Source organism: Capricornis sumatraensis, chromosome 7 (assembly GCF_032405125.1).
Source record: "Capricornis sumatraensis isolate serow.1 chromosome 7, serow.2, whole genome shotgun sequence".
NCBI classification, from domain to species: Eukaryota; Metazoa; Chordata; class Mammalia; order Artiodactyla; family Bovidae; genus Capricornis; species Capricornis sumatraensis.
In genome coordinates, this window is record NC_091075.1 from 40,878,838 (window position 1) to 40,950,926 (window position 72,089).

The following is a 72,089-nucleotide window of genomic DNA, read 5'->3' on the forward strand; positions in this document are numbered from 1 at the left end:
GAACACTTTTTCTTCCTTCATTCCAATTGTTGTACCTAATATCAGTTACCTGGTTTATTAGATTGAGTATAAGGCAGTTTTTCTTATAAATTAATTGGAATGATGAAAATGTAGTAGAATTTTGGAGCTTCAAAAAGTGGTTAAGAAGCTTTTCAAGTATTATGTAGTAATGGTCTGGCCTAAATAATGACATGGGAAAATCAATATTTGTTTAGACAGGGGTTTTATAAAAAAAAACTGACTAAACTTAAAGATATGGCCTGGGAAACCACTAATAGGTTTTGAAACTAAGGCATGCAAGTCTAATTGATAATGATCAGGAAATTGACTCTATTTTAATAGCTGCTGAATTCCACTGATCTATTCATCTGAAGTGAGGTGATTAGAAAGAAATAGTTAGAATTTTCAGTTTGTAAACAATTCTGTGAATGTGTTTCTAAGAGAAACAGGCAGTAGCACTGTTTATGACATATATTTTAAAATCTGTACAGCCTCTCTGTGGCCTGATATTTGCTCTACCTATCTATAACATATACTGTATAAAGTTAGCATGATGCTTGTCCAATTTATAAAGTAACTTAAACACTATTTTGACTCATTTAACCTTTTAAAACCCTGAGATGGATAATACCCTGGTTTTTAAATTTAGTCCACTCATCTCAGAATTATTAGGATAGATCTTAAAAGATGGGTGTTGAGGGAAGATTCTTAATTTAAATGTTCTAGCACAGACCCTCAGTTCAGTTCAGGTCAGTTGTTCAGTCGTGTCTGACTCTTCGCAACTGCATGGACTGCAGCACACCAGGCCTCCCTGTCCATCACCAACTCCCGGAGTTCACTCAAACTCATGCCCATTGAGTCGGTGATGCCATCCAACCATCTCATCCTCTGTCCTCCCCTTCTCCTCCTGCCCCCAATCCCTCCCAGCATCAGAGTCTTTTCCATTGAGTCAGCTCTTCACATCAGGTGGCCAAGGTATTGGATTTTCAGCTTCAACATCAGTCCTTTCAATGAACTCTCAGGACTGATTTCCTTTCTGATGGACTGGTTGGATTTCCTTGCTCTCGAGACTCTAAAGAGTCTTCTCCAACAGGAATTTACATTTTTAGCTATCAGTGCAGGTGATTCTGCTAAATTTGTTCACAGACTACAAATTGAGTATTACATTTGTACTACTTTACATTTGTGCCAGCACTTTGAATTTCTGTGCTGAATTTGGTATACCTATCACTGCCATTCATATTCCAAACTCAAGCACCTTCTAACGTTTCTCTGAGTTTAGCAGTGTGTTAAGTTTTTTTGTATCCCTGTTCATATAGTTCTGATTTCTTAGAGTATCATGACTTACCTACCAGATTACTAGTCAAGCTATCCTTCTAAACTCTATTCAGTCTCAGAGGAATCTTGGTTCTCATCTCCAGGGTGAGACTTAGGGCTTGCATGTCCCTCACAAGTGGGAGATGCAGCCAAGCCATTCTTTCATCGTAGTGGGAATGAGCAGAAGGACCATAGGTGGGGCATCTTTTCTGAAAATATACGGAAGCCTCTGCAGCAGGCTCCAGCCTGTGAAAATATTCCACCCTTTGTTGAACTTTCTGTCACAAGCAAATGAGGATCCAATAAAGGCAATTAAAAAAATACATATATATAATATATATATATACACATACTTCTGTCACTACTTGTTTTACTGCTTACTCCCAAGGAGAGGCAGAACAATATTTAGCTTGGTCTACTTTATTAAAATGAAAGGAGATACTGTATATAAGCACAAGGAAAGGAAAAAAGCTGAATACACAGAGATTTTACCTACTTGCCATGCCTTCCTCCAGGGTTAAAGAAAATGAGGAAAGGATAAAAATATATTACCACTAAAACTGAGCAGTGATGATCAACCTCTTTCTGTAATGAAGGATAGATTTCCAATAATTGCAAGAGTGATAGGGATTCAAAAATCTAATAGTGAACCAGAAACATAATATTCTTAGACTTGTTTACTGGGAAGTAAGTAGACATATTCTCCATCTCTTGTTCAAAACCCAACTTACATATGACTGGGAGGATGATCAGGCAGCACTCTCAGATACCTGAAAAAGGAAAGGTAGAGTGGTGCTGTACCATGGGAGCTGTACAGCCCACCAGTCAGTCTCTGGATTTGAGACTGAAACACAGCAAGCCCACGTCACAGCGGTCATTGGTGAATTCAGCCTTGTATTGCCGCCTCTGATGGCATGAGTGTCAGACAGTCATGGACTGGCTCAAAGACGATCCCTGCCAGGGCCAGGTACTCAGAATTCAACCGTGAGCTCTACTTAGCATGTCATTATAATGGCCAGTTTTAAAAATAAAATAAACAAAATAAATATAGCCTACCATACAAACCAACCAGCTGACCAACCAAAACACTGCAGAACAAGAGAAAGAAAATAGCATCCTGAAGACAGTCCTCAGAGAAGATATCCCAAGCTGTTTCAGTCATTGGCAGCATTTTTGCGGTGAATTTACACTTCCAGAACCAAATCTGATAGAGGCAGTCCTCATTTGAGTGAAGAGTTCCCAAAATATCTGTTTAGAAACAGTCTGTCTTAGCATATTACCATTTAGGTAATTTGGAAGACGTTTTTGCAATATCTTTTTTTTTCCTGGTAAAAGAAAGGGGGAGCCCCATCTCTTCTTATTCTCCTGGGTGGTCCTGCATAGGAGCAGAAAGGGTGTAATTTGTTCTTCTTTCAAAGATCCTAAGTGGAGGCTATTGCTCTGCCTTTATTGTTGGTTGCATTCTCAGCACTGCCTCACTCCTGCTAGTTTGTGTAAGAGCCCAATAGGGGGCTTTCATTATCTTTTCCTAAGTGTCGCCTTCTTTGCTTTCCCCCTTGTTTTCTTTCTTTCTGCAGATATCTTCATTTTCTTTTTGCTAGGATGTTTCTTTGAAAAAGGAGAAAGTCGTATGCTTCCTTAAAAGTATACCTCATTGAAAACATAGAGAAGAGAGATTAATAAATTGAGAGGAAGGGCATGAATTGAGAAAGTTACAACTCCAGAAACTGCAATTGTGGGAGAGAAAAAGAGCGAAAGAACAGTAGATAGTGGGAAACAATCTAAGGCAGAGCACTGAAAACCTCTATTCAGAAATGCAACAAATTAGACATCCCCTTTTGCCTGTCAATCTCCCATTCTCAATTCTTATATACCATCTCTTTTTCCTGATGCTCAGTCTGAAGTATTTCCTCTCATGAAAAGAATAGAGTTTTTCAAACTCAAGAGCCTAATTAGGAACAAGGTTTTCCATCCTTTCACTATTGTGTTGCCAGTTCAGCGTCTTTTTTCTGCACTATTTTCAATGGAAGCATTTATAATAAAGGGTATCACAGTAGGATACTGCCATCATTGGGAGTATCGAAATGAGAATCGTGGAGAGAAAATAGACAGGGGTTCAAGTAAGGCAGTGTCCATTCTTTTTAAGTGTTTTTGTCTAATGCAATAACAAGCAGGCACATACCATATTGGAACTACGCTAAATGGATGGTGAAACACCTCAACACTATCATTAAGTCACTGTGGCCATATGGGTTGAGCCTCAAATTTAGTGTTAGAAAAAGGTTTCTCACTTCCAAATTTTGACACCATTCTTATAGGCTATGTTTGTTCAGCCTTCAGCAGAAACAGACCTAGAAAGAGAGATGTCAGAGATGGCTGGGAGAAAAGGAAGCATTTTTTATGGGAGGGATGTAGAGAATTATAATTACATGCATCAGTGCTTTCCAAACTTCAGCATTCATGAGAATCAACTGTAGGATGAGGTTCCTGTTTCTTGTCACAAGAAGTTATGCCAAGAAGCCAAACAGTTTGCATTTTCTAGACAATTCCTGGTGATGCCAGTGCTTTCAGTAAATAAATGGACCAGTATTTGTGTAGCAACGACATAGGACACAAGGTTTCTGGGGACAAAAATCAAAATAGGAGATGTGTGAAATTGTGAAATTATCCTTATCTCATTCACGCCCTGAGCTCTCTAACTCTCTGGCACAATTTCCAATCACTTGATCTTATAGATTCTATGCTGAAGTTACCTCTCTAATTTACCCTCATATTTATACTCTCCATTTTAATTCAAATCCTGTTTTTTTGTTTTTTTGTGTTTTTTTTGGCCTGGATTTATAATGGTATCTTTAATGATCTCCCAGCCTCAAGCCTCATCTCAATTTAATCTAATCTCCATGTAACTTTCTTTTTAAAATAAAATCTGATCAATTTTTCCCTCTGATTAAAATCCAACAAAGGCCTCCAATTCTCTGCAGAGTGAAGTCCAAGCTTCTTAACGTTGCATATTAGGCTTTCTTGATCTCTCTCTCATCCATCTGTCCAGTTTTCTCTCCAGTGATTCCTCATTCTATCCCCTTTGAGCAACGCTATATTTATCTGAGAGTCATATTGAGCTGCATGTGTTTCCTGAGCAGACAATGCTATAGTCTTTCTACCTGAGGTATCCTTACTGGGAGGAATCTCCATTCATCCTTCAAAATCCAATTTTTGAAGGCATAACTCCTCTTTGAGATTTTCCACGATTCTTTAGCTAGTCAACTGCCTACAACACTCCCTCTTCTGTAGCCACTTGTCAACTTGTTGTGGTTATTTATTTATTTTCTTCTCTAAAACAGTACAACTTCCAAATGCAAATGTTGTAGCATCTAGCACAATGATGTTTGCTCAGTTAAACTGATTTTAAGAGAGATTAAGTCATATTTGAAGATTTCCGTTTTTAAGATATGGAGAGAAGAGAGGAAAGAAAGAAATTGTGTCAAAGCCCTTAAAGTCAGGCTACACAGGGATGTGATGTCTTTGCTAAAATGATACAGTTCAGTCAAATAGGATTTCTGTCTTGTTAAGAGGCTTAAGCAAATCACTGTAAGGACCAGGAAACACTTAGAAACTAGGGAGTGTGTCTGTCTATATTTATGTTTCAAATCTTATGCCTGAAGTGTATTGTTTAAATACTCAGTACAAATATCACCAATTGTATACAGAGCATGCAAATTGCTAATACTTGGATTATTTTATTCCAGCTGTGATGTTTTTTTGAAAAGCTATCAAATATCCTTTACCTCATTAAACACAAAGCCTTCAGCAAGTCTGAAGATTTACAAAGTATCTATTTTCCTATTAACTAAGAAGAAAAATAAAACTTTGTGAAGTAAAACAAAACAGTTCACTTTCCCCTGTCCTCCTCTCTCGTTCTGTTTGCAAACACCAACTAGATTCAAGGAAACTTGGGTTGCCCTAAAGTTACAATACATTCTTTCATATCACTCAGGCCACAGGCTATTCTTAAAAACTTCAGCTATAAGAGGGAATATAAGTTATAAAACCAAATAATCCTGTCTCCAAATGCTAAATGAATAGACTAAAGAAAAATTCACTAGGCTGAATTACATGGAGTTATTCTGGTAGAAGTAGGTAAAGACCAGAGCCTCAAGACAGGTGGTACTTTGATAAATGTTAGTTTCTGAAATATATGACTAGGAATATTGGTTCTCCATATGGCTCCAAGACAATTTAGGGAGTCTCCTAGCACACAGGCTACATTTTTTGTTTATCATAGCCAAAATTCTCATAGGAGAATGACTCACTTAACCTCTCCAGCTGGCTTCAGTCTATTAAAGAACTTCACTTTCAACATGGGCTCTGGTCTGGGAGGGACAGAAAGAAAAAAAAGAGGTTGTTGAGCTGATTCTGGGCTTTGACTTCATAAGAAGCTCAGTTATCTGCTAGCCATGATGTCACTGCACAGAATAGTTAGGGAACATCCTGTTTTCTCTGTTTCATTTGACCCTAGATCCTCTTTCTAAACCTCCCTCTCCTAATTTCTTACTATCATTTGACTCAGGGACAAATTCACACTTTCTAGGGCATTTTTGAGCCCTTAGAAGTGAAGTGAAGTTGCTCAGTCATGTCCGACTCTTTGTGACACCATGGACTGTAGCCTACCAGTCTCCCCTGTTCATGGGATTTTCCAGGCAATAGTACTGGAGTGGATTGCCATTTCCTTCTGCAGCGGATCTTCCCAACCCAGGGATTGAACCTGGGTCTCCTGCATTGTAGACAGACACTTTACCATCTGAGCCACCAGGGAAATCCTTGAGTCCTTAGGGTAGCCCTCATATTCCCCTTGAAGAATACACCAACAATTGTAATCTTTGAATGCATACTGAGCTCATAGTTGCCAAGGAATTCAAGAAAACAGAACACAGTTGTTTCAGGTTTATTGTCTGTTTCAGGAACTACAGCCTCCAGATACAGAAGAGAGTACAGCCTGTGAGCCATTTATATGCTAGTTGTATTGCTTCTCCCTCCAGATTTTCACCTCTGTGTTTAAGAAGTGTCCACATAATCTTTTGGAAGCACCTCCTGGTCCCTTTCTGAATATTTCCCAACTTAAAATTTGATTATGCCTTATTCAATTATGTAAATTTTATGTTAATTTAGTTTTTAATGACCAAAGTTTGATTATTTTTTAATTGCTAAGCTATATAAAACTTTACACATTTAAAAACATTAAAAATTTTCCAAATAGAATAAGGTTTAAATTCTTAGTGTATATATGTGGGTATATATAATTATGTAAATATATATATATATGGGTTTTTGGACTCTGAATGGGAGAGGTTTCCTGAGCACCACACAGCAAGATTTTCACATCTCCTATTTTAGATATTCATATTGTAATGCAGCATAAAGCCGTCAAAGCCTTAAGCTGGAGTTTATATCATGTTGTTCTGTATTATGTTTATCATGAAAAGGAAAACCCCAGGGTTATTTATTTTTTCTTAAAAAAAAAATACACCTTATGCTTCTGTTCTGTATTTTTGACGTTAATGTTGGGCCTTATATATTTCTGTCTATTGCTGTAGTATCATTGTGAATCTGCCTGCTTTCCATTAGCCTGCTAATAACTTTGCACTCACGGCTTTGTTGTTCTAGTCACTGATCTAACATCAAACATAACAGATTACACTATGGTAAATCTTCCCAGGTTGAAAATTTCACTTTCACAGATGAAATGTATATAAATATAAAATGAGTATGTATGTGTATGTGTGTGCACACATGCATGTGTGCAAAGCTGCTCCAGTTGTGTCCAACTCTGCGATCCTATGGACTATAACCCACCAGGCTCCTCTGTCCATGGGATTCTCCAGGCAAGAAAACTGGAGTGGTTGCCAGGACCTCCTCCAGGAGATCTTCCTGACCCAGGTGTCAAACCCATCTTTTCTCCTGCATTGGCAGGAGGTTTGGTTTTTGTTTGTTTGTTTTAGCCACTAGAGCCACCTGGGAAGCCTGCTTTGGGTGTATCTCATGAGAAAGTGCAATTTATCCTGGGAATGTGATCTTGTTCAGCATTTGAGAATTAATCAGTGTAATTTAGCACAGTAACAATCTATAGAAGAAAAACCATTTGATCCTCTCAGAAGGTATAGAAAATAACTTTTGACCAAATTCAACATACATCCCTGATAAACTCCCTCAAAACAACTAAGGACAGAGGAATCTTCTTCAATTCAAAAATGGTGGTCTACACAAAACGACTGCTAATTTCCTGATGGTGGAAAATTGAATACACAGAGAACAAAGCAAGTATGCCCACTCTTACCACACCTATGAGCATCATACTCTAGTTGGTAGTTAGTGAACTGAGATAAGAAAAAGAAATAAATACATACCAATATGTATGAAAGAAATAAGACTGTCTCTATTTTAAGCAACATAATTATGTACTTAATAAATGCCAGAGAATCTTAAAAACATGCTATTGGAACTAATAAGTGAGTTTAGTAAAGTTTCAGGGTTACAGATTCAATATGTAAAATTTAATCACATTTCTATATATTAAAATTTAACTATTTGAAATTTTAAAAATCATTTATAATAGCACCAAAACATGAAATTACTAGGTATACATATTATAGAATATGTGCAAATTTTATACAGCAAACATATAAAACACTGATGAATAAAATATTTAAGCAAATGGTTATAAACCTTATTGAGAGATTGCAAGGTTTATTGTTTATATCAGTTATCTCTGCTGCTGCTGCTGCTGCTAAGTCACTTCAGTCGTGTCCCACTCTGTGCGACCCCATAGAAGGCAGCCCACCAGGCTCCCCCATTCCTGGGATTCTCCAGGCAAGAATACTGGAGTGGGTTGCCATTTCCTTCTCCACAATTATCTCTAATTACCTTTAACTCAATTTATGTTAAATTAGAGCAGAAAATCTGTAAAATTCAACAATCTGATTTTAAAATTTACATGGTAAAGCAATGAAACTAGAATAGCCAAAAAAACTTGAAAAGAATTCTGGAGTATTTGCATTATGTTAAATAATCGTACAGCTTTAGTATTCAAAGTGGTGTAGTATTGCTGAAATAATAGATTTATTGATGAAAGGAATGTACAAGATTCCAGAAATAGTTTCAAAGTACAGGAACAGTGAAGTTTTAACAAACAGTAAAGGCAACTCAAGTCAATGTTGAAACGGTGGCTGCCTTTTCAACAAATGATGAAAGAAAAATTGGACATCCATATGCGAAGAACAAAACAAATAAAAATGTTTGTTTTTGTACTCAAAATGAGTCATATACCTAAAAATAAAACCTTAAAGTGTAAATTATTTAGGCTATAACACAGCCAAAAGTTTTTGTGAGCCTTGGATGGACAAACATTTCTTTGATTGGATTACAAGAACACAATCTGCAAAGGTAAAAAAAAAAAAAAAATTATACATTGGACTTATTCAACATTTAGAATTTCAAAACTGTTCTTTGAAAGATGTGTGTATGCATGCTCACTTGCTCAGTGTCCAACTCTTTGTGACCCTATGGACTGTAGCTTGCCAGGCTCCTCTGTCCATGGGATTATCCAGGTAAGAATTCTGAAGTGGGTAGCCATTTCTTTCTCCAAGGGATCTTCCTGACCCAAGGACTGAACCCATGTCTCCTGTGTCTCCTGCACTGGCAGCAGATTCTCTACCACTGAGCCACCTGGGAAACCCCCTTTGAAAGATACTCTTACAAAAATAAAAATGTAAGCCATAAACTGAAAGATAATCTTTTATATTATATATTTGGTAACATATTTGTACCCAGAATTCAATGCTAAGGAAACAAACAATAACTGAAATATGTTTTTGAAAAAATACTTGGACAGTTACCTTACCAAAGAAAATATACACATGACATTTAAGCACATGTAAAGATATTAAGCATCATTAGTCATTAGAGAAGGCAATGGCACCCCACTCCAGTACTCTTGCCTGGAAAATCCCATGGACGGAGGAGCCTGGTGGGCTGCAGTCCATGGGGTTGCTAAGAGTCAGACACGACTGAGCGACTTCACTATCACTATTCACTTTCATGAATTGGAGAAGGAAATGGCAACCCACTTCACTGTTCTTGCCTGGAGAATCCCAGGGTCAGAGGAGCCTGGTGGGCTGCCGTTTATGGGGTCGCACAGAGATGGACACAACTGAAGCGACTTAGCAGCAGCAGCAGCAGTCATTAAGGAAATGCAAAATAAAACCATTATGAGATATTACTGAATCCACTGGGAAAAATTTCAATAGCTGACAATACAGTGTGTTTGTGAGCATGCAGAGCAACTAGAACTCACAAAGATCTGCTGTTGAGAATGAAAGTTGCTATATTAACTGTGGAAAAAAGTTTGGTAACTTTCTTAAGTAGTTAAATATTCACTTACTATCTGTCCTATTTCTGAGAATACACTCAAATTTAAAAAACATTTTTCAATGCAAAATTATATGCAAATATTTGGAGCAATTTTATTCATATTTGGCAAGGGCTGAAAATAGCTGAAATATTCATTAACACATAAATGGATAAGTAAACTGTGGTAAATCATACTATAGAATGCTACTCAGCAATCTAAAGGAGCAAACCACTGATACAACAATGTGGATAAATCTCAAATGTATTATAGTAAGTGAAAGAATCCAGTCCCCAAAGTCTACAAACTATATGATTCAATATATATGACATCCTTAAAAAAACAAGTGATGACACAGAAAATGGATCAATTGTTGTCAGAGGCTGGGCTAAGAGAGAAGGATGACTCCAGACATGAATAGGGAAATTTTTTGAGTTAATACAATTTTTCTGTATTTTGATTTTGGCAGTAGTTATTTGGCAATGCATTTGCAGAACTCAAAGAAATGACATACAGTTAAAAAGTATGAATTTTATTCTGTAACATATATCTTTTATAAAAGTAGTTGATAAAAGAACATTACAAAAAAAGAAAGCAAGTTACACAGGAGTAAGTTCCAGCCCAGGTGGTGCAGATAAAAAATGTCATAGAATTGTCAAAGTGAATCACCAGGAACTAGGAGATCAAGGAAGTCCTGATAGAGGAGGAGATGATATTTTATTCAGATCTTGAAAAAAATCTGTTGGTGAAATGGAGGGGAAAAGAGCCAATTAAGAATGGTGAGGGGAACCTAAAATTGTGGTTGCTTTGTGTTGTAATAATTTATTTTTATCTGAAGACTTGAGAAAGGCAACAAAATGTAAGAAAAGATTTAAACCTCAGTTTATATCTTCTGCTTTATTATGAACCAGTTATGAGATCTTGGATAAGTTATTCAGAATATTTGATTCTTCATTGTGGTATGCTTATAAGAGGAATAACAACTCCTATACTAAGATTCAACAGCATTTACTTAAACCCTAAATAATCCCAAACTTGATTGGTAATTTCCAGTTTAGGGACCAGGTACACACAGTGGTAAAGAATTACTTGTCAATGCAGAAGATTCAAAAGACGCAAATTCTATCCCTGGATCAGGAAGATCCCTGGAGTAGGAAATGGCAATCCACTCCAGTATTCTTGCCTGGAAAATCCCTTGGACAGAGGAGCCTGGCAGGCAACAGTCCCTGGATTCGCAAAGAGTCAGACACGACAGAGCATGTGAGCACACACACGTATAAGTTACTTAGCTTCTCTGAACATCTTTTCTCTTCTCTGAAAAGGGAATGATGATGATACTCATATGACAGATTTTTCTGAGAGGATAGAATAAGATCATATGGTCAGTAGGTGCTCAGCTTGTTTGTGCTTATTCTAGATAAAATATGAAACCAATTAATCGCAGTCCAGGCAGAGAGAATACAAGATTTAAACCCAAAAGAGCAAGAGAAATCTGGTGCATTTGGGAGACTTAAAATATTTGATGTGGTTGATATTAAAGGTTCAAGGGAGGAAAACAGTGAGAAAAAGATGGGCACTAGCTAAATCATAAACTATGTGTGCTTTGGCCAAAAGCCTTCATTTTATCCCTAATTATGAGAATTGCAATAGAGAAGTGTTGACTGATTTGAGAAATATTTGGGCGGCAGAATTTACACTGTTAACTGATAAATTGGAATAGGAAATATGGGTGAAGAAGGAATCTAGGACAACTCATCAATTTCTAGATCAAGTGACGAAGTGAAAGAAATGTTTGCATTGTCAGCACCCACCTAGGAAACAAAGGGCTAAAAAATGTGTGTATATGTGTGTAGGGTCAGCGGGTGAGATGGTTAATGAATTTGATTTTCAAAATGTTGCATTTGAAAAGGTAATGGATATCAAGTGGTAACTTTCACTAAGTTGTTTCCATCTCTCATTCTGGATTACTAAAAAGTCCCTTAAGAAATCACCAGGCTAGAGCAACTTTCATATCATTTTCTCCACAAGGAGGTTGCTGGATCACAGAAAGGGTGGATCTGTAGTTTAGGAGAGAAGTGTGACCTGAAGGAGATTTGTGAACTTTAAGAACATAAGTGATAGTTGCAGATATGAAATAAAAAGAAATCAAATAAGTGAATTTTATACATCAGGCAGAGAAGAGGCTGAAAGTTGTAACCCCAGGACATACAAATATTTCATGTCTAGAATGAGGAATTGAGCTCAAGATGGGAGGAAACCTAGAGGGAGAGACTAGGTGATTCTGACCACTAAAATGGTAAAGCCTAGGTAATATTAATTGAGTGCTTATTATATATCAAACGCTGTGCTGGGTTACATATAATCATTATCTCAATTTATATAAATGGAAATTAGGACTCAGGGATAAAAGATGATGTCCCAAGGTACACATTTGTAAGTGTTGAATCTGGGTTTGACCTCAGGAAGTCTGGCTGCAGAGCTCGAATTCTTATAAATTCAGGGTTGGAGAGTTGTCACAAAGGTCATGGGAAAAGAGGAATTCCAGAAGGGAAAGTTTAACTGTGTTAAACAAACTTTGTACATTTCACATTGGATGTAATGATTAGGAAGAGAAGTCATGAGTGATATCTTGAAAAGAGGCTTTCCATGTAAAGGGCAGGAGGCAAAGTCAGTTTATGGGTCATGGAACAGGTGGAGCAAGGACAAGAGCAGATATGATCCTATTGGTGATGCCAGGATCACTTTTTCAGTAATAATAATCCTTTGGGTTTCTGGAATAGCTTTAAGTAGACAAAAAGACCTGACGGGTTTATAGAAATTTGATTTTTTTTTAAGATTGTATATTTGCCACATGAAGACTTGTAAGTAAAACTATTATGGTAAATAGGTAGGGCTGCTTATCTAACAACAATGATGACACATACTCCCTCTGAGCTCCTGCTATCTATTGAAACCCAATTTATGGGGCTGGTTCTTTTCACCAAAATCAGCAAAGTAGGTCAGTGTTGGTGACTCTTCTGCTTATTATCAGATAATGAAAAACATTGTAACTTCTGTCCACAAAGGAGTCTCAATTGCATCATAATTTTGTCATTAGAGGGCAATAATCAAAATCTTGAAGCTTTGTTTGAAGGTAGTTTCCTCATCCCATGTCTTAGCTGGAACCTGATCCAAGCTGATTGTATGCAGGGGTAGGTATAAACTGTTTCCCTCTTTCGACTGCCAGCACTTTTGCTCTTCCCCGTCATCTTGCTAATAGATTTCTGACCAGTGAAAGTGGGAAAGTTTCAGAAGTGGAAGAAAAAAATACAACTTTTATTTTGTTGTAATAAAATAAGAAGCAAGAAATATTTTCATTGTAAAAAAGTGAGTAAATAGGGTCTGATGCTCTCTGAGCCTAGGAGGTGTTTGGAGTTGACTCATTCATTCTTTGATACGTTTTCTGTATTCTTACAAGTCCTTTTCCCCATCATTGGGAACTCTCTAATTCTCTAAATGGACAAGTGTGTTAATGTCATTGGCTGATCAATTACGACTTCTTCCTAAACGTGTAGGTGACAGAAAATGCAATTCTAGTTTTCAAGATTTCCAAGTTACCTTACCTATCCACAAATGGGAGAAAGAGAATCTTTCATTCCATTTCACTCTCTCATTCAAAGTCTCCTAGTAGCTCATGGGAACCAGTCACTTGGGGCATATCTTCATAGGCGCTATTTCAAGTAGCCTCTTTACTCAGTCTATCCTTCTCTATATTTTTCAAGGCAGGAAACAGAATTGAGTCTACTTTGCTTCTCAAGTCTCTGGAACAGGAAATAAAAGCACTCAGAATGTGCTTTGAAGCCTTTTTCCAAGGTCCGAGGTGAGACATAGGCGCTCTCAGAGAACTCTCTCTGACCTCTTGGGGATAGCAGCACTTGTAAAATGTCAATGCGTGCATGGGTGCTCAGCCACTTCAGTCATGTCTGACTCTTTGTGACCCCATGGACTATAGCCCACCAGACTCCTCAGCCCCAGGGATTCTACAGGCAAGAATACTGGAGTGGGTTGCCATTCCCTTCTCTAGGGACCTTCCCGACCCAGGCATCGAACCTGTGTCTCCTGCATTACAGGTGAATTCTTTACTGCTGAGCCACCAGGGAAGCCCAAAATATCAATGGATTTCCCTATCATATCTCCTTAACTTCTAACTCATCAGCATTTTATACTTTACATGTGGGAAAAGTGTTAAAAACTGTGTTAGTTGTTATAAAATCCTGGGTAGTCTTGAACCTCAGTCTGGAATGGGACCGAGTTCTTAGGATCTTTGCTAAATTGATTGTAAAATGATTCACTTACATGGATTATTACTTGACACTGAGAGAAATTTTGTTCTCATCTACATGAAGTGAAGTGAAGTGAAGTTGCTCAGTCGTGTCCGAGAAAGTCCTCTCCAAAAAAAAAAAAAAAAAAAGCATGCTGAACAGTTCAGAGTGCTGACCCATGCCTGGAGGTGCTGGCGGTATTCTCTCTGGATGAATAAATTCAGTAGAGCATTAGTTAAAATAGCAACACAATGAATTAGCACAACTTCCTCATGCAACATAATGATCAATAAAGAAAGACACAGGTGCCTTAGAGAAGAATTTTAATCTAAGTGCAAATCTTTTATTCATAAGTTTCAAATTAAATCTGCTTAACTTTTGAAAGCTCCATTCAAACATTAATAAATGTTTTTATAACAAAGGGGGGAAATGCCATACTTCTTTTGTAAACTAAAATGCATACGATTTTATATATTCCCAAATTAAAAACATGAGCCAAGCACAAACTATATATGAGAAAAAAAATTAGAATGAGTTTATCAAAAGCAGGATTTCTAAGTTATGTCCACAATTGCACCTTGTACTTATGAACAGTAATATTTTGTCACATATTTATGTTTGTCAAATATAAAGATCATTCTTGCCTAAAGAATTCAATTAGGGTGAGAAATTAAAATAAAGCATTTATGATCATAACTGCTGAACAGCTCTCTGTAAACATCTTTGCTATTAAGGCAAAGTTAAGTAGGGAAAAAATGAAAGAAGAAAAGCTACTCTTGTTACGAACAATAAATGCTCATAGAGCTAAGTTGAGAATGGTCCAAAGTAACCCAGCAAAGGCCAGCACATTCACAGATATTCTCAAAGTATAAAGTATTATGCCTTGTGGAGAGAGAAAATACAACCAGACTCTTTGACTCATGGCACTTGAAACATTTGATTTTATTCCGTGAAGGCAAAGGACCCTAGTTAAGATCATAGTCAAAATACATGCAAAAGTATTCATGAAGATTTCTCACTGAAAAATAAACATAGAACACTTAAGAAACAAGAAAAAAAATTACTAAATACAGCTCCAGTTTGGGAATCAATATAAATTCTGGTTCTCACTTTGAATTGTTTTGGAGACGTGCAGATTAATTTCTTGGGCTCCCTGTGAATCAACAGTATTCTCTTAAATCCACATTAGTATAATGAGATGAAAACAGAAAATAAAGCGAAATAAAATAAGGTTTCTAACGATTTATAGAATCCTTTCTTCTTCCTTCTCACTGTGTGTGTACTCAGTCATGTCTGATTCTTTGTGACCCCATGGACTGCAGCCCATCATGCTCTCTATCCATGGATTCTCCAGGCAAGAATACTGGAGTGGGTTGCCATTCCTTTCTCCAGGGGATCTTCCTGACGCAGGGATGAAACTTGGGTCTCCTGCATTGCCTGTGGATTCTTTACTGCTTGAGTCACCTATCACAAGGAAAATGCTAGTGATATGTGCCTGAGTGCTAAGTCGCTTCAGGCATGTTTGACTCTTTGTGACCCTATGGACTGTAGCCCATCAAGCTCCTCTGTCCATGGGATTCTCCAGGCAGGAATACTGGAGTGAGTTGCCATGGGCTCCTCCGAGTAGTGATAGAAAGGTATTTATAATAGATTTGAATATGGACTGACTGGATAGTGGTTAATAGTGTGAGTTTTGGAGCCCAAAACACAGTATTCTAATTCTGGATTTTCGATTAGTACTTTTAGTTACAAGCTAAAAATGTAGGAAGATGGTAGAAGCTTATCCCTGCACAGGGAATACTTTCCCAGAGAAGCTCAAAGATGAGGGAGCAGATGATGTAGTTGAAATCCTAAGGTTGTTTCCTGACACGTTTGCCCCTTTTGCTCCCATTGTTCCCACACAATGGGAGATGATCACATGAGATGATCATCACACATCTTGACCATCTCATGGTCAGTTCTGAAATTGGCAACATTTACCAGCTGCTCCCCCATCCCCATCATCTCCCTCCACACACCAGTAAAATAATTTTGTAAATTAGAGTTTAAAGACTTTAAGTATCATACTTTGATCTACTTTTCAAGATCTTCTAACATTTTAACATAAAGCTTCCCTGTCCTTCAAATTAGGTATGTTACTGCCCTACAGAGAATCAAACATCATTGATTCCACTCTTCTTGTTTCTCCCTACTGTTAACGCTTACCTTGATTTGGAATCTTGTGTGTCTTCCTTCCCTTAAATATCATCTCACATCCTAAAGTTTTGTCTCCTCTAGAAATCTGTTTATAAAATTTCAGAGTGAAATAATAAATATTTTTTAAATGTTAGCAGTGTATCCTAGATACCTTTTGATGTATTTATGTACCTACCTCTAGTATGAAATAATAAATATTTTTTAAATGTTAGCAGTGTATCCTAGATACCTTTTGATGTATTTACGTACCTACCTCTAGTATGCTGGAAGCGCTGGATGTAGGAAAGCAAGCAGAAATCTCCTTACTTCTTTGTTTGTCACTTACTTTGGTACATTGTCCCTCCCCTTCCCAGTCCAATGCTGGAACTAATCCCATAGTTTTTCTGACCATTTTCAGATATAAAGAAAGTCTCATTTCTAGATATCTTTGAAAGTCCAGTCAACCCTAATGAATATTACAATCTGTCTGATCTATTCAGTCCTCTTAGCTCCTGCTGTTCCTGCTGGGTCCCCAAAGCTGGCAGACAGGCCTTTATGATTATATTATTTTAAGAGGATTCTAACTCAGCTCTCTGTGCCTTTGGTAAAACTTGAAGGCTGTTTTTGCTCTCTTTGCAATGCAATTCCAAGCAGCTCCAGTCAAGTTTAGATTTCAGTTTTTTGAAGAGAACATCCAATACCAAATCCCTTTGCCTTATCAAGGATACTAGTCAAAGAAAATGTTTAATATGCTCTGACACAGTAACAGAACAGATCTGTGAAATTCTATAACTCAACAGATAAAAGCCTGATGTCAGTGTACCTTGTAATAAGCAAAAAAATCTCTCTGAGGAGTATCTTTCTATATTTCAGGTGAGTTAGGAAAACATAATAAGTAGTATTAGGGGAAATATCAACATGGCATCCATTTCTCAGCTTCTCTCTTGGGACAGAAAATAGAGTGGTATCAATCAATATCATACACCATGTTCACAGAATGCCAGAATAAAGAACTCTCTCATGATCATCTCATTGATGTAGAGAACACATTGACAAAAGTCAACACCCTTGACAGAAATACTCAACAAGCCAGGAAAAGAAGAAAACTGTCTCAAAAGAATAAAGACCTTATACGAAAACCCACAGCTAACATACTCAGTGGTGAAAGACTGAAATCTCTTCCTCTAAAATCAGGAAATGCCTACTAAAAAGAGTTGCAGGGCCCTGTTCCAACATGCGTTTGTTAAAGTTTCCCTCCACCAACCAGCAATTCTCATTCGCCTGCAGGGTGTCCAAAAATTCAACTCAATTCTGATGCTATCTACCCAGAGATAGAATCAGATTCCCCAGATAAAGAGTTCAGTTGAAAAAGTGTGTTTGTGTGTTCAGTCACTCAGTTGTGTCTGACTCTGGCACTTCTGTCCATGAAGTTTTCATGCAAGAATACTGGAGCGGGGTGCCATTTCCTACTCCAGAGGATCTTCACAACCTAGGGATCAAACCCATGTCTCTTGTGTTTCCTGCATCGGCAGGTAGATTCTTTACCACTGTGCTACCTGGGAAGCACCCCCAGGTGAAGAAGACTCCACTTCAAATGCCAGTCAGTAGTCCTGGACTTCTGACCAACTGGCTGTAAATCAGAGGTTCTCATATTCCTTTCATTGGGTTTGATTAGTTTGCTAAAATGGCTCACAGACTTCAGGAAATCTCGTTTACTTACTAGATTACCAATTTATTATAGAAGGATATTAAAGGATATAAATCAACAGCCAGATGAAGAGATAGATAGGGAGAGGTCCCATGAAAGGGCTTCTGTTTTTATGGAGCTTGAGGCATGACACCATGACACTTGGAAGTTTTCTGTTTCCTGACATGGAAGCTCTTTGAAAAGGGGACAGAAAGTCATCATTTTGGATTTTCATGGAGGCTTCCTTGTATACTCATGATTGACTAAATCATTGGCCAATGGTGATGGAGTCAACCTCCTCTACCATTCCAGGAAATCAGGTGGTTAGGTGGTGAGACTAAAGGTTGTAACCCTCTAATCACATGACTGGTTCCCCTGGCAACAAGCCCCCATCCTCTGATGGAATCCAAAGTTACTTTCCCTGAGGCATTTTTAGGAACTGAGGACTAGATAACAAATATCCTATTACTCTTATCACTCAGGAAATTCCATGGTCAGGGAGATGTGAGCCAGGAATTGTGGATTGAGAGCAAGTATATTTAAAAAATACATATTTGGTTGCTTGAATGACCAAATAATTACCAGACATGTGTGTGTGTGTGTCCTAAACGTTATAAAAAACCTGCCTTTTCATTTGCCTTCATTGGTACTGAATATCCTAGTCAAAACAATTAGACTAAACAAAGGAATGAATAAATTGGAAAAATGAATACAAATTGGAATACAAGAATTAACATTATTTCTGTTTGCAGCAACATGATCTTACATGTTTAAAATCCTAAAGATTTCAAACACACACACACAAAACACACACACACAGTGTTAGAACTAATAAAATAATTCAGCAAAGTTGTAAGATGTTAAAATTAAGACACAAAAATCAGTTTCATTTCTATATACTATATATTATGTTATACAATAACAGTGAAAAATTTGAAAAGGAAATTGAGAAAACAATTCCATTTACAATAACTTAAAAAAGAATGAAACACCTAGGAATAAACTTAACCAATGAGACAAAAGATGTGTACACTGAAAACTACAAAATGTTGTTAAAGAAATTAAGGAAGCAGAGATAGATAGAAAAACATCCAAAGCTGATGAACTGGAAGACTCAGTATTGTTAAAATGTGAATACTACCTAAAGCAATTTACAAATTCAATAAAATCCATATCAAAACCTTAATTTATTTTGCAAATTGAATTGCAAAATTTAATCCTAAAATTCGTGTGGAATTTCAACAGATTCCAAAGGGCCAAAACAATCTTGAAAAAGAACAAAGTTGGTGGTCTCATATCATTCAATTTCAAAACTTATTACCAAGCTAATCAAGATAGCATGGTTACTTGTTGAAACCATTCATATGGACCAATGGAATAGAGTAGACAGCACAAAAATAAAGCCTCACATATATGATCAGATAATCTTCAACAAGCATGACAAACCCTTTTAATGAGGATATGACAGTCTTTCCAGCAATTGGTGATGGGACGTTCAGCTCAGTCTCTCAGTTATGTCCAACTCTTTACCATCCCATGGACTGCAACACACCAGGCTTTCCTGTCCATCACCAACTTGCTTGCACAAACTCATGTCGATCAAGCTGTGATGCCATCCAACCATCTCATCCTCTGTCATCTCCTCCTTCTCCTGCCTTCAATCTTTCCCAGCATCAGGGTCTTTTCCAATGAGTCAGTTCTTTGCATCAGGTGGCCAAAGTATTGGAGTTTTAGATTATATATCAGTCCTTCCAATGAATATTCAGGACTGATTTCCTTTAGGATTGACTAGTTTGACCTCCTTGCAGTCCAAGGGACTCTCAAGAGTCTTCTCCAATACCACAGTTCAAAAGCATCTATTCTTTGGTGTTCAGCTTTCTTTATAGTTCAACTCTCACATTCATACATGACTACTGGAAAAACCATAGCTTTGACTAGATGGACTTTGTTGGCAAAGTAATGTCTCTGCTTTTTAATATGCTGTCTAGGTTGGTCATAGCTTTTCTTCCAAGGAGCAAGTGTTTTTTAATTTCATGGCTGCAGTCACCATCTGCAGTGATTTTGAAGCCCCCCAAAATAAAGTCTCACTGTTTCCATTTTTCCCCCATCTGTGATGGGACTGAATGCCATGATCTTTGTTTTTTGAATGTTGAGTTTAAAGCCAGCTTTTTCACTCTCCTCTCTCGCTTTCATCAAGAAGCTCTTCAGTGCCTCTTCACTTTCTGTCATAAGGGTGGCATCATCTGCATATCTGAGGTTATTGATATTTCTCCTGGCAATCTTGATTCCAGCTTGTGCTTCATCTAGCCCAGCATTTCGCATAATGTACTCTGCATATAAGTTAAATAAGCAGGGTGAAAATATACAGCCTTAACGTACTCCTTTCCCAATTTGGAATCAGTCTGTTGTTCCATTGCCGGTTCTAACTGTTGCTTCTTGACCGGCATACAGATTTCTCAGGAGGCAGGTCAAGTGATTGGTATTCCCATGTCTTTAAGAATTTTCCAGTTTGTTGTGATCTACACAGTAAAATGCTTTGGTATAATTAATAAAGCAGAAGTAGATGTTTTTCTGGAATTTTCTTGCTTTTTCAATGATCCAGCGATGTTGGCAATTTGATCTCTGGTTCCTCTGCCTTTTCTAAAACCAGCTTGAACATCTGTGAGTTCACGGTTCACGTATTGCTGACGCCTGGCTTGGAGAATTCTGAGCATTACATTATTAGCTTGTGAGATGAATGCGATTGTGCGGTAGTTTGAGCATTCTTTGGCATTGCCTTTCTCTGGGATGGGAATGAAAACTGACCTTTTCCAGTCCTGTGGCCACTGGTGAGTTTTCCAAATTTGCTGGCATATTGAGTGCAGCACTTTAACACTGCAGTAAGTATGCCAAAAGTTGGACACTCTTCCCAAGAAGATATGCAGAAGGCCAAGAAAGACATGAAAAGATTAAATAAGTAAGCCAGTCATAAAAAGACAAACACTGTACAATTCAGCTTATATGAAGTGCCCAGAATAGACAGAGAGAGTAGAATGGTGGTTGCTACAGGCTGTGGGGATGGGAAACTGAGGAGTTATTTAATGGTATGCATTTTCAGTTCTGAAGATGAAAGAGTTTTCTGGATTAGTTTAATGACCACGTGAATTCATTGATACTACTGTGCTGTACATTAAAAATGTTTAAGATGGCAAATTTTAGGTTATATTTATCTTATCACACTTAAAAATTAACTTAAAAATAATTCAGCAGTAGACACACTTCTCATTGTTATCTATCACCAAGTAGATATTATAATAATTTGAACATTACAGCAACTACTTTGAAAGCCATCAGTGTGATCTACATTAAATTTATGATATTGAAATATATTTACTCTACTGAGTCTTTTAATTTCTGGTAGACATTTTAAAAATTAAAATCTGTTAAATACACTTAATAAAATATTTAATGAATGGAATCATGAAGTTTCAGATTGTGAAAGTTTTATTGAATTATAATTATTGGAAACAAAACATGCAAATAAGAAGACATTGACAGTAAAAACAACAAAATCAAAGCAGGAGTTTTAAAAATTAAAGAATGAGAGTGCCAATAACACAAAATATAATTGTGAAATTTACTTTGTGTTTTGAAACTTCTTGCTGCTGCTGCTGCTAAGTCGCTTCAATCGTGTTCGACTCTGTGTGACCTCATAGACGGCAGCCCACCAGGCTCCCCCGTCCCTGGGATTCTCCAGGCAAGAACACTGGAGTGGGTTGCCATTTCCCTCTCCAATGAATGAAAGTGAAAAGTGAAAGTGAAGTTCCTCAGTCGTGTCCGACTCGTAGCGACCCCATGGACTGCAGCCCACCAGGCTCCTCCGTCCATGGGATTCTCCAGGCAAGAGTACTGGAGTGGGGTGAACTTCTTGACTTTGTAAGAAAAATTAATTGGCTTTGTTATTGTTACTTGGTTAAATTTATATTTATTTACATAATGAAATGAATGAACATAATGAATTGATGAAGCTTAATTTTGCAGCCTCTGATTTTGAAACACTGACAAATATGAATTTTTTGATCAGTGTTATTAGATCAAAATATTTGTTGAAGAAACATAGTCTTAATGGAGAAAAAAACTGTGAATATCTGAGTTCTAATTTATACAATTAAACATAGAAAAAATAGAATTGAAAATATTTTTAATTTGGAAAATTTTCTATGAGTTTATCAGTTATCTCAGCACCTATAGAAAGACTAGTATAAAATGCAAATAATATGGTCTATATAGACGCATCAGATGTGTAAATAATTTCAGATTTATTAATCTTAAAAAGTAACTTTGAGACAAATTTCAGGCATATCGACTCCAATAGTTAGCATTTTTGGATTATAATTTTTCAGTACAATACAGTCACTCAGTCGTGTCCGACTCTTTGCAACCCCATAAATTGCAGCATGCCAGGCCTCCCTGTCCATCACCAACTCCCGGAGTTCACTCAGATTCACGTCCATCGAGTCAGTGATGCCATCCAGCCATCTCATCCTCTGTCGTCCCCTTCTCCTCCTGCCCCCAATCCCTCCCAGCATCAGAGTCTTTTCCCATGAGTCAACTCTTCGCATGAGGTGGCCAAAGTACTGGAGTTTCAGCTTTAGCATCATTCCTTCCAAAGAAATCCCAGGGCTGATCTCCTTCAGAATGGACTGGGTGGATCTCCTTGCAGTCCAAGGGACTCTCAAGAGTCTTCTCCAGCACCACAGTTCAAAAGCATCAATTCTTGGTGCTCAGCCTTCTTCACAGTCCAACTCTCACATCCATATGTGACTACTGGAAAAACCATAGCCTTGACTAGACAGACCTCAGTCGGCAAAGTAAAGTCTCTGCTTTTGAATATGCTATCTAGGTTGATCATAACTTTTCTTCCATGGAGTAAGCGTCTTTTAAATTCATGGCTGCAATCACCATCCGCAGTGATTTTGGAGTCCAAAAAAATAAAGTCTGACACTGTTTCCGCTGTTTCCCCATCTATTTCCCATGAAGTGATGGGACCAGATGCCATGATCTTCATTTTCTGAATGTTGAACTTTAAGCCAACTTTTTCAGTCTCCTCTTTCACTTTCATCAAGAGGCTTTTTAGCTCCTCTTCACTTTCTGCCATGAGGGTGGTGTCATCTGCATATCTCAGGTTATTGATATTTCTCCTGGCAATCTTGATTCCAGCTTGTGCTTCTTCCAGTCCAGCATTTCACATGATGTACTCTGCATATAAGTTAAATAAGCAGGGTGACAATATACAACCTTGATGTACTCCTTTTCCTATTTGGAACCAGTCTGTTGTTCCATGTCCAGTTCTAACTTCTGCTTCCTGACCTGCATACAGATTTCTCAAGAGGTAGGTCAGGTAGTCTGGTATTCCCATCTCTCTCAGAATTTTCCACAGTTTATTGTGATCCACACAGTCAAAGGCTTTGGCATAGTCAATAAAGCAGAAATAGATGTTTTTCTGGAACTCTCTTGCTTTTTCCATGATCCAGTGGATGTTGGCAATTTGATCTCTGGTTCCTCTGCCTTTTCTAAAACCAGCTTGAACATCAGGAAATTCATGGTTCACGTATTGCTGAAGCCTGGCTTGGAGAATTTTGAGCATTACTTTACTAGCATGTGAGATGAGTGCAATTGTGCAGTAGTTTGAGCATTCTTTGGCATTGCCTTTCTTTGGGATTGGAATGAACACTGACCTTTCCCAGTCCTGTGGCCACTGCTGAGTTTTCCAAATTTGCTGGCATATTGAGTGCAGCACTTTCACAGCCTCATCTTTCAGGATTTGAAATAGCTCAACTGGAATGCCATCACCTCCATTAGCTTTGTTCATAGTGATGCTTTCTAAGGCTCACTTGACTTCACATTCCAGGATATCTGGCTCTAGATGAGTGATCACACCATCGTGATTATCCGGGTCGTGAAGATCCTTTTTGTACAGTTCTTCTGTGTATTCTTGCCACCTCTTCTTAATATCTTCTGCTTCTGTTAGGTCCATCCCATTTCTGTCCTTTATCGAGCCCATCTTTGCATGAAATGTTCCCTTGGTATCTCTAATTTTCCCGAAGAGATCTCTAGTCTTTCCCATTCTGTTCTTTTCCTCTATTTCTTTGCATTGATCATTGAAGAAGGCTTTCTTATCTCTTCTTGCTATTCTTTGGAATTTTGCATTCATATGCTTATATCTTTCCTTTTCTCCTTGGTTTTTCACTTCTCTTCTTTTCATAGCTATTTGTAAGGCCTCCCCAGATAGCCATTTTGCTTTTTTGCATTTCTTTTCCATGGGTATGGTCTTTATCCCTGTCTCCTGTACAAGGTCATGGACCTCATTCTATAGTTCATCAGGCACTGTATCTATCAGATCCAGGCCCTTAAATCTATTTCTCACTTCCACTGTATAATCATAAGGGATTTGATTTAGGTCATACCTGAATGGTCTAGTGGTTTTCCCTACTTTCTGAATTTGAATCTGAATTTGGTAATAAGGAGTTCATGATCTGAGCTTCAGTCAGCTCCTGGTCTTGTTTTTGTTGACTGTATAGAGCTTCTCCATTTTTGACTGCAAAGAATATAATCAATCTGATTTCAGTGTTGACCATCTGGTGATGTCCATGTGTAGGGTCTTATCTTGTCTTGTTGGAAGTGGTGTTTGCTATGACCAGTGCATTTTCTTGGCAAAACTCTATTAGTCTTTGCCCTGCTTCATTCCACATTCCAAGGCCAAATTTGCCTGTTACTCCAGGTGTTTCTTGACTTCCAACTTTTGCATTCCAGTCCCCTATAATGAAAAGGACATCTTTTTTGGGTGTTAGTTCTAAAAGGTCTTGTAGGTCTTCATAGAACCGTTCAACTTCAGTTCCTTCAGCATTACTCGTTGGGACATAGACTTGGATTACTATGATATTGAATGGTTTGCCTCGGATATGAACAGAAATCATTCTGTCGTTTTTGAGATTGCATCCAAGTACTGCATTTCGGACTCTTTTGTTGACCATGATGGCTACTCCATTTCTTCTGAGGGATTCCTGCCCACAGTAGTAGATATTATGGTCAGCTGAGTTAAATTCACCCATTCCAGTCCATTTTAGTTCCCTGATTCCTAGAATGTCGACGTTCACCCTTGCCATCTCTTGTTTGACCACTTCCAGTTTGCCTTGATTCATAGACCTGACATTCCAGGTTCCTATGCAATATTGCTGTTTACAGCATCGGACCTTGCTTCTATCACCAGTCACATCCACAGCTGGGTATTGTTTTTGCTTTGGCTCCATCCCTTCATTCTTGCTGGAGTTATTTCTCCACTGATCTCCAGTAGCATATTGAGCACCTACTGACCTGGGGAGTTCCTCTTTCAGTCCTATCATTTTGCCTTTTCATATTGTTCATGGGGTTCTCAAGGCAAGAATAGTGAAGTGGTTTGCCATTCCTTTCTCCAGTGGACCACATTCTGTCAGACCGGCAGTGCGCTGGCCGCAGCCTTAGTATGTTCTGTATATTAATATAGTATCTCAAGATGAGAAAATGTATGTTGGCAGAGATGTATTTTTATTTTTCCTATTGTTAGGTCATATGATTTTAAAATGGAAGAGGGAAGGGGGAAGGGACAAATTTAGGGTACGGGACTAACAGACACAACTGTATATTGTTGATATATATATAATAGATAAGCAACAAAGATATACTGTGTGGCAAAGAAAATTATAGCCATTATCTTGTAATAGCCTATAATGGAGTATAACCTGCCAAAATGCGGAAATCACTATGTTGTACACCTGAAACTAATACATTACTGTATGTCAACTTATTCCAGTAAAAAATTCTGAATATTTACTACTGGTATATATTTTTAAAAAATTGGAGTTGATCTAAGACTCTTGGATGGCAGGTCTTTTTTCTACAGTGAAGTGAAAATGTAGTTCACATTTTCTAGTTGTGAAACTGCCTTTGAGGCATCACAACTGGGCAAGAAACTATCAAAACATTCCTGTGTGGATCACTTGGGTACCCTGTGTATCCCTTTCTGCTTCCATTTGGTAGCAGTAGTTCTACCTCATTTTGATAATCTGTCAATTACCCTTGCCAAGATGGTGATTCCTTTCCTTCCTTGTGTCTCTAGGAAGAAGGGTCTCCAAATGCCCAGGCACTTGTCCAGCTGATGGTGCTGCATCTCCTGGTGAAAGTATGCCTCCTTGGGGTAACAGGGGATGGTAATGTGCCACCCACCACAGGCAGGCTACCTACCTCATTGTCAGCTGGGGCAGTAAGGATGCATTTCCAAAACCCCTCATAGCACCTGCTTTGTCTGACCACTTTCAATACCACTGCTGTCGTTTGGCATCTCTGGATGTAGATACTGAGATGGAGTCTAGCCTGCAGGTTATTTATTCGGAATCAACTCCCTTGGAAGAAGGGAGAAGACTGGGTAGAAGAAGATGGTGAATCATGTCGAAGACCTGGCAAAACCTCTTCCAACTCCACAGGGAGCTCTGGAACAAACATGGTCCCTCAGAGTTGTACAAGATTGGGCCAGCATTGTTGGACCTTTATACCTAAGTATTGGATTAGTCATTATATGTAATCAATGCTAAGGAGGGTGGGTCCTAGATCTCTGTAGCTTCAGCAAACTTGAAGGGACCTACAGCTGGAGCAGTTGAAGGGGGATCTCGCTGGACTATCCATGCTTCTACACAGGCTGCATATTTCTCTTGTCTTCAGAGCTTCAGGTTTTTTTTTTTTTTATAATTTGCTCTGTGCTTTTTGATATTTCACACACTTGTTCTTCTAGGTCAAAAGTAAAACTCTTGACAGGAGTCTGCAAAATTGCTTAATGGAAAAATCTTGGTTTTTATTTATTTATTTTTTCTAACTCTATAATGTATTTTGGGAGATACTTTTCTCTTAAGTGCTCTTTTATTTTTTACTCATCTAAAGCTTTGGCTGTCCTCTTTCATTGGGTGAATGTTGTGTTCACTCTGCATGGTTCTCTACTTCCTGAGTACTTAATCTTGTTGGAGATTTGGTGATTTTTTCTTTGGCACCTTATGGAGCATCCAGACTGGTTACTACTGTATCCTAAAATATACTGGGGAGGGGGCTGCCTCCCTCTGAGGGCAGGAGGCAGTAAGCAAGGGCTGTGTTGCCTCCCCTGACCAGGAGCTGAAAGGATACTTTCTCACTGTCTTGGCTCCCTGGGATTTTAGAGTCAGGACTCTGACCATTGATTCAAACTGCAGTTTCTGTCTTGTCTGTTGTCTCAACTGTTTGATGATATTCTCTTTCTCTGATTAAAAAAGTACAAAATGATTATTATGCTTCTTTCTATTCATATTCAATTTTCTTCCCGGTGGCAATGCATGGAGAAGCTGTAAGGATTCTTCTGCAACTCATTTTGACTCTCTGAGACTCAGTTCTCTTCTAAGATTTTTGCTTCTTGAGGAAATACTTTTTATTCTAGTTATTTCTGGAATATCCTAGCCAGAACTGCCTATACAAGGGAAAAAGGCAGACTTGATAGAAAACTAGAGCACAACTTATCTAGAAGAAAGTTGCTAGAATCTGACTTGAATTTGAACCTCAAATGTGTCATTTGCCAGATTTAAATTCTGAGCAATTGATTTAGTTAAAACATAACTCAGTACATTCTCCTTAAATAGTGTTTCAAAATTATCATGAAATTTACTTGTTTTATGAAATGATTTATATATACTATGTATTTGCTGTTGCTGCGCTTCAGTCGTGTCCAACTCTGTGCGACCCGATAGACGGCAGCTCACCAGGCTCTGCCATCCCTGGGATTCTCCAGGCAAGAATACTGGAGTGGGTTGCCATTTCCTTCTCCAATGCATATAAGTGAAAAGTGAAAGTGAAGTTGCTCAGTCGTGTCTGACTCCTAGCGACCCCATGGACTGCAGCCTACAAGGCCCCTCCGTCCATGGGGTTTTCCAGGCAAGAGTACTGGAGTGGGTGGCCATTGCCTTCTCCAATATACAGTGTATCTGGTGGGGCTTAAATCTGAACTTGGGCTTCCCATGTGGTGTTAGGGGTAAAGAACCTGCCTGCCAATGCAGGAGACCTCAGAGATGCAGATTTGATCCCTGGGTGGGGAAGATTCCCTGGAGGAGAAAATGGCAGCCCACTCCAGTATTCTCACCTAGAGTATTCCTTGGACAAAAGAGCTTGGAGGGCTATAGTCCATAGTGTCACTGGGAGTCAAGGAGTTGGACAGGAGTGAAGCGACTTAGCATGCACTCAAGATAAACGTTGGATGGGGAAGTGAGAGGGACATAGAGGGAGACACAGATGGATGTAAAGACAGAGATACTTGATGGAGGTAAAGATAGAGATACTTTCAAGGAAAGAATAACAGAGACACATACAAACAAAGGGAAAAAGTCGAGGGAGAGAGAGAAAAGAGTTGGCCTTTGACTTTCCACCTTGTGGAATTGTAGTTAAAGTCAATTAGATATAAAGGCAAGATAAGATAATTCTAGCTGACACCTTTGGATATGCATACACACAATAAGAATTGATCTCATAATTCTGTCACTAACTAGTTTATAATAGGTGTCAACAAACTGCAAACCATTGACCAAATCCAGCCTGACACTCATTTTTGTGTGGTGTACAAGAAAAGAATATTTTTAACATTTTTAAGTTGCTAAAAAAAAAAAAACAACAGAAAAAAAGAATATTATTTTGTGGCATGTAAAAACTAAATAAAATTTAAAATTTCATGATTATATATAAACTTTTATTGAAATACAGACCAGTTTGTTTACACATTGTTTTTGGCTGCTTTTGTGCTGCAGGACAGAGTTCAGCAGTTCCCATGAAAACTGTATGGTCTGCAAAAGCCTAAATTTTATACAGTCTGATTCTGGTCCTCATTGTCTCCTTGTCTATAGCTATACTCTATAGGGATCAAAATTTTAGTCTATAATTTTTTTACAAACTTTGGATACATGTGACCCATTTTTAGTGTTCAAGGAAATGCTTTGATAGAAAGTGCTGATACTCCTTTTTGAGAAGTGACATCAATAAAGTTGTTTCATAGTTGGCAGGTCTTGAAACACACAGTATTCTGCCTGTCACATGGGTCGAATTAATAAACATCCAAATAGGTTACATTGTATGTCATGCTTTGTGCTGGAACATCTTGGTAATTATCAAATGGCTTCATTGAGCACGATACTCATCTCCTGTCACACACTTCAACTTCATTTTAATTACTTTCTCGCTATTCGCCTACAAATAATTCTGTGGATTCATCTCCTTATCTTATGTCTAATGTCTTAATTAGGTGTACCTGGAGGTTAACACTCAGTTGAATGACAGGGTGGGTCAAACCAGAATTTCAAAATAAGATTCTCTAGTACTTTTGCCTGGCAAATCCCATGGACAGAGGAGCCTGGTGGGTTGCAGTCCATGGGGTCGCTAAGAGTCGGACACAACTGAGCGACTTCCCTTTCACTTTTCACTTTCATGCATTGGAGAAGGAAATGGCAACCCACTCCAGTGTTCTTGCCTGGAGAATCCCAGGGACGGGGGAGCCTGGTGGGCTGCCGTCTATGGGGTCACACAGTCGGACACGACTGAAGCGACTTAGCAGCAGCAGCAGCAGCAAAGTTTTTCCAAGGAGCTGTGGGGTCTTCATTCAGCTCAATGCTACACCCTGAAAAAAGCTTTCTACTGCCTTGTTCTTCTTTAAGGATTTTCCCTTTATACTAATTTCACCATTCAGTTATTATTTTGTTGGTTTGTTTTTACCTTTCGTTGATCTTTTTGATCAATGATCTCATTGATCTCTTTTTCAGGTATGTCCCTTCTTACTCTTTATAACAATAAAAAATAGAGCAGTTAAAAAAAAGAAAATAATTTTAACTGACTTCTTTAAAGCAATTTTAATGAGGTATAATTGATAGAATTGCACATATTCAATGTACACATTTAAGAAACTGTGATACATGTAAACACCCATGATACCATAATCATAGTCAACATACTGCTGTTGCTGCTGCTGCTGCTACTGCAGCCCACCAGGCTCCTTCATCCGTGGGATTTGCCAGGCAAGAACACTGGAGTGGGGTGCCATCGCCTTCTCCGCATAATCAACATAAGAGACATCTAACACTTCCAGAATTTCCTTGTGTCCCTTTAGTTTTTGTTTGTTTGTTTTTGCCTTTTTTTTTTAAAAGGCGGAATTGTTGTTCAATGAATATAAAGTTTTACAATGAATACAAACCTAGATGAATAAGTTCTGGAGAACAGCTGTACAATATAGGGCTTTTAGTTTACATATAGTATTGAACACTTCAAAATATGTTTATGACTTTTTTTCTTAATATTATTTTTTATTTTTAACACCAAAAACATTTTGTACTGGGGCATAGTCAATTAACAATGTTGTGATAGTTTCAGGTGAACAATGAAGGGCCTCATCCATACATATACATGTATCCGCCAACCCTCCCTCCCATCCAGGGTGGCACATAACATTGAGCAAAGTTCCATGTGCTATATAGGTTTGTGTTGGTTATCCATTTTAAATATAGCAGTGTGCATATGACCTTTCCAAAGTTCTTGACCCTCCCTTCCCCTTGGCAACCATTAGTTCATTATTCTAAGTGTGTGAGTCTCTTTCTGTTTTGTAAGTTCACTTGTATCATTTGTTTTTAGATCACACATATAAGGAATGTCATATTGTATTCTCTGTCTGACTTCCTTCACTCAGTATGACACTCTCTAGGTCCATCCATGTTGCTGCAAATGCCTTATTTCATTCTTTTTAATGGTTGAGTATATTCCATTGTACGTATGTATATAATCGCTCAGTCGTGTCCGACTCTTTGCGACCCCGTGAACTGTAGCCCACCAGGCTCCTCCGTCCTTGGGATTCTCCAGGCAAGAATACTGGAGTTGGTTGCCATTTCCTTCTCCAGGGGAACTTCCCCAGCCAGGGATCGAACCCAGGTCTCCCGCATTGCAGGCAGATGCTTTAACCTCTGAGCCACCAGGGAAGCCCCATACATATATACACTGCATCTTCTTTATCCATTCGTCTGTTGATGGACATTTAAGCTGTTTGTTTCCATGTCTTGGCCATGAGGACAGTGCTGCAATGAGCGGTGGAGTGCATATGTTTTCCACCCATGTTCTTCTCTGGATGTATGCCCAGGAGTGGGGTTGGGGGGTCATATGGTAGCTCTGTTTTTAGTTTTTTAAGGAACCTTCATGCTGTTCTCTATGGTGGCTTGTACCACCAACAGTGTAGGAGAGTTCTCTTCTCTCCACACCCTCTCCAGAATTTCTTGTATGTGGATTTTTTGATGATAGTCATTCTGACTGATGTGAGGTGCTAGCTCATTATAATTTTGATTTGCATTCCTCTAATAACTAGCGATGTTGAACATCTTTTCATGTTCCTATTGGCCTTCTGTATGTCCTCTTTACAAAAGTATCTATTCAGGTCTTCTGCCCATTTTTTGAGTGGATTGTTTGTTTTGATACTATTAGGTGTCTTAAACTATTTGTAAATTTTGGCGATTAATCACTTATCAGCCACATGATTTGCAAATATTTTCTCCCAATCTGTGGGTTGTCTTTTTATTTTGTTTATTGTTTCCTTTGCAGTACAAAAAGCTTTTGAGTTTAAGTAGGTTCATTTGTTTATTTTTACTTTTATTTCCATTATTCTGGGAGATGGGTTAAAAAAGATAGTGCCGTGATTTATGTCAGAGAGTGTTCTGCCTATGTTTTCCTCTAAGCGGTTTATAGTATCCAGCTTAACATTTAGAAAACTACAGGTCAATATCCCATGAACATGGATGCAAAAATCCTCAACAAAATATTAGTAAGCCAAATTCAACAATGCATTAAAAGAACTGTTTTTGTTGTTGTTCAGTCACTAAGTTGTGTCTTACTCTTTGAAACCCCATGGACTGCAGCATGCTAGGCTCCCCTGTCCTTCGCTATTTCCTGGAATTTGCTCAGATTCATGTCTGTTGGGTCAGTGATGTTATATAACCATCTTATCCTCTGTTGTCCCCTTCTCCTCCTGCCTCCAATCTTTCCCAGCATCAGGGTCTTTTCCAATGAGTTGGCTCTTTGCACCAGTGGCCAAAGTATTGGAGCTTCAGCTTTAGTATCAAACTTTCCAATGAATATTCAGGAGTGATTTCCTTTAGGATTGACTGGTTTGATCTCCTTGTGGTCCAAGGGACTGTCAAGAGTCTTCTGCAGCACTACAGTTTGAAAGCATCAAAAAGCACTGTACACATGATTAAGTGGAATTTATTCCAGGAGGGCATGGATGGATGAATACCTACAAATCAATCATTGTGATAGCCCATCTAACAAAATGAATGATAAAAATCATATGATCATCTCTATACATGCAGAAAATCATTTGACAAAATTCAAGATTAATTATGATTAAAAAAACCTCTCAACAAAGTGGATATAGAAGAAACATACCTCCATATAATAGAGGGTATTATGGTAATTGAAATGTGTCAGACAGAGAAAGACAAATACTATATAATTTTACTTATGTGTGATATCTAACAAACAAACAAAGAGTGAGGGAAAAAACCCCAAACTAAAACAGACTTACAAAGTGAGAGAACAAACTGGTGGTTGTCAGAGGGGAGGAGGATGAAGAAGTTGAGTGAAATAGGTGAAGGGGATTAAGTGGTGCCAAATTTAACTTCTAAAATAAGTCACAGATATAGTCAATAGTATTGTAACAACTTTGTATGGTGACAGGTTATTTGATTTATGGGAGTGATCAGTTTGTAATGTATATAAATGATGGATCACTGCTTCACTTTTGAAACTAACAAAACGTTGTATGTCAACTATATGTTAATAAAAATAAAAGAAAAATTCATATTAAAATAAGTACAAATAAATTAAGCTGAATAATCATTACTTACAAATATTTACCCCCATTTATCACTCCTTCCAGTTACCTCTTCTGTAAAAAAATGAGCATTCTACAGAATAAGCTATGATAAACTTTACAAAAAAGAAAGCAAACTCAGTAAGTTGAAAGGAAGGGAGCTTAAAAGAATCCAATTTTCTATTGTAATGTTTGGGATGCACACTTCACTCTCATGGTTATTTGAACTTAAATGCAAGTGTTTGTATTTTTGCTTATTATTATTTTGCTCACATCTTTTCATTTGCAGGAGGCTGTATAATGCACTCTCAGTCAAGGCATCATCTACATAGCTTGCCGTCAGATGGAGACTCAGTAAGTACTATGAAATATCAAATTAGAGAATTATGGAAAATAGTTTTTCTCTGATTAAATCTCAGCTGAATTTTGTCCTGGTTTAAATTTTTGTGGCTCTGACTGTCCAGATAAATGTATGACTTCACAAAATTGCTTGAATTGGGTGAGAAAGACCGGACTCATCGAGCTGACAGGATCGTGAAACACTGACATCAGTTGCTTTGACTACTTTCAGCTGCATCAATTTGTTACATTCTGATATTAGTTGACATCATGTGTGAATATATCATGGGAAGAAATAGTCCCCAAGCTGACATAGTCCTGACCCAGAAACTTCTCCGGGAGTAAGAATTCCACTTGAATACATCCACTGTGATTTTTCTCAGCCTGAGGAGTAAATGTGTTGGCATGTATATATGCTTGTTCACCCGGTCAACTTTACTGAGCATCAGTGATAAGTAAAGGTCTCGGATATAAAGATGAATTAAGACATTGTTAATCCCCTTAAGGCATTCAGTGTCTTGTGTAGAGGCAGATTGGCAAATCATACTGCAAGGAGGTGTGCCGCATGCTATGACAGAAAAATGTACATGTGGAGAAAGAAGGACTTAGGAAAGGGAATACTCATGCTAAGAACCCAGAGATTTGTAAGAGTAACCAGGACAACAAGGACATTCCATTCCAGACAGAGAGTGGTGGGTAATAGCTGGTTTCTAAAAATCTCTCCTCTCACCCCCATGAACTTCACCTCATAGTATCCCTGTCCTTGTCGGGTTGCAGTCCTTCAATCTGGGCTAGCCCTTTGGTTCACTCTTTGTTAGTAACTGTGGCAGAACTGTTGCTGTGTGATTTCTGAAATTGGATCTTTAAAAACCTTACAAATCCACCTGGACCTCTTAGAGTCGCTTTTATGATGTTCCCTCTTGGAACCCTTCTCAGAAGTGTACCTGCTTGAGGCCCCCATGTTTTGGGAAGCCTGAGTTACGTGGAGAGTTTCAGAAGATAAGACATCACACCGAGGAGAGTCAGGCAGCCTCATGTCAAGGCACCAGATAGACACATGAAGAAATTGTCATAGAGGTGCATCTTCCAGACCTAAGTACTTTAGCTGAAGCCACTTGGAGCTGGGATATTTCTAAATTCATGATCTCAAACTATGAAAAAATAAAAGGATTGTTTTTTTAAGCCACCAAGTTTGGGGGTGTTTGTTTCAGAGCAGTTAATAACCAGAAGAGCAGTTAATAAGCAGTTAATATCTCTGCAAAATGCAGAGGTATGGAAAGGCCACTTCTAACCTGGGAATAGAAAGTGGTTTAATAATTTAGTATGGCTGGAGAAAGAATGGTAGGGGAAATATATTAGTGAGAAACTTTGCAATTGTAAGTATGGGAACCCTAGCTCTGTCTGAGTCCAGAGGTGAAGCTGATTTCAAGCAAGAAAGGGACAGATGATTCAAATGAGATCTTTAGGTCTCTTTCCTCCTTTACCGCCTTCTTTTTTCTTCGCCTCCTCTCTCTGTCTCTCTCCTCTCTCTCTCACACACACATACACTACCTCTACACAGAGTATCATATACTATCCTTGTCACTCTACTACATGACCGTTTACTTCCAGTTCCAAACTGAATAATCCAAGAGATCCTTATTGTCTCAACATGATTCATTTGTCCCTTCTTGGACTAAACACAGTGGCCAGTATTTGTGATTCACTGGGTCAAGATTACATTTTCTGTCCAAGTGTGGCAGGCACTGTAGGTAGGCAACAAAGAAGTTATTGCCCCAAGGAACAGGGAGTGGTAGACAATAGTTATTTGCTACAGAGAGAATCACAGCACGTCAACTTATTTCAGCAGTTGTTTGTCATGGAAGGTTTTATATAGCCCTGATTTTGTCCAGAGTGTTATGTTAGGTAGTCATTTTGGTTTGCAATTGATAAAATGTGTGGTGTTTTTTTCTTTTTTGCTGTTTTGTTTGCCAAAGCTGTATCTAGGCATTTTGGCTTTTATTAAAAATATGTGACAACACTTTTCTCTTTGCAGGGAAAATATTGATAACTTATGCACATTAAGGTTTTCTCCTAATTGTACAAATGGCTTTCTGTCAAGAGAACTACATTCTCCCATTTAATCCCTTTGTTACTCATCCATAATATGTTGTTTCAAGATACTTAGTAAGGCAGTGATTTTTACTTCCAGCTTTTATTTTTACTTTTGATCTTTTGCTTCCATAACTATAGCTATGGTATCAACTCCTGTTAATTCATTCTTTCATTCACTAAATATTTAATAAGATGGTCCTTTCCTAGACTAGACTGATAGGTAGATAGAGTGATAGCTAGAGTAATAGATAGGTTGTAAGCAGAAATGTCTTTGGGTTTTTCCATTGACCAAAACAAGTAAGGATCCATGCAAAGACAGGGAATTATACCAGGTTTGATATTCTACAAAATAAAACATAAAACTGAAGAATTATCTGCCAATTAAGAAAAGAAATTTCTCATATGAAGCTTCATATAGTAGACTCAAAAAGCAGAAAGGAGATATTTGGCAGTGTCTTTAATCATAACTTTATTACAGAACAAAGATATCCTGAATTTTTCTGAAATAAGAAGCATCACCTACCCTCTATCAATTACACAGTAGTATAAGAAAGATAAAAGCATAAATAGTAATCTTCACTTATTGCTCTGTAGTAGTCAGTTCAAGAAGCTACTGAAACAAAGAGGTTAATTATTAGTTCTCTTGATGGACACACACACCATGGAAGTTCATCCACTTTGCTATGGGACAAGGTGGACACAACTCAAGAGCAGATATGGACTGAGTAAATGGTTAAGATATTCATTTAATGGGTATGGATAAGGCATTGATGGCAGAAAAAAGTCTTGTGGGAACACAGGATATGATGTAACTTAGAATGCATTCAAAAAGGCTGACTTCTTCCTAGATATCTTAACCTGCCTCTATTCTTTTTCCATTTTTTAATATAAATTTATTTATTTTAATTGGAGGCTAATTACTTTACAATATTGTATTGGTTCTGCCATACATTGACATGAATCCACCACAGGTACACACATGTTCCCCATCCTGAACCCCCCTCCCACCTCCCTCCCCATTCTATCCTTCTGGGTCATCCCAGTGCACCAGCCCCGAGCATCCTGTATCATGCATCGAACTTGGACTGGCGATTCATTTCACATATGATAATATACATGTTTCAACATGTATATTAACCTGCCTCTTTAAATATGAAGCCAGGAAGGTGAGAGAAAATGTTATTTTAAGAATTCCCCTGCAAAGAAGAAACTGACATTTTCCTCCATTTTAATTGGTTACTCTCTTTGACAGCTATCAGAAATATTATTCAGTGTTGCTACACTATGTATTTTGAGGATAGGAAAAGCAAAAGCAATAAGAGTCTTTTCTGACAGTAGTAAAGGAGGGCTAATTAACATATGCATGAGGGAGAGTGTGGGTAAGTAGTTTGGAGAACAGAGTCTGAAGATGAATTCAGTAGGTGTGAATTCTGACAGAACTATTTACTAACTCTGTTACCTTAAATGAGTTACTTAATCACTGTGCCTCAGCATCTTCTTTTGTAAAATGGGGATAATCTATATACACAGAAATTTCCATTATTGTTTATTTGATGTATTAATAATAGCAGTGCCATTAGATATCTTTTCTTATGATACCTCTACTATCTATTTAAATTATCTATCTTTACACAGAGATATATAATCTTCCTCATCTCAAAGAGAAGAAAATCGAGGTGCAAAGAACTCTAAGCATTTATGCTTACGGATCTGGTTGTTATTTTAACTGAAAAAAAAAAAAAAACAACTAGTCCAGACTAATATCAATCAGGCTTATGCTGACGTTGATTTCACTGAGTCTGAAGAAACAGGCTAAATGTGTGATGAGATATGTTTTAAAAACTCAGTCTTTCAGATATCAGCAGCAGGCCCCTTGCTCAGTGGGTTGTTCTTTTAAGGGTGCACTAATTTTGAAGGACCTGAAATCATGGCATTCATGAACACTCCATGTATTGCTTGCTGTATCATGTCAGAAAGTATTACTTCATAAGGTTGGGAAAAGAGAAATCAAAATCACTTTTGCAATTCTTTCAGTCTCTACAGATCAAGCACCTGAAACCTCCAAGTTATGAAAACACAATCTTATTGGCACAATTGTTAAGAACACAGGGTCTGTAGGCAGGCTGCCTAGGAATGAATCTGTCTTAGAGACAGCTTGGTTGTGTGGGTTGTGTGAGCTTCAGCAAGTCAACTCATCTTTCTTTGTCCAGACTCCACACCTGCAAAATGGGATGATATAGTTACCATCTAATAAGGTTGTTGTGAGGACTAAGTAAATTAATATATAAAAGACATTTAAGGCAGCACTTGGCAAATACTAAGAACTCAGTTAATATTTGCTATAATGTTTTGGCTTAATTTATTTTCTATCCTTAAAGTTAAATAATAATCTTTTAACCAGGGACTCCAAGATCACAACTTTCACCAGGCTCATTTTTTGCCTTTCTCCATCTCACTCCTTTTCAGCAGTCACACTAAATTTTTTCTTCCAATGTGCTGACTACTTTCTAGTCTTATGACTTTGATGTTGGTTGTTTTTATTGCATGGATATCTCTTTCCCTTGGTCTCCTTATCCCTCAGTCCTAGTCTCTGTTTAATGTCAGTAACTCAAAGTAAAGGTCCACCATCCCCCACCCCAAATTATCCTTCATCAGGACTTCCATTTCTTCCCCCTTTCTTTTTTGATTGTGCCATTTGGCATGCAGGATCTTAGTTCCCTGATCAGGAGTCCAATCTTGCCCCTTGCAGTGGAAGCTCAGTGTCTTATCCAGTGTATCTCCAGGGAAGTCTCTCTCTCTCTCTTTTTTTTTTTTTTTTCTACTTTAAGACTTGTGACTTCAGTGCCCTATTTCCCTCATTCTGTGTACCACAATGTACAGACATTTCATTATTTTTTGTTCTAGCTCCTCTCTATCCCCAGTAAGTTGTAAGCTCAATGTAGACTGAAAACCCATCTGTCCTTTTCATTGCTTTTTAAGGATGAGTGGGTGAAGTGCAGGTATAAACCACACAGTAAAACAAAACCTGAATGTATTCCTCTTCCTTAAAGTTCACTGCCAGAATTCTAGACCTTGACATTGTATAGTTTTTGATCTACTGCCCAAAAGGTTTTATGTAATAGTGGGGTAACTCACTTCAGGATCTATGATAACTTCAGTTTAGATGCATAATGTACAGCTTCATAAGATCTTAGAGCTAAAAGAGATTTTTGAAGTTTATAGCTCAGTATGACCATATTATTGATGGTAGATCTTAGAGCAGAGGGATGAGTTGTCCAGTGCCGCTGATAATCACGGCAAGAGTTATTGTATCAGCTTTCTCATCATTTAGTGCTTTTCCAAACCATCATAGTGTGTTTTTATAGGTAATTGTATTTTATTACTTGCCACAATCACTTCACTAGCTGCCTAACCTCTTTACCCAACCACTACATTCCAGAGATTAGAATGGTTCCTTGCCTTGAGAAACACACATTTGATAAAAACACAATTCTGTCTGATAATCACAATTATCCAGAGATAGCTGTGTAAGGTCAAAGGAACAGCTGTTTGTAGAGTGCCTACTGTGGGTTCTATTGCTCTCGGTGTGTTATGTGAGTTAGCAAGTGAAATCGTCACAAATATATATGGTAGATGCTATCATCATGCCATCTAACAAATGTGGAAACTGAGGCAGTACTTGAGTTACTGATACAGTACCAAGGTTCTTCAGTATCATGGGAGTATACACGTACGTGGGTGCTCTCCTAATTAAAATGCTTACCCTGCTCAAAGCAGAATAGGTTGGAACTGAGGAAGTAGGAGATTACTTAGAGGAGACTGCACTGGACTGGGTCTTGAAGGACCTGGAACCCTTGAAATTTCTGCTGGCCAATATTATTTTCCTCCAGTAACACTTGTAGAAGCTTGTACTGGCTAGAAATTTACCTTTTCTTTTTATGCATACACTCATGCTTATGTCTAGCAAATTTGGAGTGATCACTTCTCTGTTCAACCCTTCACTCCCACCTTAGGTAGAATTTTAAGATGACAGCTCAAAACATTTCTTGAGTATGAAAGCGTTGCATCAGAGTGTACCCATGAATTCCTTCCCTGGTGGCTCAGATGGTAAAGAATCTGCTTCCGCTGCGGGAGACACCCATGGGTTGGGAAGATTCCCTGGAGAAGGAAATACTCACTCCAGTATTCTAGCCTGGAGAGTTCCACGGAGAGAAGAGCCTGGTGGGTGACAGTCCATGGGGTCTCAGAGTCAGACATGACTGAATGACTTTCATGTGCCCATGAATTAGTCTGTTTTCTCCTGTGAGATCATGATCTCCATTCTGCTTAACAACTAACTCATGACTATGGTCATGGTTCTATTCAGGAGTCAGCTTTCCTGGTGGCCTTCAGTGATGCTTAGAGAACCAATGAGCAACAACACAAGTTCCTCTGTTCTGTTACAGGTAGGGCACACGCTGTCCAGTGCATATGAACTCCTGGAACCTTCTTCCTGTTTTGGATCCCGAATACAAACCTAAAAATGGGCTCTTGTTTACCTCTGTGTGTTTCCATTCCCTTTTAGGGTTCATTGAGCTGCTTATCATCACAACCTTATTTTCTTCTTCACATCTCTTAAAATTTTGTGTATGTTTGCAGTGAAGGAGGCAAGTGAAACAAAATTTCTCTATAAACAGATCCTATATCTTGGCTGAAATCTGTACAGTTGTGTTTTGCATGGATTAATACTGCTCAGACTTGATCTCAATTAATTATGAAAACCTGGTTCAGTTCAGTTCAGGTGCTCAGTTGTGTCTGACTCTTTGAGACCCCATGCACTGCAGCACACCAGGCCTCCCTGTTCATCACCAACACCCAGAGTACACCCAAACCCATGTCCATTGAGTTGGTGATGCCATCCAACCATCTCATCCTCTGTTGTCCCTCTCTCCTCCTGCCCTCAATCTTTCCCAGCATCAAGGTCTTTTCAAATGAATCAGCTATCTGCATCAGGTGGTCAAAGTATTGAAGTTTCAGCTTCAACATCAGTCCCTCCAATGAACACCCAGGACTGATCTCTTTTAGGGTGGATTGGTTGGATCTCCTTGCAGTCCAAGGGACTCTCAAGAGTCTTCTCCAACACCACAGTTCAAGAGCATCTGTTCTTCGGTGCCCAGCTTTCTTCACAGTCCAACTCTCACCTCCATACATGACAACTGGAAAAACCATAGCCTTGACTAGATGGACCTTTGTTGGCAAAGTATTGTCTCTGCTTTTGAATATGCTATCTAGGTTGGTCATAACTTTCCTTCCAAGGAGTAAGCGTCTTTTAATTTCATGGCTGCAATTGGAGAAACAAATGGCAACCCACTCCAGTGTTCTTGCCTGGAGAATCCCAGGGACGGGGGAGCCTGGTGGGCTGCCGTCTATGGGGTCACACAGAGTCGGACACAACTGAAGCGACTTGGCAGCAGCAGCAGCAGCAGCAATCACCATCTTCAGTGATTTTGGAGCCCCCCAAAATAAAGTCTGACACTGTTTCCACTGTTTCCTCATCTATTTCACATGAAGTGATAGGACCAGATTCCATGATCTGCATTTTCTGAATGCTGAACTTTAAGCCAACTTTTTCACTCTCTTTCACTTTCATCAAGAGACTCTTTATTTCCTCTTCACTTTCTGCCATAAGGATGGTGTCATCTGCATATCTGAGGTTATTGAGATTTCTCCCTGCAATCTTGATTCTAGCTTGTGCTTCTTCCAGCCCAGCGATTCTCATGATGTACTCTGTATATTAATTAAGTAAACAGAGTGACAATATACAGCCTTGATGTACTCCTTTTCCTATTTGGAACCAGTCTGTTGTTCCATGTCCTGTTCTAACTGTTGCTTCCTGGCCTGCATACAGATTTCTCAAGAGGCAGGTCAGGTGGTCTGGTATTCCCATCTCTTTCAGAATTTTCCACAGTTTATTGTGATCCACACAGTCAAAGGCTTTGCCATAGTCAATAAAGCAGAAATAGATGTTTTTCTGGAATTGTCTTGCTTTTTCCATGATTCAGTGGATGCTGGCAATTTGATCTCTGGTTCCTCTGACTTTTCTAAAACCAGATTGAACACCTGGAAGTTCACAGTTCATGATATATTACTGTTTTTTACTACAGATGGAGAAATAAACAGGCATTTTGTGATTTATGATTAAGCCTGCAGAGTGGTATGGCTTGGGTTTGAATATGTGTTTTCTTACATTTACATTTAAATTAGTCAGTTCAGTTGCTCAGTCATGTCCAACTCTGTGAGCCCATGGACTGCAGCATGTCAAACTTCCCTATCCATCATCAACCACTGGAGTTTGCTCAAATTCATTTAAAATAGAAAGGTCAGTTTTTTAAGGAACCACCTTACTGTTCTCCATAGTGACTGTACAAATTTACATTCCCACCAGCAGTATGGTCTTCCCTTGTGGCTCAGCTGGTAGAGAATCCACATGCAATGCCAGAGACCTGGGTTCAATCCCTGAGTTGGGAACATCCCCTGGAGAATGAAAAGGCTACACAATACAGTCTTCTGGCCAGGAGAATTCCATAGACTGTATAGTCCATGGGGTTGCAAAGAGTCGGACGCAACTGAGATATTTTCACTTCACTTCACCAACACTATAGGAGGGTTCCCTTTTCTCTACACCCTCTCCAGCATTTCTTGTTTGTGGATTTTTTGATGATTGTCATTTTGATTGGTGTGAGGTGATACGTCATTGTAGTTTTGATTTGCATTTCTCTAACAATTAGCAAAACTAATTGATAATTGATAGAGTGCCTGATAAACTATGAACTATGGACTGAGGTTCGTGACATTGTACAGGAGACAGGGATCAAGACTATCCCCATGGAAAAGAAATCCAAAAAAGCAAAATGGCTGTCTGGGGAGGTCTTACAAATAGCTGTGAAAAGAAGAGAAGCGAAAAGCAAAGGAGAAAAGGAAAGATATACTCATTTGAATGCAGAGTTCCAAAGAATAGCAAGAAAAGATAAGAAAGCCTTCCTCAGTGATCAATGCAAAGAAATAGAGGAAAACAACAGAATGGGAAAGACTAGAGATCTCTTCAAGAAAATTAGAGATACCAAGGGAATATTTCATGCAAAGATAGGCTCGATAAAAGACAGAAATGGTATGGACCTAACAGAAGCAGAAGATATTAAGAAGAGGTGGCAAGGATACACGGAAGAATTGTACAAAAAAGATCTTCATGACCAAGATAATCATGATGGTACGATCACTCACCTAGAGCCAGACATCCTGGAATGTGAAGTCAAGTGCGCCTTAGAAAGCATCACTACAAACAAAGCTAGTGGAGGTGATGGAATTCCAGTTGAGCTGTTTCAAATCCTGAAAGATGGTGCTGTGAAAGTGCTGCACTCAATATGCCAGCAAATTTGGAAAACTCAGCAGTGGCCACAGGACTGGAAAAGATCAGTTTTCATTCCAATCCCAAAGAAAGGCAATGCAAAAGAATGCTCAAACTACCGCACAACTGCACTCATCTCACATGCTAGTAAAGTAATGCTCAAAATTCTCCAAGCCAGGCTTCAGCAATATGTGAACTGTGAACTTCCTGATGTTCAAGCTGGTTTCAGAAAACGCAGAAGAACAAGAGATCAAATTGCCAACATCCACTGGATCATGGAAAAAGCAAGAGAGTTCCAGAAAAACATCTACTTCTGCTTTATTGACTATGCCAAAGCCTTTGACTGTGTGGATCACAATAAACTGTAGAAAATTCTGAAAGAGATGGAAATACCAGACCACCTGACCTGCCTCTTGAGAAATCTGTATGCAGATCAGGAAGCAACAGTTAAAACTGGACATGGAACAGACTGGTTCCAAATAGGAAAAGGAATACGTCAAGGTTGTATATTGTCACCCTGCTTATTTAACTTATATGCAGAGTACATCATAAGAAACGCTGGGCTGCAAGAAGCATAAGCTGGAATCAAGATTGCCAGGAGAAATATCAATAACCTCAGATATGCAGATGACACTACTCTTATGGCAGAAAGTGAAGAGGAGCTAAAAAGCCTCTTGATGAAAGTGAAAAAGGAGAGTGAAAAAGTTGGCTTAAAGCTCAACATTCAGAAAATGAAGATCATGGTAGATGGGGAAACAGTGGAAACAGTGTCAGACTTTATTTTTGGGGGCTCCAAAATCACTGCAGATGGTGATTGCAGCCATGAAATTAAAAGATGCTTACTCCTTGGAAAGAAAGTTATGACCAACCTAGATAGCATATTCAAAAGCAGAGGCAATACTTTGCCAACAAAAGTCCATCCAGTCAAGGCTATGATTTTTCCAGTGGTCATGTATGAATGTGAGAGTTGGACTGTGAAGAAGGCTGAGTAATGAAGAATTGATGCTTTTGAACTGTGGTGTTGGAGAGGACTCTTGAGAGTCCCTTCGACTGCAAGGAGATCCAACCCATCCATTCTGAAGGAGATCAGCCCTGGGTGTTCTTTGGAAGGAATGATGCTAAAGCTGAAACTCCAGTACTTTGGCCACCTCATGTGAAGTGTTGACTCATTGGAAAAGACTCTGATGGTGGGAGGAATTGGGGGCAGAAGGAAAAGGAGACGACAGAGGATGAGATGGCTGGATGGTATCACTGACTCGATGGATGTGAGTGTGAGTGAACTCCAGGAGTTGGTGATGGACAGGGAGGCCTGGAGTGCTGCCATTCATGGGGTCGCAAAGAGTCAGACACGACTGAGCGACTGAACTGAACTGAACAATTAGCGATGTTGAACATCTTTTCATGTACCTCTTGGCTATCTGTATGTCTTTTCTGGGGAAATGTCTGTTTAGGTCTTCTGAATTCAGCAACTTGGATGGACCTAGAGGCCAGCATCCTGAGTGAAGTAAGTTTGACAGAGGAGAAATATCGTATGACATCCCTTATATGTGAAATATAAAAAGAAATAATGCAAATGAACTTACTTACAAAACAGACACAATCTCATAGATTTAGAAAACAGACTTATGGTTTCTGCGGAGAAAGATGGGGGCAGGGATAATTAGGGAACTTGGAATGGAGATGTACACACTGCTCTATTTAAAATGGGTATCCAAAAACGGCCCACTGTATAGCACATGGAACTCTGCTCAATATAATATGGCAGCCTCGATGGAAGGGGAGTTTGGGGGAAAATGGAATCATATATATGTATGGCTGAGTCCCTTTGCTGTTCACCTGAAACTTTCACAATATTGTTAATTGCTATAACAACACAAAATAAAAAGTTAAGAACAAATAAATTGGAGTGGTCAGAAGCAAGGGGTAGGGATTTACATGATGTGGGATTGCGTTCAGACTCTATTGCTTATTAGCCGTGAGATCCTGAACATCCCTACCTAAAACCAGTTTCTTTTTTTTCCCATCTGTAAAATGGAATAATTCCTAGTGATCACCAATTGCTTATATGAAACAAAGCAGTCAGCACTAAGCAATTTGCAAATGATTTCCAAATGGTCATTATGATAATTTTTATAGTCAAGCTATCTCCCCCTACTATCTACAGGTAAGTTAAATTTCCAATTCAGCTTTGAATGAAAGTATGTTTTTCCAGAATGACAAATGTGAAATGCTCTCAAAATTAATATCTGTCTATTTCTTTTCATTATTCCAGAATTCAGTAAATTTCCTCATGCATTTCACTGGCTCTAAAATATTGAGATTGTTTCTTGATCCTGAGAGATATAGATTTACGTCAGGATTGGGTTTGGGGACCTAATAGTTTATTTTATGATCAATGGTGACATTTCACCCCGCCTTTGCTTTCCCAAACAATTTGTTGGAATCTGATCATATTTTACATTATTAATAAATTATCAATTTACTATGTGGGATATATTTGAAAAGAGTGGTCTAATATTGCATGATTTCATATAAATTACTCTTGTTTCTTAATTAACAATGCTGAACACATACTGTGTATTTCTGGTAGTCATTTATGGTACTCACTTATGTGTGCTCATAAAAGATATCCTCTAAACCAGAGCAGTGCATTTTAATTTTAACATAGGAATCATTTGGAGATCTTGTGAAATTTCAGATTCTGATTTTGTAGGTTTGTAACAAAGTTGAAGAAAGCAGGGAAAACCACAAGACCATTCAGGTATGACCTAAATCAAATCCCTTATGATTATACAGTGGAAGTGAGAAATAGATTTAAGGGCCTGGATCTGATAGATATAGTGCCTGATGAACTATGGAATGAGGTTTGTGACATTGTACAGGAGACAGGGATCAAGACCATCCCCATGGAAGAGAAATGCAAAAAAGCAAAATGGCTGTCTGGGGAAGCCTTACAAATAGCTGTGAAAAGAAGAGAAGCGAAAAACCAAGGAGAAAAGGAAAGATATAAGCACCTGAATGCAGAGTTCCAAAGAATAGCAAGAAGAGATAAGAAAGCCTTCTTCAGCAATCAACGCAAAGAAATAGAGGAAAAGAACAGAATGTGAAAGACTAGAGATCTCTTCAAGAAAATTAGAGATACCAAGGGAACATTTCATGCAAAGATGGGCTCAATAAAGGACAGAAATGGTATGGACCTAACAGAAGCAGAAGATATTAAGAAGAGATGGCAAGATTACACAGAACTGTACAAAAAGGATCTTCACGACCCGGATAATCACGATGGTGTGATCACTCATCTAGAGCCAGACATCCTGGAATGTGAAGTCAAGTGGGCCTTAGAAAGCATCACTACAAACAAAGCTAGTGGAGGTGATGAAATTCCAGTTGAGCTATTTCAAACCCTGAAAGATGATGCTGTGAAAGTGCTGCACTCAATATGCCAGCAAATTTGGAAAACTCAGCAGTGCCCACAGGACTGGAAAAGGTCAGTTTTCATTCCAATCCCAAAGAAAGGCAATGCCAAAGAATGCTCAAACTACCGCACAACTGCACTCATCTCACATGCTAGTAAAGTAATGCTCAAAATTCTCCAAGACAGGCTACAGCAATACATAAACCATGAACTTCCAGATGTTCAAGCTGGTTTTAGAAAAGGCGGAGGAACCAGAGATCAAATTGCCAACATCTGCTGGATCATGGAAAAAGCAAGAGAGTTCCAGAAAAACATCTACTTCTGCTTTATTGACTATGCCAAAGCCTTTGACTGTGTGGATCACAATAAACTGTGGAAAATTCTGAAAGAGATGGGAATACTAAACCACCTAACCTGCCTCTTGAGAAATCTGTATGCAGATCAGGAAGCAACAGTTAAAACTGGACATGGAACAATAGCCTTATTCCAAATAGGAAAAGGAATACGTCAAGGCTGTATATTGTCACCCTATTTATTTAACTTCTATGTAGAGTACATCATGAGAAATGCTGGACTGGAAGAGACCCAAGCTAGAATCAAGATTGCTGGGAGAAATATCAATAATCTCAGATATACAGATGACACCACCCTTTCAGCAGAAAGTGAAGAGGAGCTAAAAAGCCTCTTGATGAAAGTGAAAGAGGAGAGTGAAAAAGTTGGCTTAAAGCTCAACATTCAGAAAACGAAGATCATGGCATCTATTCCCATCACTTCATGGGACATAGATGGGGAAACAGTGGAAACAGTGTCAGACTTTATTTTTTGGGGCTCCAAAATCACTGCAGATGGTGATTGCAGCCATGAAATTAAAAGACGCTTACTCCTTGAAAGAAAAATTATGACCAACCTAGATAGCATATTCAAAAGCAGAGACATTACTTTGCCGACTAAGGTCTGTCTAGTCAAGGCTATGGTTTTTCCAGTGGTCATGTATGGATGTGAGAGTTAGACTGTGAAGAAGGCTGAGCACCGAAGAATTGATGCTTTTGAACTGTGGTGTTGGAGAAGACTCTTGAGAGTCCCTTGGACTGTAAGGAGATCCAACCCGTCCATTCTGAAGGAGATCAACCCTGGGATTTCTTTGGAAGGAATGATGCTAAAGCTGAAACTCCAGTACTTTGGCCACCTCATGTGAAGAGTTGACTCATTGGAAAAGACTCTGATGGTTGGAGGGATTGGGGGCAGGAGAAGAAGGGGACGACAGAGAATGAGATGGCTGGATGGCATCACGGACTTGATGGATGTGAGTCTGAGTGAACTCCGGGAGTTGGTGATGAACAGGGAAGCCTGGCGTGCTGCGATTCATGGGGTCGCAAAGAGACAGACATGACTGAGCGACTGAACTGAACTGAACTGAACAAAATTCTGCATTTCTGACAAGAACCCAACTTTGAGTAACCAGGCTCTGAAAATTCCCTAATTAAGAGCTTTTAAATATATGTGTATTCCTGGGCTTTATTCTCAGTGATTCTAATTTAATAAGAATAAAATCAAATGTTTATATATTTCAATATCCACATATGTAAATTTGATAATATATGCCTGGTTTTTTAACTGCCAAAATATATTTCAATTATGGATGTTTTGGTTAATTGAGGTTTAACCTGTCTTTGAAGTCTACCCTTCTCTGGTCTGTTCTTTGTGTTGTATCAGCACCAAATTACTAACAGTTCTGAATATGCTCTCTCCTCACGCACTGTTTCCTTTGCTTAAAAAGTTGTATGTTCATCCTGTTTATTGAGGAATTGACTTGCTGTCCAAGGGACTCTCAAGAGTCTTCTCCAGCACCACAGTTTGAAAGCAGCAGTTCTTCAGTGCTCAGCCGTCTTTACGATCCAACTCTTATATCCATACACAACTACTGGAAAACCTACAGATTTGACTAGACAGACCTTTGTCAACAAAGTGGTGCCTCTGCTTTTGAATACGCGGTCTGGGTCTGGGTTTGTCAGAGCTTTTCCCCCAGGGAGCAAGCATCTTTCAATTTTGTGGCTTCACTCACCATCTGCAGTGATTTGGGAGACTGTAAAATAAAATCTGTCACTACTTCTGCTTTTACTCCATCTGTTTACCATGAATGCCATGATCTTAGTTTCTTGAATGTTGAGTTTTAAGCTAGCTTTTCCACTCTCTTCTTTCAACCTCATCAAGAGGCTCTTTTAGTTTCTTCACTTTTAGCCGTTGTAGTGGTATCATCTGCGTAGATCTAGCTGTAATATAACCCCCTCTACGTAGCCTTCTTTGATACTCTTATTTAGTGGTTCTCAAATGTGAGTTCTGTCTTATTCTCTTAGGGACAGTTGATAAAGTCTAGAGACATTTTTCATTGTCACAACTTGGGAGGACAGATGGGCTGCTACTGACATCTCGTAGGTAGAAGTCAGGGTTGCTGCTAAACATTCTACAACAGCCCTTATAACAAATCTTTATCTAGCCCAAAATATCTGTAGTACTGAGGCTGAGAAACCCTGCTCTAGTCTGTTAGATGTCTCTCTTTCATTTTCCTTCAGATTGCTTCTATTTTACTACTTATTGCAATTTTTATTGTCTATTTCTCTCTCTCCCGAGTTTTTATGTTCTTGGACAAGGAATTGTCTTTTTCATTTCTATTTCCTCACAGCCAGTGGGTTGTGTGCGTGTGTTCCATAAATATTGAACAAAATAAATGTGTAAATGTCTCCTAGAATGTATAACTAAACTTAAAAAATAAACTCATATGCAGTTTTGTGGTGAGCAGATGGGCTAACCTGAGATCTCGATAGATTCATGGACTTTCAGTGGGGGTGAGATGTTACTGCAGCCTGAAAGGCATAATATCAAATCATCAATCACTGACTATAGGGTCAGCCTCCAGAGCGAGGGGTGGGGAGACCCTACATTTATCGCTTTCCAATTGGAAGGAACACAATTGACTGGAAACAGCTGGTTTTGAACTCTCCCAAAGGCTGTGATCCATTTAATCAGTTTGGAACACGTCCATAACTTTGAAGGTGGATCAGGAAGGATGGAAAGCATGGACAAAGTCAGCTAAGACCAGCGATCTCCCCACTTAAAATGTTTGATGTAAGAGACACAATGATTAAAAAAGAAAAAGCTATGTGCATAGGGTCAAGGGTAAGGGTAGGAAGATGGGTCATTCTTTATGATTTTGAAAACTGACAAAATGTGTTTAGTTTGGAATGATCTGAGAAACCTCACATAACTCAGCCTGTGCTCCATTTCACTAACAGTGAGGGGAAATACTCAATTCTGCAGTTCCTGCCTTCTATCTGTCATCTAAGTCATTCCAGGGACAGTAATCCTGGGTAGTGTCTTTTAGCTGGAGCCATTTCCCAGGAGAGACAGAGTTATTAATAAGACATTGCAGGCTGATATACTTTCTCCTACCTGTTTTTGATTTTCCCTCTTTCTAATGCAATTTCACTGATCTCTTGGAAATGAGACATACATGGGATGTTCTTCCTTGCTCATGCATTCCAAATGTGCTTTCCAAATTAAAATGCTGTACCATATGCAAAATTCAGGTGTAGGAGATTAGAAATAATCTCTTACATTTGTCTGGGATACTCCTGAGGAGCAACTATTATATTTGCTTTCTTTTAGCCTCACTTTACCAAGCTGGTTCACTTGCCTTTTCTTATTTTTCAAAACTGGTGACCCCTCCATAATTTTAAATTCAAGTATTTTTTTCCTTCTCATGCCTTTAATGCTTTTCCCCTTTAATACTCAAATATAGTATTTCTTGCAGAGAAGGCAATGGCACCCCACTCCAGTACTCTTGCCTGGAAAATCCCATGGACGGAGGAGCCTGGTGGGCTACAGTCCATGGGGTCACGAAGAGTCAGACACGATTGAGCGACTTCACTTTCACTCTGCACTTTCATGGATTGGAGAAGGAAATGGCAACCCACTCCAGTGTTCTTGCCTGGAGAATCCCAGGGACGGGGTAGCCTGGTGGGTTGCCGTCTATGGGGTCGCAGAGAGTCGGACACGACTGACGCGACTTAGCAGCAGCAGCAGCATAATATTTCTTGAAGCATGCTAAAGTTTAGCATCCACTGATACCTCATTTTTACTGTCACTTTTCCCCCTCATGACCTCACTTAATCTGCATTAGTTCCAAGGTCATTACTCATCCCTTTTATCCTCCTTCAGCCCCTCTACCCTTCTTTCCCTGATTATGTTTGCCTGGCTGAACACCCACCCTGGTTAATTCCAGCTGTCCTCCTCTTACACACACATACCTCAACAGCTGAAGTTGTCTGAAGATTTTTCTTTCCCATTCCCACCTCCATGCGTGCACACAGTAACACCCATGTTGACCAGTCTCCCTTCCAAGTTATGATTGCTGCCTTGTGAATTTTGCTTCAAAATCTGATCCAACTCTCTAGGTCAGGGCTTGGAAAATGTTTTCTATAAAGGGCCAGATATTAATAGAAAGCATTTTAAGCTTTGGGAGCCATACGGTTTCTGTCACAATTCGGCCCTCCTAGCAGGAAAGCAGTCACAGACTGTACAAAAATGAATGGGCGTGGCTATCTTCCAACTAAAGTATTTACAAAAATAATCAGTGGATTGGATTTGGCTCACAAGCTGCAGCCTGATGACCTTGCTCCAGACCATTCAATCTTCTACTATCTTAGAGGACTATTTTAAATTCCCTCTGTTTCTTAAACCTTGCACAGTTACTCCCTATCTCATACCAAGTCTCTGCTATTAATCTTGCTTTGTTTGATTAGAAACATCAAAAGAAGGCAGAAAGGAAGAATCACATCTCCTGTCCTCTCTGGACGAGAGCCCATTTTATTCTGCATTCTCTCCTATGTCTATGGATGAAATATTTATGTTTCTCATTGAGGTTGGTCACACCATTTGCCCACTGGATCCCACCCTCTCCCGTCTATGTAAGGGAAAGTTCCAGCAATCGCCCCCTGACTTTCCCATGCTATTAATGTTTTCTTCTTTGTGGAGATTGTTCAAATTCATGCTATCATGCCTACCAGCTTAAAAAAGAAAGAAAAATAAAACCCTATTCCTTGACCTCATGTTCCTCTTTAGCTACAGCTCCATTCCTCTGCTCCACTTATAGCAAATAAACCTCAGTGAGTTATTTGTATTCATCTCTCCTTTTTCTCTCTTTCTATCCTTTCTTAAACCCACTCCCATCAGATTTTATCTCCACCATTCCACTAAACAACTCATTAGAATTGACCTACCATATTTACCTTCTCATTGTTGGCTGCAGTAACCGCTATGCTAGGCCCTGTCTCAACAATATCTAAGGAGATTGGTGATATGACATTCAGTCACCTGGCCTCCACGTGGCCCAGGACCCGCTGTCTCTTGTGGCCTCCTGTACCTCCGGCTGCTCCTTCTCTGGCTCATGGTTTCACGGTCTGCAGTTGAAATTTCTCATTTTCAGAGTCCTTTTCTGATCAGCCCATGAAAAGTTGCAGTCCCTTAGTACAGTGCTCCTTAGCCCCATTCCCTGCTTTATTTTCCCCATAGCACTTGGCAAAATAAAATGTATTATATATTTATGTATGTTTCTGCTGATCCTCTTTCCCTCTCATCACTAGAATATAAGCTCTGTGAGTACAGGGATATTGTTCTGTTCACTGTTGTGCTTCTGGCATGTGGGAGATACTCAGTGAACAGTCATTGTATGAATGGATGAATCTTTTAAATCCGCACACACAATAGTATGGTTGCGGTTTAGTCGCTAAGTCATGTCCAACTCTTGTGACCCCATGAACTGTAGCCCACCAGGTTCCTCTGTCCATAGCACTTTCCAGGCAAGAATAATAGAGTGGGTTGCCATTTCCTTCTCCAGGGGATCTTCCTGACCCAGGGATCGAACTCTAGTATCCTGCGTTGTGGGCAGATTCTTTGCTAACTGGGCTTCCGGTGCTTCCCTGGTAGCTCATATTAGATGCTCTAATTCTCCTCTTGAGTATGTGATCCTTTTTTCCCTGTGAAGATAAGATTAACATTCAAAATGGCCTAGTGAGCTGTGCAAAATCATATCTCAGGTGGGAAGAAAGCCTTCAGAGAGACTTTCCACCACAAGTTTTTGAGGGACTGCCATCAAATATCTGGTTAACCCCCTAGTTATGAGAGCCTAGCAGAAGCCTACCTTATTCCACTACTGAGGGGCTCCATCTGTTAGAAAGTTCCAAGTTAATGTTCTTTCCTTATCCTCTCTTGATAAAGAATTGTATATTTTTGCCACTACGTTTCAAATTCACCTTAAAAAAATGCATACTTGAATGTTCACAAGACATTTCTGCTACTTTTATTTCCTTTGTCTACTAGAAAATGATTTCTTTTAATACCTATGGGATGTTGCCACCTTTCTGGAACATTCACCACTTTCCTCAGGTTCTTAATTATCGTCTGTGTCTCCATGGTACTCTGTGGGCCACATCATGGTGTTCAGTACTGCAGTTTCTTTCTGCCTACTGACGGGAAAGAAAGAGAAGTCGCTCAGTCGTGTCTGACTCTTTGTGGCCCGTGGACTGTATAGCCCACCAGGCTCCTCCGTCCATGGGATTCTCCAGGCAAGAATACTGGAATGGGTTGCCATTTCCTTCTCCAGGGAATCTTCCCGACCTAGGGATCGATCCCAGGTCTCCCGCACTGCAGGCGGACGCTTTAACCTCTGAGCCACCAGGGAAGCCCATATACGTGGGCTGCTGACGGAGGCCTGTATTATTTGTCTTATCTCCCATCAAGTCTGTAACAGAGAAAAAAATAACTTTTTGTCCAGTTTTGTCCAGTTAGGCCTTGTACTTGGCATTTTACTTACATGATTTTAATTTTCACAATGCTATGAGGTAAGTACAAGGATAGGCCCACTTGGCAGATCAAGAGAATGAAAATAAGAGACTGCTATAACATCCCAAAGGCAATTGAAGCTTTTGTATTTTATTATTTTTTAAAAAATGTGTTGAGGAAAATTTGACAAATATAGTTGTATATGTTTAAAATATAAATATGATAAATATAAATATAAATATTTATATAAATATAAATTTATATAAATATAAATTTATATAAATATAAATATAAAATATACAATATGATGATTTGATATCCATTGTAGAATAATTATCAAGAGCAAGATAATTAACAAAACCTTCACTTCACATAATTAACATAGTTAACTTTTTCTTTTGTGTTTGTGTTTGGAGGCGGGGTGAGAAGGTTTGAGACCTATTCTTTGCAACTTTCAGGTAGGCAACATTGTATGTTAACTGTAGTCACATGTGGTACTTCAGATCCTTAGAACTTATTCTTTTAAAACTGCAAATTTGTCCCTTTGACTTATATCAACCTATGTTACCCTTCTCCCAGCCCACGATAACCAGCAGTCTAGTGTTTCTATGAAACCATATAGTATTTGTCATTCTCTGGCTTATTTCACTTAGCATAATGCCATTCAAATTTGTGCATGTTATCACAAATGGCAGGATTTCCTTTTTTAATAATCTAATAGTATTCCATATATATATATACATATATACATATATATATATACACACACACAATATATATGCCACAGAATATATATTTTTCTAAAGATATATAAATGGCTTATTTCATATTATATATGAAAAAATGTTCAACATCACTAATCTAAAGGGAAATGAAAATAAAATTCACCATGAGATATAACCTCACAAGTGTTAGGATGACAATGATCAAAAGGTAACTGACAACAACAGTTGGCAAAGATTTAGAGAAAAGGGAATCGTTACATCAGTGCAATGCAAGGTGGTAGAGCCATCATGGAAAACAGTATAGCTGTTTCTCAAAAACTTAAAAACAGAACTACCATATGATCCAGCAATCCCACTCCTGGGTATGTACCTAAAGAGAATGAAATGAGTATCTTGAAGAGATATCTGCACATCTATGATCACTGCAGTGTTATTCATAGTACCAAGGTATGGAAGGCCCTTTAACGTTCTTAATAGAAGCATAGATAAAGAAGATGTGGCAACTGCAGCTTTTAAACATCGGAACATGGACCACACACACACACACACACACACACACACACACACACACCTGCTTGACTATGATGACCATGCTTTTAACGGCTATGTGGTACCCGCAATAATTTTGAACAAAGGAAAGAAAATAAAGCAAACAAAAGAATGAGCGAAATGTCACATCCATCTTTCACCATTTGATCTAGCCTGGCCTTTTGAGAAACAGAATATTTGTGGTTATTCTGTAAATAATGATCTGTCAGTTTTTTTTTTTTTAACTTTATTTTGCTTTACAATAGTGTATTGGTTTTGCCATACATCAACATGAATCCACCACAGGTGTACATGAGTTCCCAATCCTGAACCCCCTCCCACCTCCCTCCCCATACCATCTCTCTGGGTCATCCCAGTGTACCAGCCCCAAGCATCCTGTATCCTGCATCAAACCTAGACTGGCGATTCATTTCTCACATGATATTATACATGTGTTTTTTTGAAGAGGGCAGCTATAATCCTATCAGATCTCTTCTGAGAAATTATCTCACTGTTTTGGTCACTACTGAACTCCATGACTTTCAGTTGGTTAGTGATTCCAGACCTCTGGATATTCCTAGGCGCTCCTGTGAACTTGGAAGAATGATCTGACTACAGTGGATCTGAGGTTAAAGAGTGAAGTGCAGTGGCGAAGAGCCTGGGTAGCCTTGAGTGATTTTGGCTCTAGCACCCACTGGCTGATTATCACTCAATGACTTAAGCTCCATGTGAATAAATTTCTTCATCTGTAAAATGGGTTAATAATGCCCCTCAGTTAAGAGTACTAAACTAATTCAATTTAGTAAAGTGCTTAGAAAAGTGTCTGGTACAAAGTCAACTCTAATGAATTCTTTTCTAAATAAAACTGATTTCTCCTGCCTCTCTTGCAACTGACTTTAGCAGTTCAGCAAAAGTGGCACAGAGCTATGTATTGGGTGACTTTAACCTTTTCTTGGAAAGAGCACAGAGAAACAATTTAGGCTTTGTCTCCTGGGGGCTAGCAATTTCTTCTGACTTATTTGACCTGTCAATTCAGAGAAGAAAAAGGGGGAGAAAAAAATAAACTTACCAAGCACCTAGTCAGTTCAGTTAAACATCAGTTTGGCTGATTATTTTACACTGAGCTAACTGGCAGTTTGCCTGCGGAGATCAAAATGGCTTGCTTTTGGCATTACTTGGCATAGGCTGAGAACTGACAAGTAATTTTTGAATTGAGGGAGGTGCAGTCTGTGTTGATTGTGCAAGACCATGACTACACCCAAGGTCATGATGCCAGGGTATGAAGAGGAAATCATCAGGCTAGTTAGACTGACTCCTGTTGGAGGTCAAACAATATTATCCTGTGTTTGGAGGCCTCAGTAGGTTTTGCTTTCTGAATTTTGTCTGAGTGTGCCAGACCCTGGTTTTCAAGGCTGCTGCATAGCTGTGTGGATGTGAGTGATGTGGTTGCTATTTTCCATCTGTACCAATGAGGAAGTTTCCCATCTGAACTTTGTCACCTCTGTCTACTTGGCTTTTTTTCCCCAATGTGCATTATAAGAGCTCAGCTAATGTCTTCTCAGTGGATGCTGGATGGGCTGTGCAATAAACAGGCAGGGAACTGACCAAAGTTCAGAAGTTAGATAAGACTCAGTTGAGAGGCAAAGGTGATCCCAAAACAGACTCATTTGGGGGTGTTGAACTGCTACATTTAAGAAGATCTTACTTTGTTTTCTTCAGAATTCTTACAAACAAATGACATTACCAACAACTGGGGCCCCCTTATGAAGACATTTGGCAATTTCCATCTGAGAAATGCTTGACAGGCCAGGTAGGGACCCCTGAAGAGAGAGACTTAATTGTGCACATGCGCTTAATGATTTCTGGACTCCAGTCACTGTAATTAACTGCCATGTGGTGTTAGTGTTGACTGGCATGGAGAAGGCAATGGCACCCCACTCCAGTACTCTTGCCTGGAAAATCTCATGGATGGAGGAGCCTGGTAGGCTTCAATCCATGGGGTTGCTGAGTCGGACACGACTGAGCAACTTCACTTTCACTTTTCACTTTCATGCATTGGAGAAGGATATAGCAACCCACTCCAGTGTTCTTGCCTGGAGAATCCCAGGGATGGGGAGGCCTGGTGGGCTGCTGTCTCTGGGGTCGCAGAGAGTCGGACACGACTGACGTGACTTAGCAGCAGCAGCTGACTGGCAAATTCATCTGTTGATGAAATACTCCAAACCTGAGAGGCTTCATCTTCCCCCAAACACCGTCTAATGCTACACAGCCCCACCACCACCCCTGAGGCATTGCAGCCACTGTGATGAAGTGTGGGCCTTCGGCAGCAGAGTGCACAGGAGCTGATGTGGGAGCCTTCAGCCATTCCCTCTCCCTCCTCTTCCCTCGTTTCATACCTTCCCCTGAGCAAGCCCTTTCTGTGTCTTTCCTTTCTGCTGATGTAAAGATATCTACAAATTTACACACAAAGCATCATCCCATGAACAACTGCAGGGCTACCTCTGTAATAACATCTGTTTCTCAGGACCAGGCTTTATACAATAGTAAGTGTCATGGTAAGTTCTTTTCTTTTCTAATTTTCTTTGAATCCCCCTGCTCAGAATTTTAGTCCTAGGCTAGATGTTCTAATACTAACTTAACACTTTTACTTCTCTTGTTCCACAAAGGAAGTGCTGGCTCAGCAACCTGGAGCAGCCAACAGCATCTAGCTATAATTTAGCAATATTGTTTGCGTTTCACTATATTTTTATACATACTCTCTATTTGTTGCAAATTGAGCTGTTTTTCCTTGAGTGGAATTGGTATAAAGTTCAGTCCACAAACCAATTTATTTCTGTTAAAATTTTGAGTTGGATTCTTATGGAGATTTTAAATAAATAACAGTAACTGAAATGCATGGAGAGGGCAAAACTCATGTGGAAGATATTTAAATGACTGTAGTGGAGCAAGCGTTGATTTTGAGGGCTGAAATTAGAGTACAAGATAGCAGTACTTCTTAAACTTTAACACACAATTTAACCAACTGAGGATCTAGTTATAGGTTCTGATTCAATAGACCTAGGATGGGTTATGGAACCTGAGATTTGGTGCTTCCAGCAAGTTCCAGGATTGTGCTAGGTGCCTAGGCCCACTATCACTGTGGACATTTTGCAAGGCAAGGATCTGACGCTTCTGCTAGCTCCTCCTGATTCAACCAGGCTCACCAAGAGCTCATGCTGTAGCATGGGGTCAACACTGATCATAGTAATTGAGATGTTACTTGCCCCTTCAGTGGTTTTTAAATCTTCCCGACCCAGGGATCGAACCCAGGTCTCCAGCATTGGAGACAGACGCTTTAACCTCTGAGCCACCAGGGAAGCCCTCTTAAAGTTGAGTATTTTTCAAAAATCACCTTCAGTGTTTGTTAAACCATGAATTGCTGGGCCCACCAAGGTAGTTTCTCGTTAAGCAGGTCTCAGAGATGGCCTGAGAAATTGCATTCCTAACAAGTTCCAGAAGATGGTGATATTGCTTGTCCAGGGACAAGACTATATATAGATTTTACAAGTGGATGTGTGAGTTTCAAGCATGGGAACACAGCAGTACTGGTTAGCACAACGCTCATCCTGACTACAGTGCGGCTCCTTTGTTCTCCAAATATTCAAGGCTTCTTTACAGCTTCAGTAGGAATGCCAAGGTATACGGTGGAGACTGGATGGGGTCTCCACCAGCATATGGATCGTCCTGGTGGAGCACCACCCCAGGTGTTGCTTTCTCATACGTCCCAGGTATGTGAATGTTATTGCTGTTGTTCAGCTGCTAAATCGTGTCTGGCTCTTTGCCACCCCATGGACTGTAGCACTCCAGGCTTCCTTGTCCCCCACTATCTCCTGCAGTTTGCCCAAGTTTATGTGCATTGAATTCATGATGCTATTCAACCATCCCATCCTCTGCCTCTTCTCTTCTCCTGCCTTCCATCTTTCCCAGCATCGGGGTCTTTTCCAATTAGTTAGCTCTTCACATCAGGTGGCCAAAGGATTGGAACTCCAATCTCAGTATCAGTCCTCCCAATGAATATTCATGGTTGATTTCCCTTAGGATTGACTGGCTTAATCTCCTTGTGGTCCAAAGGACTCTCAAGAGTCTTCTCCAGCACCACAATTTGAAAGCGTCAGTTCTTCAGAGCTCAGCCTTCTTTATGTATGTTTGTATGTAAGTATGAATCTATATGTACACAGAGAGAGCAGAGCAGTTCAGTGGTAGGGAGCAGACAGAAGATGTAGTTTCCTAGTCAGATATCACCTTAATTTGACCAAAACCCAGTGACTGTTTGTGACAGAATTTTTGTGATGTGGCGAATATATCTATTTGAGAAGGCCTGGTTCAGACATTATGACAGAACACCCATGCACCAACTTGGGCTGTGATTCCTTTTCATCTCACATTTCTCTCACCTAGATCTGTCACGTTATAGTACGCATATATATTGTACACTGTATATATATACACACTCATGCATATTCTAATATATAAAATAACAACAGTCAGTTTAGTTCAGTAACCAATGTAAAATCTGTTGCGAGGATTAAAAGAAAAAAATTACCTGTAGAATGTTTTATTACAACACCAGGACAAATCAATATTAATAGCCAAATAAATAAGCTCTATTTGAGGACAAGGAGGAGGCTGTGTGGCTGGAGCTTCCTGGGGGAGGGAGAAGGAAGACGATGAAATAGTAGGTGAGGAAGTCAGGGGCCATATCTTACAGAGGCTTGTAGGACAGCACAATTTGGGTTTTAAGTGTAGTGAAAAGTAACTGGAGGGTTTGAAGCCGAAGTGCAATACCATTTGATTTACGATTTAGGACCATCTGTTTGCCTCGCAGAGAACAGAGTATAAGGAAGATGAGTCGAAGTTGGGAGACTAGTTACAGTGTCCAGGTGGTGGTGTTCGACTGACTTGCACAAGCAGTGATGATGGTGAGAAGTGGCCAGATTCAGGCCATATTCTGGAGACAGTGTTGTTGGCATTTGCTGAGAGATTGCTGAACAATGGAAAGAAAGAGGAAATGAAGATGACTCTTAGGTCTAAGTGACTGAGTAGAGTGGATAAAGGTGCCGTTTACTGAAATGAGGAAACTCTAAAGAAGCAGGTTTGGGAAGTTTCTCAGTATTTTTGTTTAGACACACAACATGTGAACCATTAATTAGGTATGTAAGAAGAGATATTGAGAAAGTCTAGAGTCTGATAGTCAGGGGATAGATTAGAAGTTGATCCACATTTAGGAATCATGAGCATTTGGGGGCTATTCAATGCCTGGTATCTGGCGAAGAGCTTACAAGATGAGAATGTAGGTAGAGAAGAGATCCCCTCTCAGTGAATTCCTGTACAGAGAGGCATGGAGAAGAAAGGGATTGGTATTGCAAAGATAACACCTGAAGGTGTGGCAGCACCCAGGAAGGACTGGCCAAGAGGGCAACCAGGGAGGATGGATCCTATGCTCAGCACTTCCAACTCAGTTAAAGAATTCTATACCAGACATGGCTGAAGAACCTAGCTGATGGAAGCATGCAGGAAAAAGGCAGTAGTTCCTGAGCTGTAGGGAGTAAGGGCATCACCAGAAATGCCCAACCGATACCTCAGCATCGAGCAAATCCTTGTTCTTGGAACAACTTCAAGGAGTAGAAGGTGCCCTTCAAGTGCTCTTGGCACCTCAAGTATGTGCCAAGAAGAGCTGAAATTGCCATGAGCTGGATAAGAAGTGGGCAATTAACCAAAACTAAGTTAATCTGATGAAAATAATAGTATATTTGTTGCATGAGGTCTGAAATTTTCACACTCTGCCTCATGATTCTAATTGCTGGTGGTGTCAATGCAGTTCCCTAACTAAGAGGAAAAAGCAATTTTTGCTCATCATTTTCTTTTTCCCAGGGAATGCTTGCATTTGCCTGATACACCAGTTTTGGAACGGGATTTTTTTTTTTTTAGTGTTTTCTGCATCGTGATGAGCTAAGGAAGCATCTCTCTCTTCCTGGAGTCATGAACCTGACACAGTTAACATAGTGAAATCTGCCGTACATTTCATCAGAGGTAGTTAATTTGATTTTCTAAAATTAAGCAGAGCATCAGTTTATCATTAGGCTTGAGAATTACTGGGTTTCAGAAGTCACCCTGCCTGCCCCAAAAGGGCTTTGTTGGATATGAATAATAACAGCCTACAAATATATTGATGATAATGAGCATCTAAATGTTGTGTAAGGAAAAAAAGAAAAAAAGAAATTCCTGACAAGCATGAATGGTGACTCATGGTAGCCAGAATTCTTAAAATTTATGATCATTGCAACATGAAAAAATAATTATGAATAATAAAAATCTGTTGCAATAATTAGCTGTAATGAATGCTCATGGCGAGCTAAATGAACTGGAACAATTAAAGGCAATAGCACATAATTTGCATCTTGTGTTATGTCAGATCATTTTATCATTAGAGCGATATAGGGAGAAGTAGAGAGAAAGATAAAAAGACAGAGGAGACAAAATGGGAGTTGATGAAGAGAAAGTAAAATAAACCTTTTTAGCTTCCTACTTCCCGGCCTCTCAAAACAGGTAAAACATGCTGCATTTTGCATGTTTTATACTTCAGTTTTTGCATCCATTCCAAGTTGTCTCTGAGTACATCAATAACGTGAGAAAGATAATCAGTGTAGCAGACATTCAAATGTGACAAAATTGGGTTTGAACAGCTACCTGTCTTTTCCATGTTATGTAACATACGCAACTTCCTTAGCTGACCTAAGTCTCAGTTACATTCGTAAAACAGAATAGTCATAGATGTTGCCCCAAACTGGTGAGGAGTGAATGGTTCATATCTACAGCTAACCCTTCGTAAATGTTCATCATGCACCTGGCATTCTCCTGGATACCTCCATAGGAACTATGTCATCTAGTCCTCCTGACAACCCTAATCAGTAAGAGCTATAATTATCTCTTTTACAGAAGAGAAAACAAGGCCTCAAGTATGGAATACAAAGAGTAAGTGATAGACTGGTATTTGGTAAAGGCACTTAGTTTCCAGAATTTACATCTTTTGTCCCTATTAAGAAGCTTCTGCTAGCCAGCAGCAGATTTCAGTAAAGGTCAGGTGTCAGTTTTTCATCTCACCTTTATGTGAGCAAAACAAAGTATGCGTTTACATTTGTGAGTGGGCCTTATTGTATTTATTTTCCCTTATGGCTCAGATGATAAAGAATCTGCCTGCAATGCAGGAAACCTGGGTTCAGGCCCCAGGTCTGGAAGACCCTCTGGAGAAGGATACGGCAACCCACTCCAGTATTCTTGCCTGGAGAATTCTATTGACAGAGGAGCCTGGCAGGCTATACAGTCTATGGGGACACAAGTGGTTGGATATGACTGAGCAGCTAACACTTTCACTTTCAGCTATACAGTATGAAGGGAAACATTTGGGGTTGGCTCTGAAATTTTAATATAACCAATCCCAACCAGTAGGAACCCTACATTGTGAGAAGACAAGATTACTGCAGGTGACTTTGTCAGTAGGAAGGTGATGAGCAGTTCCCAGAGATAAGCTTTACCTGACACCAAGCAGGATGGAAGGATCATCAGTCACCAGCTTGTCATCCAGGGCATTTGAGAAAAGCCTCACTTGACCCACCCTGACAAGGACCACTCTGTGACATAGATGGTTGTGATTTCCCTGGTACCTGGATTCAGAGCCTTTCTGGGTCAGGCTCAGTATTCTAGTGAGGGGTGGAGGGAAATTAGTTCTATGCCCTGGAGCAGGAAGACAGAAGACTTAATTGCCCAAGTCTCCTTTTATCTGCTTGGGCATTATTTGCAAGTGAATCAGATATTCCCAATCTGTGTCTACTCAGATAACTTTGGAAAAGGAACTCATTACATTGCTTCATTCCACAGTTTGGTGTTATCCACACAGTCAAAGGCTTGACATAGTCAATGAAGCAGATGTTTTTCTGGAATTCTCTTGCTTTTTCTATGATCCAACAGATGTTGGCAAATTGATCTCTTCCAGGAGTCATGTATGGATGTGAGAGTTGGACCATAAAGAAGGCTGATTGCTAAAGAATTGATGATTTTGAACTGTGGTATGGGAAAAGACTCTTGAAAGTTCCTTGGACTACACGGAGATCAAACCAGTCAATCCGAAAGGAAATCAACCCTGCACATTCATTGAAAGGACAGATGCTGAAACTGAAGCCCCAGTACTTTGGCCACCTGATGTGAAGAAATGACTCATTATAAAAGACCCTGATGCTGGGAAAGATTGAAGAAGGAGGAGATGTAGACAACAGAGGATGATCAGTATTTTTCTTTCAAAAGAAAGGCAGTGACAGGACCTTTGACCTCAGGCCCCTCCTCTTTTGTCCCCACAGCCCAACTCTTTCTTTTTTTGACTCAGGTCCCCCTGCTCACCAGCCTTGTTTGCTCTCTGGTGGTCTGCCTGATGGAGGTTATCAAATGACACAGTTGGAGCATCACACTCCTGTCCTGCAGTTGGCAAGAGAGGGAGGTGTTTATTTTCCTCTTTTTCTCTTTAGAGGAGGTGTCTCCACTTGTCAGATAAATGCCTCCAGGCTGAACAGGGGTCGGCAGGAATTTGCCTGTAAAGAAAAGAGAGAAGAAAGAAGGAGGAAAGTTCCCTTTAGGCAGCGTTTCTCCTTTGGGCAAACAGTGCCAGTTTGCCCAAGTTCCCTGGGCAGAGCCACAGGGCTAAATTTAAGGCATCATTTTCATCTACGGATATCATGTCAGTTAGGAAACTAGTCTGGGATTTAGATGGTCTCATTGCCTGAAAAGGCATATTTGTTACTCAGTGGTTGCTAAAATCTCGCACATGAAATATTGTTTTTGTTTGATTATAATCAGAAAGGATTGGCTTTCTTTAGTTTGCACAGGGGTCCTTACTCACAGTAGGAGTTAGCTTCAGGCAAAACAGAAATATGGGAAAAGGAAACAGCCGTAGGTTGCCTAATTATCTCAGGTCTGTAACAAGAATTGTTTTCCTTGCATTTTCTTGTCAATTGCTTTGTTGAAGGAGAGAGGAGGGAGGGAGAGAAAGATTGGTTTATTTAATTTAATTTCTTTAGTCAAGTGATAAGAACATTGATCTTTGCTGAAGTAGTGGATTTTAGTGGCCTTCCAGGGACCAAAAGAATACTTGGGGTTCACTTTCCAGTGTTGCCATTTTCTCAGAGGACTGAGTGAAACAATTTTATTCCCAGTTTACAAATTGGAGTTTCTTTTTGAAAAAGGCAGTAGATGGTCAGGTTTTTTGAACTGACTTTAATCAAAGAGTTCAAAATCCCTTATTTCAAGGCCTAGATTTGTTGTTTTTACATTAATTGTGTGTGCTTGTCATTTCTGGGTCGAAGTAAATTTTTGTCTAAACCAAATTCTTTCATGTAAGACAAGGACAGTTGGACATCAGAATCATCTCCCAGGAATGGCTTCAAACTACTTCTTTTGATAACATTCTGCCTGACATGTTCAGTGCACCCATCACATCAAAGTTGATTCTGTTTTTTTTTTTTTTAAGACAAGGAGGAAACTCTTTAATTTTGTTTTTCTTAGGAAATGCATGTTTCAGTTTTCTGTCCATGTGTATTTTTAAAACCATTGATGCACTTTCAAAAGAAGATTTTCAATAACCTTGAGTAGAGACGTAGAATGCACAATTCTTATTTTGAACACATAGAACCTGACAGATTTAGGAAAAGTTGTTAGAGGAGGTCATGTCGGGGCAGTTCTATAAAATGTTTAATGCTGACCTTAGTGGCCATGAACAGAATGAAAGCCTTCGAATTACCTTCCCTTCTTGAATGGTGATAAGTTGACACAGTGTTTAAAGTACACCGTCTTTTCTATTGTCACTGCCAAGCTCCTGGCTTGGGGCTTTCTGATGGACCCAAGCTTTCACACGAGGTCTCCTATTGCATAAAAAATGCATGGCTGAGATCGAGAGCAAGTGACTTACTGGGAAGGATCCATAAAGTACTAATTAAATGTTATCATTAGTGGAAACATTATGGAAGAAAAATACATAAGTCAAATGTCAGTATATGTATGGCCTTCCATATTTTGTCAAAAATGACAGCTTGGGAATGGGATTTTAAGGGCTGCTGAAATATGTGTACTTTGATGAAACTAATAAAAATATCTATGGTAAAATAAATAAAACATTTCTAAGATTTCATGTTCTTATTTATTTCATGATGGTTCTCAAGTTCCCAGGAAATGCCAGATAAATAGTGGGGATGCTTAGATAAATGGTATAGTTACTTTACTTAAGGTGCAAAAAACTACTGGGACAGATAGGAGATCCTCAACTTTGTATCAGAGATCCATGCCTAAAGGATGAGCTGCCAAGTGAAAGCGTGATCAGTAAGGGCTTCAGGGAAGGAGGTACCACTGAGTTTACTTTTACGTGTGAAGTATCTTTAGGGAGAACAACATATTAGAAACTCAAGAAAGTTGGTCAATGCCAGTAAGTTTGTCTAACACTCTCAGTTCTTTCTCTTTCTTTAGCTAAAACTGCTCTGACCTTAGCATGAAATCTTGGAAAGATTCCTACTTTTGCATTCCAATCTGCTATGATGAAAAGAACATCTTTTTTTGGTGGTAGTTCTAGGATGCCTTGTAAATCTTCAAGAACTGGTCAACTTCAGCTTATTTGGCATAGTGTTTGGGACACAGACTTGGATTACTGTGAGAGTGAATGATTTGCCTTGGAAACAAACCAAGATCATTTTGTCATTTTTGAGATTGTACCCAAGTACTGCATTTCAGACTTTTGTTGACTATGAGGGCTACTCTATTTCTTCTAATGGACTCTTGCCCACAGTATTAAATACAGTGGGTGTCTGAATTAGATTCATCCATTCCCATTCATTTGAGTTCACTGATTTCTAAAATGTTGATGTTCATTCTTGGCTTCTCCTGTTTGACCACTTCCAATTTACATTGATTCATGGACCTAACATTCCAGGTTCCTATATGATACTGTTTTTACAGCACTGGGCTTTCCTTTCACCACTAGACATCCACAGCTGAGAATCGTTTCCACTTTGGCCTAGCCACTTCATTCTTTCTGGAGCTGTTAGTAATTGCCCTCTACTCTTTTCTTGTAGCATATTGGACACCTTCCGACCTGGGGAGTCTCGTCTTCCAGTGTCAGATCTTTTTGTCTTTTCATACTGTTAATGGGGTTCTCCCGGCAAGAAGACAGGAGTAGTTTACCATTCCCTCCCCCAATGGACCACGTGTTGTCAGAACTCTTCACTGTGACCTGTTGGTCTTGGATGGCTGCACAGCACGGCTCATGGCTTCACTGAGTTTCGCAGGCCCCTTTGCCATGACAAGACTGTGATCTATGAGAGGGTTTGGTGGTATATAAAGCTGAAGCTCCAGTACTTTGGCCACCTCATGTGAAGAGTTGACTCACTGGAAAAGACTCTGATGCTGGGAGGGATTGAGGGCAGGAGGAAAAGGGGATGACAGAGGATGAGATGGCTGCATGGCATCACCAACTCGATGGACGTGAGTTTGAGTGAACTCCAGGAGTTGGTGATGGACAAGGAGGCCTGGCGTGCTGTGATTCATGGGGTTGCAAAGAGTCGGACACGACTGAGCAACTGAACTGAACTGAATTGAACTATTTGGATGAGGATGGGCACAGGGTTCATGACCTCTTTAATTTTTGAAAGGTTTCTTAGCTTTATCCTGGGCTTCCTTTTCTCCTTACTCTCTGTTCTCCACCCAGCATACCTCTTGTTCAGTAATGTTTTCACCTGCTAGCTGTATCCAATGAAAAATTGTATCACTAGCTCACAATTTTCCTGAGTTCCAGATGGATAGAGTCTAGCACCTAGTCCATGCTTCCTCTTCTCTAGAAAGTTTTGAAGATATCTTTGAAATCAAGCAGAACTCATTTTGTTGAGTATCACTAATAGTTCAATTAGCCTTCACCAGAAACTCCATGTTTTTGCGTAATCCACTCATTCCTAAGCTCCCTCCACATCCAATCCATCACTGTTGATTTTACTTTTTAAACACCTCTGGAACCTGGCAATTTTCCTTTATATCTATTACCAAAAGCTATTCCAAGGTACAATAAACCTTTTCTGGTTAAAGATTTAGTTACAGAATTATATTTTGTCCCTTATATCAGTCAGATTGTCAGGATTCTACAGAAGAATATGTGTGTGTGTGTGTGTGTGTGTGTGTGTGTGTGTGTACATGCTACTGTGCATGCTCAGTTGCTTCAGTCATGTCCAACTCTTTGTAACCTCATGGACTGTAGCCCACCAGGCTCCTCTGTTCATGGGATTCTCCAGGCAAGAATACTGGAGTGGGTTTCCATGCTATCCTCCAGTGAATCTTCCTGATCCAGGAATCAAACCCACATCTCCTACATCTCCTGCATTGGCAGGCAGTTTCTTTACCACCAGCACCACCTGGGAAGCCTGCTGCTGCTGCTGCTGCTGCTAAGTCATTTCAGTTGTGTCCAACTCTACGTGATCCCATAGACAGCAGCCCACCAGGCTCCCCTGTCCCTGGGATTCTCCAGGCAAGAACACTGGAGTGGGTTGCCATTTCCTTCTCCAACACCTGGGAGGCCTATATGTATATAAATATGTGTGTATGTGTAGTTATGTTAGTAGCTCAGTCATGTTCAATTTTTTTGTGACTCCATTGTCTATGGCCTAGCAGGCTCCTCTGTCCATGAAATTTTCCAGGCAAAAATAATTGAATGAGCAGCCATTCCCTTCTCCAGGGGATCTTCCTGACCCAGGGATTGAACTCAGGTCTCCTGCATTGTAGGCAGATTTTTAACCATCTGAGCCACTAGCTGCTGCTGATATGTCCCGTCAGTCGTGTCTGACTCTGGGGATGTCCTATATATAATTTGTTTTAAGGCATTGACTTACACAATGGTGGAGGCTGGCGAGTTTGAAATCTATTGGGCAGAAGGCCAGTTGGAAGCACATTGGAAATTCAAGCAGTCTTGAGTTTGAAATTTATAGGACTGGCAATAATAAAGTTAGAGACTGGTGCAGTATTTATTTTTTATTCATAATTTTTATTGGAGTATCATTGATTTACAATGTTGTATTAGTTTCAAGTGTACAGCCAAGTGAATCAATTATACATATACATATATCTACTCTTTTTTTAGATTCTTTTCCCATATAGGGCATTAGAGAGTATTGAAGATAATTCCCTGTGCTATACAGGATGTCTTTATTATCTATTTTACATATAGTACTGTGTATTCTTTGGAAGGAATGATGCTAAAGCTGAAACTCCAGTACTTTGGCCACCTCATGCGAAGAGTTGACTCATTGGAAAAGACTCTGATGCTGGGAGGGATTGGGGGCAGGGGAAGAAGGGGACGACTGAGGATGAGATGGCTGGATGGCATCACTGACTTGATGGACGTGAGTCTGAGTGAACTCCAGGAGATGGTGATGGACAGGGAGGCCCAGCGTGCTGCGATTCGTGGGGTCGCAAAGAGTCAGACATGACTGAGCGACTGAACTGAACTGATATGTCAATCTCAATCTCCTAATTTATCCCTTCCTCCCCACTTTCCCCTGTGGTGACATAGTTTATTTTCTAAATCTGTGACTCTATTTCTGTTTTGTGAATAAGTTCATTTGCATGATTTTTTAGATTTCACACATCAGTTCAGTTCAGTTCATTTCAGTCGCTCAGTCGTGTCTGACTCTTTGCGACCCCACGAATCGCAGCACGCCAGGCCTCCCTGTCCATCACCATCTGCTGGAGTTCACTCAGACTCACGTCCATCAAGTCCGTGATGCCATCCAGCCATCTCATCCTCAGTTGTCCCCTTCTTCTCCTGCCCCCAATCCCTCCCAGCATCAGAGTCTTTTCCAATGAGTCAACTCTTCGCATGAGGTGGCCAAAGTACTGGAGTTTCAGCTTTAGCATCATTCCTTCCAAAGAAATCCCAGGTTGATCTCCTTCAGAATGGATGAGTTGGATCTCCTTGAAGTCCAAGGGACTCTCAAGAGTCTTCTCCAACACCACAGTTCAAAAGCATCAGTTCTTTGGCGCTCAGCCTTCTTCACAGTCCAACTCTCACATCCATACATGACTACTGGAAAAACCATAGCCTTGACTAGGTAGACCTTAGTCAGCAAAGTAATGTCTCTGCTTTTGAATATACTATCTAGGTTGGTCATAACTTTTCTTCCAAGGAGTAAGCTTCTTTTAATTTCATGGCTGCAGTCACCATCTGCAGTGATTTTGGAGCCCCCCAAAATAAAGTCTGACACTGTTTCCACTGTTTCTCCATCTATTTCCCATGAAGTGATGGGACCAGATGCCATGATCTTCGTTTTCTCAATGTTGAGCTTTAAGCCAACTTTTTCACTCTCCTCTTTCACTTTCATCAAGAGGCTTTATAGCTCCTCTTCACTTTCTGCCATAAGGGTGATGTCATCTGCATATCTGAGGTTATTGATATTTCTCCTGGCAATCTTGATTCCAGCTTGTGTTTCTTTCAGTCCAGCATTTCTCATGATGTACTCTGCATATAAGTTAAATAAGCTGGGTGACAATATACAGCCTTGACGTACTCCTTTTCCTATTTGGAACCAGCCTGTTGTTCCGTGTCCAGTTCTAAGTGTTGCTTCCTGACCTGCATACAGATTTCTCAAGAGGCAGGTCAGGTGGTCTGGTATTCCCATCTCTTTCCACCGTTCATGTTGATCCACACAGTCAAAGGCTTTGGCATAGTCGATAAAGCAGAAATAGATGTTTTTCTGGAACTCTCTTGCTTTTTCCATGATCCAGTGGATTTTGGCAATTTGATCTCTGGTTCCTCTGCCTTTTCTAAAACCGGCTTAAACATCAGGGAGTTCACGGTTCACGTATTGCTGAAGCCTGGCTTGGAGAATTTTGACCATTACTTTACTAGCATGTGAGATGAGTGCAATTGTGCAGTAGTTTGAGCATTTTTTGGCATTGCCTTTCTTTGGGATTGGAATGAAAACTGACCTTTTCCAGTCCTGTGGACACTGCTGAGTTTTCCACATTTGCTGGCATGTTGAGTGCAGCACTTTCACAGCATCATCTTTCAGGATTTGAAACAGCTCAACTGGAATTCCATCACCTCCACTAGCTTTGTTCGTAGTGATGCTTTCCAAGGCACACTTGACTTCACATTCCAGGATGTCTGGCTCTGTATTTGTCATCACATCATCATGATTATCTGGGTTATGAAGATCTTTTTTGTACAGTTCTTCCATGTATTTTTGCCACCTCTTCTTAATATCTTCTGCTTCTGTTAGGTCCATACCATTTCTGTCCTTTATTGTGCCCATCTTTGCATGAAGTATTTCCTTGGTATCTCTAATCTTCTTGAACACATAAATAATATCATATGATATTTATCTTTCTCTGTCTGATTTACTTCACTCAGCATGACCATCAGGCAATATGTCTTTGTTGCAGAGTTAAGACAGAAATTTTTTTCTCTAAGAAATATTTGTTTTACCTCTTAAAAGTCTTACGTAGGAAATTAGGCATGAGCAACAAGGGGTGGCCTAGCCAAAAAGGATACAAGCCGATGTTTAAACTCCATTCCAGACACACCCAGAGGAGCTCACAGATATGCCTCAAAATAACCACGGAGACTTTTCTAACTCCTGCACATGCATCATAGGCACACAGTGTATACAAACTAACCACAGGGGCTTCTCCATGCAAACGTAGGCAGCTAAGAGTACATTAAGCATTCACAAATATTCTATACATACATACATCTGATTATAACAGACTAAATTATGGGAAGATAGGTGCAATAGAGCCTGTTGTTATATAACTTGCAACAGTCAACTGGCCTTGGGTGTATGTTCATTTGCATACCCTTTCCTGATTGTTGGTGGATGCAAGCCCTATTTTGTATAGGGAAAAACCAAAAGGAGGAAATAGGAAGTATAAAAAGGGAAGGTTAAGAGAGATCATTAGGATGACTCCTTCAGAGTCAGCCTGCTCCCATATCTCAGGATTATCTATTTAATAGAGGTTCTGTCTGCTTGAGCTGTAACTGAGCTGTAATTTGTCAGTAGTTTTAAACCCTTTAGTCCATCATTCCAAATCTTTGTTGCAATAAGACAAGAACAGAGGGAGAGAAAAAAACTGACCTGATATTTGGTGCTGTGAGTTGGATCACTGTTGAGTACATGACTTGGATTTTTGACTGCCTCTGGATAAGACAAGGGTCCTTGCTCTGTGGCTGGAAGGACCCTGATGCCTGAGGATGCTTCCTCTGTGATATCTTGCTTCTGCTGCTGCTGCTGCTGCTAAGTCACTTCAGTCATGTCTGACTCTGTGCGACCTCATAGACGGTAGCCCACCAGGCTCCCCCGTCCCTGGGATCCTCCAGGCAAGAACACTGGAGTGGGTTGCCATTTTCTTCTCCAGTGCATGAAAGTGAAAAGTCAAAGTGAAGTTGCTCAGTCGTGTCTGACTCTTCGTGACCCCATGGACTGCAGCTTATCAGCCTCCTCCGTCCATGGGATTTTCCAGGCAGGAGTACTGCAGTGGGGTGTCATTGTCTTCTCCAATCTTGCTTCTGGCCTCCTCAAACTCTCTGCAAACAGGCAACCAACTATGGATGCAACTGAGGGGCTGTGGCTGGGGCTACTCCCTAGGGTGCTTCAAAGGTGTTTTCTGAAAGCTCTATTGTCTACTGTACCCTAGTAGCTGCCACTCAGATAGGTGAGGGCTCTCTTCTCTTCTTCTTTCTCTGATTATGCTCTGTGAACAGGTGTGTGGCTCTGGATGTAGCTGAGGGACTTGTCTGGCTTCAGTTTGTAGGTTGAATTAATATAGACTTGTCTTTAGTGTCCTCAACATGAAGTATAATAGTTTCATTGTACCTGGGGTTACTGATAAGGCAATGGCACCCCACTCCACTACTCTTGCCTGGAAAATCCCATGGACAGAGGAGGCTTGTAGGCTGTAGTCCATGGGGTCGCTAAGAGTTGAACACGACTGAGCGACTTCCCTTTCACTTTCATGCATTGCAGAAGGAAATGGCAACCCACTCCAGTGTTCTTGCCTGGAGAATCCCAGGGACGGGGGAGCCTGGTGGGCTGCTGTCTATGGGGTCACACAGAATCAGACACGACTGAAGTGACTTAGCAGCAGCAGCAGGGTTACTGAAAGTCAAGTGAATATTGTTTTTATTATTGGAACATTAATTGCCAAATAGGTCTAAATTTACTTACTTTTTTGTCTTGTGAGAAAGAAACTATAGATGTTTGGTTCTGCCTTGAGATGTCCACTACCAATCTATAGAATGCTAATGAAGAAGACAGTTCATGGTTGCTTATGGAAAGTAGAATGAGTGTTTTCAGAAAAAGAAGGTATGAGAAATGGAAATATATTTTTCTGAAAGGAAAAAGGGTGATTTTGTCCTCAAAAGTGAAAATCACTCAGTCTGACTTTTTGCAACCCCATGGACTATCTATGGGTGTTCTCCAGGCCAGAATACTGGAGTGGGTAGCCTTTCCCTTCTCCAGGGGATCTTCCCAACCCAGGAATTGAACCCAGGTCTCCTGCATTGCAGGGGGATTCTTTACCCACTAAGTCACAAGAGAAACCATTTTTTTTGAATTTTGGATTTTGTCCTAGTGCTGGCTATTTCAGAACTGAAAGAATAAGTAACAAAGCATGCCTACAGGAATGTGGCAGAAAGTTTGTGGAAGGGGAACACTGAGAGAAGGATTTTGTATGTGGTCAAGGTCTTCTATGGTTGGATTAAGTTTAATTAGAGAAGTGGATTTTATTAAGACTAGGCTGGTGCAGAACTAGATTTGATATTTCTCTTTCATAAGAAAATAAGTTTTCCTGGAATACTTCTGATATCAAATCAAATGGCATCTATCGCCTCATCCAAGACTTATTGAGGCCATCATATC